Genomic DNA, 72,089 nt, shown 5'->3' on the forward strand with positions numbered 1-72,089 from the left:
TCGCTGCTCTTCCTGTGTGTTTTTTCTACCTTGTTTTCTCAATCACTGATTGGATCCTCTGCTTTATCTGACTTACTGTTTATTCCTTTCAGAGTATTATTTATTTCAGATATTACATTCTTTATTTCTGGCTTATCCTTTATTATGGTTTCTATGTCTTTTTTCATGCTATTGAGTATCCTTATAATCATTACTCTAAGCTCTCTGTTTGATAAATTGCTTCCTTCCATTTCATGTAGTTCTTCTTCTGGAGAATTTTCTTGTTCTTTTTTGGGGGGGTCTGTTTCTTTGTCTTTCTATTTTGTGTTCTTTGTATTTTCCACCTTAGTTGTTAAACTAATCAATGATATAGCCTCAAACTGTAATCAGCAGCTTGGCTTGAACATCACAAGGAGGGGTAGAATAATTCCTGTGGGTGGGGCCCTTGCTTCCCCTCAACCTAATGCCACTTAGAGGGGAGTGCTCTGTTTGAGAAAGATGGCTCCTGTAGCATGGGGAATTACTCAGTACAGGGATCCTGGGAGCTGTTCATTCAGTTCTATCCCCAGAGCCACCTACCTTAGACTCTCCTCAAGCATCTCTGGTTCACCTTGCCCTCCCTGTGCTCAGTAAGCCCAGGGTAATTGGCTGCAGATAAAATTTTGTGCATTGACCCTTTAAGAGGTTCTCTGAATTTCCAGCCATCTCTCCATAATAAATAGAAACCCTGCTGTTTTTTCACAACTGGGTGTTATATGGGTTCCTTTCTGGCTCTGGTGCTTTAGTCTGGGGAGCTCATCTTGAGGTTTAGACCACATTTCTCAGATGGAACCTCCTGGCTGCTGAAATATCCCTCCAGAAGTTCAGCTGCCCCTCTTGGGAGCCCAGCCAGCCCTCTTGCACCACCTATGCATTCCTTACCAGTCTCATTGTGGTGAAGTGGTTTCTTTTGTCTGTCCTTGGTTATAAGGCTTATTCTCTACAGCCTACATTCAATTGGTTATTCAGCATCATTTCTCTACAGTTTAGTTGTAATTCCAGATCTTGGGAGGAGGTTGGTGTAGCTCCCACTTGCTCCACCACCATCTTGGATCTCCTATATTCATTTTTCTGTGTGGGCCAGACCAAGTGCTTTCTCAGCCCAAATTTCCATACATATAGTAGAGTCCACTTCCCCAACCAATCCCTTCTTTTCCCCAGGATAGACTGGCAGATGTCTTCAGTACAGCACCTCCCCCTGATGCCATTCTGAACTCTATGGTCATGTGCCTGCCTTCCCCTGCCAACCACCACTCACATATGGGAAGGGAATAGGAGGGTTTTCCACAATCCAAATGTCTTGTTAGTCTTGCATATGTTCAGTGCAATGCTCCCTCTTCTCACCTTCTTACCAAAGAGTGAGTGATTTGCCACCAGGCTATTGGTATCAACATCACCAGCTTCACTTTGACCCTATATGACACCAGGATCCCCAGCACCTCCTTGTTGGCACCCTTTCTCATGATGGTACTTGAAACCAAGTTGGCGTGTCTTCATGCTTGAGCTTCCCACTCTGGGAAAGACCATGCTTCTCCTGGTTGTCACTGTACAACAGGGTTATAGTGTACACTTTGCAGAACATGGAAATGGGAGATACCTGGTCATCTTGTTCGATGTGAGTCATAAAACACTTATATTGGGTGGTGCTGAAGGGGCAGATATTGCCATACTGTCTCACAGGGACTTTGATCTTCTTGACAGTCTTGGTGGAGTTGTTGGTGACATGGACATTGACACTGAGCAGCTCCCCATAGTAGTACAGATCCTTATCCAGGGAAGCCTCTAGGTGCAGGGACCAGTCAGACATGAGGAAGTGACATGTTGTTTCCACCGAAGGCTAGGCACTGGGTATCTCTGAGGCAAACTGTACCTTTCATATCACTAGACACACAGAGTTCCTTTTGTGGTTTTTCTCCTCTAGTGATTTGGCACAGAAGGTTGGAATCCCAAAGCCTAACCTGCAAGTCTTCCTTGTGTCCTCTGGGCCTGGCTGCAGGGTGGTGGAGCAGGGCAGATTCTGTGGTATTGTGAAAAGCAAAGGGTTGGCATGCTTGCCTAGCTTCCTTAGCAAGTGGTCCTACAGGCAGGTGGAGTCCAGGGCAGGTTGAGCACTGGGGGAAAGGTCTGGTGATGAACAGGCCTTTGAGGAAGAACAAGCCAAGCACATCCAGGTCAACATGGCCATCGATGAAATTGCAGATGAGGGTCACAAATACTTTGCAGTCCTTCAAGTAGTCAGGGTCCACAAGTACCATGCCATCTATAGGATCCACTGTGTCCAGTTGATTTATAAAGTCCTTCTTGCCCAAGTGCAGAGTAAGCTGGTTTCTTCCACATGGTGTGCATGCCAGTTGCCCATTTGGTTCATACCACGCTTGCAGCCTCCCAGTCTACTGCTAGGTCACTGCTCCTCCCCATCAAACACAGTGTGAATTTCGCAAACTCTTAAAACACAGAGAAATATATATTAAGAGTGATTTCCAAATGCTACTATTTGGCTGAGATTTTGAACTTAAACTGTATTTGCTGGTCTGTTTGGTTTAAACAAATGTTTAAGACTAGAGTCACACTCTCCACTCAGATCAAGGAATACAAGAGGCTGGTTTGGGTGTTATCCAAGTCAAAAACCATGTTCTTCCCTGATCCTCTGAAAAGTCTGCAAAAACTGCTTGGCCTCCCCATCTTACAAATCATTACCCTCCTCACCAACTTGCCAGTCATTCCAATGCACAGCTGACCTCTATGGGCCCACCTCAATCCCAACTGTGTTATAGATTCTCTATCTCTGACCCTCCTGAACTCAACTACCAGTCTTACCCATGTTGTCTGATACTTGCACCATGGGACAAGCTGCTCCAAGGTGAAACTTCACAGGAGCAAACTCAGAAATCAAGGATAATGTTCCCTTGAAGAAAATGCTTCTTTTACCCTGGCTGGTGTAACTCAGTGGATTGAGCACGGGCTGTGAACCAAAGTGTTGCAGGTTCGATTCCCAATCAGGGCACAATGCTGGGTTGCAGGCCATGACCCCAGCAACCGCACACTGATGTTTCTCTCTCTATCTCCCTCTCTTCCCTCTCTAAAAATAAATAAATAAATCTTAAAAAAAAAGAAAAAAAAAAAGAAAATGCTGCTTTTCCCAAATCACTGCAGCATAAAATGTTGTTTACTGTTTTCCCAAATAGTGATTCCTAAAGCACTTCCTGTTAGTGGTTTGCTAAGGTAGTATTTCCTGATTAGGCCAACCAACTTAAGCTTCACTTCCACTGTGAGCAGTGACCTACATTTCTCCAATAGCAGCTCAGAGCACAGGGTGCCAGGCATGAGCTGGTGGCTCTTAATGCAGAAATAATCTTCACTGGCAGGGATGCCTACTGTGTGGAGAGGAACTTTTGGTTTAAATTTTTTTCTTTTAAAATATGAGGCATTCAATAAGAAATAAACCACATTGAGTCTGCATGCCTGTCTTTAGGAGAAAAAAAAAACATTTGGTTTTTGCTTTGCCTTTTAAAATCTGATACTGTGAACCACCTCTCTATTCACCACTCATTACCGAAGGCCTAGTTTGAGGTAGGCATTATATGAGGTGTATAATGCTGCTTTGAGAAATCTCCCATTTAATTAGGAAGAGGAAACAAACAGAGGAAGATGTGGCAGCAACCTATGGAAGATAAATTATACATCAGAGTAAAGAAAAGCAGAGCAAGAGGAAATCCACAAAAGAGTGGTAAATAGAGATATCACATTCTCACTGCAATGATGGCATCATGATGTAGGAGGGTGCAGCCAGAGGGGGCCCCAAATAGATTTGGAATGGGGTCCAGAACTCAAGGTGTCCAGGTGATTTTAAGATGTCCTCACCCCCACCCCCCCAGGTGTGGGATGGGGGAAGGGACAAATGGAGCAGGGCCATTGAGAGCTGTTTCACATAGCAACAGCCTTGCAGCTACCCTCTGGTGTGGTCATTTAACATATCTATAACCTTTAACTGGTTGCATAGACATGTTAAATAGCTGTGACCAGTTCTGAGCCAGGGGAATGGAAGTAACTTCCCCACCAAGATGTAACTGGGGGGCAGGTCCCCCCGAATTACAGCACCTGTGTGGGAGCTCAGAGAAGATTGGCTCCATGACATGGGGCTACGCCTGCCCAGACTCATGATGGCAGCCCAGTAAAGCTGGAAGGATATGAGTTCTGGCTTGTGAGGCCAAGTATGGGAGGAGTCGGAAATGGGGCTGCAAAGGAAGATTGGCATGGAGATTTAAACTCAGGCGCGGCAGCCATTGAAGAGAGAACCATGCAGCTGTGGCAGTGCAGGGAGGACCGCAGTCACTGAGGAGAGAGCCATGCGGCTTTAGCAGAGTGGGGACTCCTGCAGCCTTGCAGGCACTGTCCTCCATGCAGCTGCCTGCAGCTCCTCTACCACCTGGCTCCGGGCCCCAGCCAACTCTGCATCTGGGACCACGAGAAGGGGCCACCAATAAGTGGCTCGGGAGCACCGGGTCACTGCCCGGCCACCGCAGCCACCACCAGGCCTCCGCACGCTGCACCCGTGCTCTCACGGCTCGGGCTCAGCCAACCTTGCAGCCACCTGCTCTGGCCAGGACACAATGAGCTCCGCACTAGCCTTCTCAGTGCTGCTGCTGCTGCTGTCGCTCTCCCAGAAAGGGGGATCACCTCCCCCCCCCCCTCCCCGCATCCATGAGAAGAATCACCACGAGGCTTTAGTTGGAGATCCTGGCAACACAACCAGTGGTGCTGGGAACTAAGGAAGGCCTGCCAGCTGAGCACAAATTACCAGGAAAAACCGAGAGCTGCCTAAGCCATGGACTTCTATTTCTTTTCCTGAGATACGGTACCCCAGACTGGGCAAAGGGGGGAAGGAAGGACTGTGTGTGTTTGTGAGTATTTCAAGGGACTTTGGGATTTTAACAAAGACATTAAGTCATTACTTTTAGTCTGTATAACTTGAATAAATAACTCTTTTCTTTTTCACCAATCTCTAGCATGGAGAGCTATAATTCTCTGGCTTAGGGAAAGGTGAACCTAGTACAGGGGGACCCCAGGAGAAACAGGGATCAATTCGGTAGCATTGTGGGACCCTCTTCCCTGGTGGCCAGTCGGGGAGGATCATGGGAAACCACATGCACAGTAGCTTTAAAGTAATGCAACTACTTGTCTATACTCAGTAAAAGCCCACCAAAACTAGCCAGAAAGCTTATATCCTCCCTATAAGAATAGAGTCCCTCCAGTCCATGAGGTCAATCTCTGCTTGGAGTTATCCTGCTCCCATGTTCTCTGCTATAAACTCTGGGTATTCGGTTCAATTCTTTGTCCCGATCACTAAGAACCTGGTTACCTGTGCACACCTGTGACAATGATGGTTTAAGGTGAACACCCAAGCAGTGGTCCACCTATGGATGCAATATTAAAACTGTACCCAGAAGCTAGATCAGAAGTCAAATTCATTGCTTCAGCTGGATGGCGATGAAATTGGACTCACCCCAGTAAAAAACTTTGAAACAACTAGAGGACGAGAGATGATTTTGTGCACACATTGATCAAGTTTTGTTTACAGGCACACCCTGGAGATACTTCAGCTTTGCTTCCAGACTACCACAATAAAGTGAGTCATAATCTTTTTGCTGGTGGAGGGTTGTTTCTTCCATTTGTGAAAAACACAACATCTATGAAACGCAATAAAACAAATCAGAATTAAATGGAATGTTATTGGAAATGCCTGTATTTTACTTTTTTCTAAGAGCAGTGATTTCATAGCATCAACTAATTGATTAGTTGACATGTCATTGATGATTGGAATGCGGCACAAGAGGATACCAACTTTAATGAATTATGGTGTAATATGGCTGAGACTTCTCAGGAAGGATTCAATTAAGGCCCAATATACCCAGGCATTTGGAGGAGCCTGGGTTGGTGGAGGGGGTATTGGAGCTGAGAGAAAAAAGTGAACTGAGAGAGTTCTGTGAGGTTCTGAGGATTTAAACATGACTGGTGGCCTTTATTCTGAGAATGTTTTCTGAGATTTGTACCTTAAATCTTTGAAATGCTAGTCCTGAGAGATGTATTGAAAAAGAAGAAGAAGAAAAATATCTAGGGCCTAAAAAGTACACCTGCAGTGTAACAAGGAATTCCACCTTTTAGATTTATAGTTAATAAGACCAAAAGCTGACTTTTCTTATAAAATCCAAAGACTCATAAAAACAAAATTAACATAGAAGCTGAAATCATTTTCAGGTTGCAAATGTCTGCTCTACAGAACTATGAAATTGTACAATTTGTAAAGCAAGCATAAAGGACAAACTGTTCAAAGGCATTTGTTGGGTTCTGACCTAGGCCTAGGGATCACATGAGGTGGGAGGAATGTATGAATCTGTGATACAGGGAACCTCGGGCTCAGAGAGACATCCCCTCCTCCACCCAGTGGAAGAGAAGCATGAGCCTGGTTTCTCCTACTGGTGGCTTGACCACCAACCAGAGCTGCTGCAAGGGTGCAGGGGTTTGTCTTTATATAATTCTGACTAATAATGTACTCTAAGATTCCTGGGCCCTGTGTGAGGTAGAATGCTTTATGCACAAGAGTTCAGGATTATTGGGAGAGAGGAAGGTCCCATGGTAGCCAAGTACTGTGACTTAGTGTTTGGATTCCAGGAACCATCTCTTCACATCTGGTTGTCTTCTCAGCTAACCTCATGTCTCAGCTACCATAAGATAAAGGTGACAAACACACTTCCATTATCTCTGAGAATATTCTGGTGTGACAGCAAAACTATTGTTTAAAAGGGTGACCTAGAGTCAAAGGGGTTAAGTTATAGTTGATATTCACTTGTTTCATGAATATTTCTATACCAAATGTCACACTGGGTTTTTTATCTTTTTGTGTTATCCACTTAGAACCCACAGATTTTCAAGAAGAACTGTGAAAGTTTCCAGTATTTTTGAGTGTTTTGGAGTATCCCCTGCACTGATGGCTGCTTTTGCATTACTAAAACCAGGTTTGGACATGATGTTTTATTTTGGTAAGAGCCTCTGACTGCAGATTGAGCAATCTATATGAGGACCCTCTTTTTGGGAAAAATAACACACAATAAGCATTTAGGCGTGATTTTTTTTTTAGCTCACCACTAAAATCACTCAAATGTGATAATGAAATTTGTTCTAAAAGTTGGAAAGTATGGAAAACATGGAGATGAAAGATGTAATGAGAAACACAGGTGTATTGCTTAGAGACTGCCTAATGCATCTAGTTACCAACCTAAGGGGCTACATTTGGAATGTGGGAACAAAGCTCACATGTTAAAGGAAGCTTATTCCTTCTCTTGATCTTTGGGTTGAAACAGGCTACCTGGAAGTGAAATAAGCAGAACTACAAGTGGAGGTTAGTTAGAAGGGTGTTCTGGTCTGAAGTCTACTATGTGATTTTGACACATCCCCTCTCTGGACCTGAGTTTACTCAACTGTAAAATGAGGGGTATCCCAGCCCTTTTTTAAAAAAAAAATTACTTTATTGTTGTTTAAGTACAATTGTCTGCATTTACTCCCTATCCCAACCATCCCCATCTTCCTCCTGATTCCATCCCCCTTGGTTTTGTCCATGTGTCCTTTATATTTTTTCTGAAAATTCTTTCCCTCTTTCCCCCCATTACCCTCTCACACCTCCCCTCTGGTTACTGTCAGCTCTTTTTCAAGCCTAAGAACACTCAGGACCTAGAGAATGTCTTTGTGGGAAAATTTTTCTTGGAAGAAAAATCACCAAAATGGCTGAAAGCCACTGCCATTCTGTAGGATGGGGATGGGGTGGGGGGATGGGGGAGCTAGGTGCTTTCCCTCGCACTTCCCATCCAAGTGCCTTGAGTGCAGAAGGATCAGTCCCTAAGAAAATGGAACCTGAAAAGCACCAAGGAGGTGAGGGGTACAGCTTTCACAGATCCCAAAACTGCATTGCTGCAAGTTCCTATGCTCATGGCAAAGCATCCCAAAGTGAGCACCTCACACAGGGCTGTCAAGATGCTCACAGATCCTGTGGGGTGGGATTTGGGCTGGAGGGCCTGGGAGGGTCGTAGCCCAGAGAAGGCATAGAAGCTCCACGATTTCCCTCTGTATCATTTCCATCTGGCTGTTCCTAAGGTGTTTCTTTTATAAACAAATAGTCACAGTAAGGAAAGCACTCTCCTGAGTTCTGTGAGTTATATTAGCAAATTATCAAACTTGAGAAGCAGGTTGTGGGAACCCCACAAAATCGTAATTGGTAAGGCAATACAAATGACAACCTGCAACTTGACCCTGGTGTCCCAGGTGACTCAGTCTTGTAGGGCTGAGCTCCTTAGCTGTGTGGTCTGCACTAATATCAGACACCCAGTTGGTATAAAAGAGTTGAAAAAGACACCATGCATTTTTTAAAAATTATTTTATTGTTGTTCAGTTATAGTTGTCTGCATTCCTTGTCTCCACTCCCCTGTACCCCAGCCAGACCCACCTCCCTCCCTTGCTTCCATCCCTCTCTTGTTTTTTGCCATGTGTCCTTTATAGTTGTTCCTGAAAACTCTTACCCCCATTAACCCCTCCCACCTCCCCTTTGGTTATGTCACATTGTTCTTAATTTCAATTTCTCTGGTTATATTTTGCTTGCTTTTTTCTTTCATTGTTTAGGTTCCACTTAAAGGTGAAATCATATGGTATTTGTCTCTCACTGCCTGGCTTATTTCACTTAGCATAATACTCTCCAGTTCCATCCATGCTGTTGCAAAGGGTAGGAGCTCTTTCTTTCTCTCTGCTGTGTAGTATTCCATTGTATAAATGTACCATTGTTTTTTGATCCACTCATTTACTGATGGGCATTTAGGTTGCTTCCAGTACTAGGCTTTGTAAATTGTGCTAGTATGAACATTGGGTTGCATAGGTTCTTTTGGATTGGTATTTCAGGGTTCTTAGGATGTAATCCCAGCAGTGGAATTGCCAGGTCAAAAGGCAGTTCCATTTTTAGTTTTCTGAGGAGATTCCATACTGTTTTCCACAGTGGCTGCTCTAGTCTTCATTCCCACCAACAGTGCACTAGTGTTCCCTTTTCTCCACATCCTCTCCAACACTTGTTTGTTGATTTGTTTATGATGGCCATTCTGACCAGTATGAAGTGGTATCTCATTGTGGTTATAATTTGCATCTCTATGATGGCTAGTGATGCTGAGCATCTTTTCATATGTCTCTGGACACTCTGTATGTCCTCCTTGGAGAAGTGTCTGTTCAAGTCTTTTGCTCATTTTTTAATTGGGTTTTAAAAGCATTTGATAAGGTGCAGCACCCTTTTATGATAAAACACTTAGTAAGGTGGGAATAGAGGGAGCGTTCCTCAACATAATAAAGGTCATATATGAGAGACCTACAGCCAACATCATACTCAATGGGCAAAAACTTAGAGCTTTCCCACTAAGGTCAGGAGCAAGATAAGGATGTCGCTTTCACCACTTCTATTCAACATAGTATTAGAAGTCCTAGCCACAGCAATCAAACAAGAAAAAGAAATAAAAATCATCCAAATTGGAAAGGAGGAAGCAGAACTGTCATTGTTTGCAGATGACATGATACTGTACATTGAAAATCCTATAGACTCCACCAAAAAACTAGACCTAATAAGTGAATTTGGCAAAACAGTGAGATACAAAGTCAATATGAAGAAATCAAAGGCATTTTTGTACACCAACAATGACATATCAGAAACAAAAATCAGGAAAAAAATCCCAGTTGATATAACAAAAAGAAAAATAAAGTGCCTAGGAATAAACCTAACCAAGGATTTAAAAGCCCTGTACTCAGACAACTATAAAACACTGAAGAAAGAAATCAAGGAAGACACAAATGGAAGTATGTGCCATTCTCATGGATTGGAAGAATTAACATCATCAAAATGTTAATACTACTCAAAGCAATTTATAGATTCAATGCAATCCCTATTAAAGTGCCAATGACATATTTCACAGATATAGAACAAACATTTCAAAAATTTATATGGAACCATAATTGAACCCAAATAGCTGCAGCAATTTTGAGAAAGAAGAACAAAGTAGGAGGGATCACAATACCTGATACCAAACTGTATCACAAGGCCACTGTAATCAAAACAGCTTGGGACTAGCATAAGAACAGACACATGTACCAATGGAACAGAATAGAGAGCCCAGAAATAAACCCAAGTCTCTATGGTCAATTAATATTCAACAAAGAGGGCAGAAGCATTAAATGGAGTAAAAATAACCTATTCAACAAATGGTGTTGGGAGATCTGGAGAGCTACATGCAAAAAAAATGAAACTCGATCACCAAGTTACACCATATACAAAAATAAATTCAAGGTGGATAAAATACTTAAATATAAGACACCACACATATTTTTTTGTCAAAAGCATAAGGTTCCCACATATTTTCTCAGCTTGTAAAAGGGTGAATGGACAGGTGGGGCATTTCTCAAAGAACTGGAATGTAGGCATGACCTGCATGACCCCAATTTTCAGACTCTCCACTCCTCTGTAGGTCCTTCCTCTGTTCTGTATTGTGCAGCCCAGAGCCTCTCAACCTGTAATATGAACACAGATTACCTGGAGGTCTTGTTAAAGTGGAGGTTTTGGTCCAGCAGGTCAGGGGTAGAGTCTGAAACTGCATTTCTAGCCAGCTGCTTGGAGATGTCATTCTAAGTAATGAGGCCCTGGTCTCTCAGCCTCACAGATGTTAATGTAAATCTCAGCTGCAGATTCCTCTTGTCTCCTTCCTAGCCTGCAATTTATGCAGAATATTTTAGCTAGTGCCCTTATGTGCTATCCCTTGACAGAGGCAAAATACTGCTGTATGTAAAAACCATGCACTGGAAGTTATTTTCATCAGTGAGAACAACTTTGGTCTATTACTAATAAAACCGGATGGACCATGTGGGTTTTTTGCACAGTGTAAGCAATGGGCAAGATTTCCATGGTATGTGGAGCAGAGATGGAAGAACTGCAAAGGCAGTGGTTTGGAATCAGAAAAGGAGGGAATTGCATGATGACAGACATGGTCCCAAACTGGGCCAGCCATGAAATGCTTCATGGAGGAAACAGCTGCAGAGTTGATAGGGAGGGAGGTAGAGCAGAGCCAGGGACCTGAGTTTTAGCATGAGCTCTGTCACATGGGCTGGGAGACTGGAGGACTCTCCCAGATACCTCTGCAAGTGTCCAGTTCTTGTCAGTGAAGGATGGATACTGATACCTGCTCAGCAGGCTTGGAAGGGTACTTGTGGGGAGAAAAAAGTTTCTGCCATGAATGTTTTTAGAAGGATTATCATTGAGAATGATGAGGGCACAAATGTCAGGAGTGAGTCTAAAGGGAGATTGAGAACTGGAGGTGGCAGAGGGAGCCTGGCAAGGAGGTGTGGTCAATAACAACATAGGATTTCCAGCAGGAGACAAGAGCATCTGAGCAGAGTTGACAGTAGACAGAAGATGAGATTATCCTTCCTGGTCCATGAATGACAGAACAGAAGAAGTGGCCATCTCTTAGAGATGGCTTCAAGGTTTGGGATATTGTCAAATAAAACCAAGCTATACCATGGCAGTTTAGGGGACAGGAACATGCCACCCCAAATGTGCCATTTGGCCTAAGGACTGTTTTGAGCTGGAGGCAAATGAGAATCAACAGACACAGGAACACACCTTTGCAGAGTCTCTTATCTGACTAAATGCAGAAACCTCTGAGAAATGAGGCTGCTGTAAGTCCCCTCTCCAGGGTACCTTTTATGGCTGTGAAGAAGGCAAATAGTCAGTACAAAGATGGGTCTGCACAAACCTCACTTCCTTAGTGCCTTGTCACTTCTCTGCAAATCTTTTTATCTTCTGTGAAGATATTATATAAGTTGTAACCAGCCCTTGAGGTAACTCATTGCTGTCTCCCATATGTGTGTGCTGCAAATTAAGAAACCTCCTCTTGTCAATCTCTCTTTTGTTAGCTAATTTTCAGGGCTCCAGTCTGTGAATCTAAGATGGGTAGCCCATAGAAGGACCTGGGAAGAGGTTTTCTTTCTCCATCTGAACAATGGAAGTGAACTTAGTCATTAATAGATCAGAGAGGGGATGGCAGTAGAGGGTACAGGAAAGAGTGGGATCCACCTGGTCAGGAGAGAGAGTACCTACTGCCATGTGCCCATTGAGAATCAGAGAGCCTGGAATCAGAGAGGAAGGCTTGAAGGGAGGGGAGCAACTTGGGGGATGTGTGTATGTGAATGAAGAGGCTTATAGAACAGGTAGCTTTCAGTTTAGCAGGGGTTGGATCTGGCCTAGGATGTGAGTCTCAGCTTCAGGTAGGACATGGCTGCCACCCACTGGACCTTGCCCATCACTGTGTCTGTAGGATATGCCTATACTCCAGGGTTATTCTTAGATGGATGAAGAATAGATTACTCCAGAAATGCTTGTTTGGTGAAGACATATTAAAGCCAGGGGTGGGGGAAGACTTTCCCTTAGAGTGACATTTGGATGGGATGCTCATGTGTATTCATAAGCACATTTGAAATTTGGAAATTAACTATGAAACTAAATGCAGAGCCAGCTTCCAGTGTGCAAATGTTGAAAAATTCCTGCTTTATCCTTTTATTTTATTTTATTTATTTTATTTTATTTTATTATCACTGCTGCAAGCTTTTGAAAATGAAAGGATCACATTCTGCCATATTTGAAAGCATGATTAAAGAAAAATTATTTGCAGGCTCAAAAAACAATGAAACTTTGTGTAGTATTCTTTGAGAATCAATTTAATGATGGTGGTCACACTGATTTATGTGACAGCTGGGATTTAGTGTGGGATGATGCACAAATGCCTCATATGATGGCCCAAAGGTGCCATAGTCTCATGGCAGCCTGGGGGTAAGGTCAACATGTCTAGTTGTTGAGGCTGTGAGGGATTGGGAGGGAGGGGCCTTCTACTGAAAACAATGCAGTCTGGAGTGGGAAAAGTTGATGCTTGTGCTCTTCTGTTGATTTCTTTCATGTCTCAGGGACAGATTCTGTTTCTTCACACTGGCTACAACTACATTCTGGTCCTACGGGCTCTTCTGAGCCTTGTTCATCAAGAGATTGTGTATGTGTTCTTTCCCCTTGGACCTGGAGAACTTTGCAACTGCTATAGGAGTGACCTCTGTGGTTAATGAGGCTGGATTAGAAATGGTGACACAACTTCTGCCTGCGTCTCTCTTGGGACCTATGCTTTTGGAAACCTGATCCACCACATTGCAGGGGGACCTGGGTCTTGCTTCTTTGGAGCAGCAGACCTAGATGCCAATGTGGAGTTTAGATGTACTGACACCCAATAATAATTGAAACATTGGAATTTGCTCTCCCACCCCCAACCAGGAGGGTTGTATGTGTTGTCATCATAATTGTGCTTTTATTAAAAGATATAACATACAAACGATGCTATGAGAAACAGTTGTATGGATCTCCAGTTACTTTTGCATGTCTCTGAGCACATTATCTGTTATAAGGCTTCTTGAATTTGATAGAGCCATAGAATCACTTTGGAGGGTTTGTTAAAACAGCCTGATGGGCTCCTCTCCAAGGATTTCAGATTCAATAGTTGTGTGATGAACTCACCTTTCTAAAGAGTTCCCAGGTGACAATAATGCTATTGGTGAAGGGATCTCATGTAAGATATTTCAGAACTTAGAGACAGGAAAAGGTTTGCTGCTCTTAGGTCTGGCTCACTCTCTTCTTAACAGTGGGAACTATGCGCCTGTATTTCTCTTTTCCCTCTTCTTGCCAGGAGTTACATGTGCAGTGCAACTCTCTCATCTATGACCCCAAATTCATGTCCGATTATAATCTCAGAATGTGACCTTATTTAGGAATAGGGTCTTTGCAGGTGTACTTAGTTAAGGATCTTCTTATAGGAAGAGGAGCGGACACAGAGACACATGCACACAGAGCAGAAGCCATGTCAAGACAGGCCAAGTTTGGAGAGATGCAAGTATAAACCAAAGAATGCCTGGAGTCACCAGAAGCTGGAAAAGACAAGGAAGAAAGCATCCCTGGAGACTTTGGAGGATGCATGGCCCTTCTGATACCATGTTACAGACTTCTGGCCTCCAAAACTGGGAGAGAATAAGTTTCTGTTGTTTTAAGCCACTCAGTTTGTAAACCTTCTCTCTCTCTCTCTCTCTCTCTCTCTCTCTCTCTCTCTCTCTCTCTCTCTCTCTCATCTCATCTCTATATGTGTGTATATACACTTTCATTATGTTTTTTTGAGCCATTTCAGAGTAAGTCAAAGACAGCATGCTATTTCACTTCTAAATATTCTTGTGTTTTTAAAGAATGATGGAGACATATCAAATGGGCCCAACACCAAATCCGGAATGATTGAGCATCAGAATAATTGATAACAATAATGGATTACAACTGACTGACATGGAGGAATGCCTACTAAGAAATACTATGGGAAGAATGATGGAGTGAGTACATCATCAATGGTGCTCAAACAAAGGCATTCAATGAGTTACTTGTTAATTACTAAGGACAAAGCGATGGCTTTACAGAACAGAAATCTGGTAGAAACCACCTTTGCCAAGTGATCAAAGTTAACATCACCAGAATTGGGACAAACTGATATCACAAGCCTAAGGTAGGCAAAATATCTCTTTGAAAGTATTCCTTCTAAAACCTAGTTATGAGAAAACATCAACAAACCCAAATGAGAGGCATTCTATAAATAACTGTAAATTAAAAATCACAAAGTCATGAAATACTAAGGCTGAGGAACTGTTCCAGACTAATGGAGACAAAAGGGACCTGAAACTAAATGCATTGTATAATCCTGGAACTGATCACAGACCAGGAAAAGAAAAAAGGATCATGAAGGACATTATTGCCATAATTGATAATAAGTAAAATCTTTATTACTTTTAAATTTTAATTGTAATATATGTTTCTTTTTTATTAAGGCTTTTTATTATTTTAAAATATTTTAATACTTTTACTATACACATTTGAAAACTATGATACTGTTATAGGCTGAGTTGTGTTCCACTCACCCCAAATGCATATGTTGGAGTCCTAACCCTCAGGACCTCAGTATGGGACTATATTTAGAGATGAGATCTTTAAAGAGGTAATTAAGGTACAATGAAGTCATTAGGGCGGCCTTAATTTAATCTGGCTGGTGTTATAAAGTGAGGAGACTTTGACACAGACACAGAGAGGGCAGACCATGTGAGAACAAGGGAGAAGATGGGCCATCTGCATAGCAGAAATGCCTCAGGAGAAACTGACCCTGCTAATACCCTGATCTTGGATTTCCAGTTCCAAAATTGTGAGAATTAATTTCTGTTGTTTAAACAGCCCTTTCTGTGGTGGTTTGATATAGGAGTCTGAGCAGACTAATAGGGATTTCTACAGAATTTATGAAAATATATATAGACTTTAATAATAGTAAATCAACTTCTTGTATTTACCTCTCAAATTAAGAAATAGAACCTCTCAAATTAAGAAATAGAACATGACCAATAATCTAGAAAGTCTGTTGCCCCACCTCCTCTAGAAGTAACAGTTATACCAACTTTTGTTCTCCATCTGCAAATGTAGTGTGAAAAATTGCTTAGCTTTGAAACCTGAGTAGCAAACACAAAGCTAGCTGGATAAGAGAAGATCAATATTCTCAGTGCTAGATAAAGGTTTTCTGGAAATGGTAAGCTGTAGAGAATTTCTGGGAAGTAATTTGGCCTTGGTTTTGGGAAAGGTGAAGAGAAAGCCTCTGGAAATAGGGGGCTTACCCCATTTGGGGTATCTGCAGGGCTAAGTTTTGGGCCAGGACCTGCATATCTTTTAAAAATATGAGCAGAGTAATGGACTGCTTTGAATTTCACTTTTCAAAGCTTACCATGCCTTATATCCAGCTCTTAGGTATGCATCAAACAAAACACTTTGTGGGGTAAAATAAAAGTGCTGTGACAGACATGGAAGGAACATCAAAAATGTCATCTCGTGGTTAAAATAAAATGTAAATAAGAAAGTGCATCAAGCTCACCTGATGGAATTCCTCAGTTAGAAAGTGTGGGGGAACTTTGTCTAGTACAGCCCTTCTGGCTGCCATGGATGAGAATAAGTCTATCAAGACATGATCTGCTTGAGGAGGGAAGGCTGATGGGTCTCTCAGAGGAGAAAGGTGTTTAGCCTCTCTCTCAGTGGGCTTTTATTGAGTTTAGCTTGCATAGGGATGCATATTGAAGAAAGGAGATATAGTTTACAGATAACATTTCTGGGATCATGGGGGTTTTTTTGAGTCAGGGTCTGGTAGACAGTGTGACTTCAATCAGCCATAAAACCTGGGAAAACAAACTTATTTTGTGCTTGGACCCTTAACATTTAAATTAAAGACATTCTCAGTGAAGCAGGTTCCACAGGATTTTATGCATTCTTTCCTAGGCCTGATTGCCTCCTGCTGTGAACTGCCGGTTCTGGCAGTGGGCTCACCCACCTTCGGCATTTTTTTCAGGCCTGAATCTGGTGGGGGAAGCAAGGCAGCCAAGAGATTAAGAGACTTTTTGCAGATAAAATGAGGACTCAGGCTATGATAACACTGAGGGGTGAGGGTCTTTTGTCCCTCCTCCACAATTCCCCAATTTCTTCCCTGATGGCCCCTTTGCAACTGTGCCTGTCTTAGGTTGTTCCTTCCTTGAGGAATCTTAACCATCATTGACTATCCAGCCATCCTCCAGGGACCAAGCAGGGTGAAGTAAAGGGGGCAGAGGCTGTGCTCCCGCTAGGAGGATAAGTTTTGTCTCCTTAGTGGCTTATGGGCCCAAGGTCCCCTAGCATGAGGCCTTTTCACCTGTCAGTGGGTTTATAGCTCCTGACACCAGGCAGGATGGTTCCCAACAAGAAAGATAAAATAGCAATTAGAATTTGGGCAATGATTACTTTACTTTCTCTGGGTCATGCTGATCCAATCTAGACTGTTTGCTTTCTACGTTTGGGGCCCTGCTGCTGTCTGGGATGTCCCTTCCCATCATCATGGGGACTGCATTATGCATTGCTATACTTCTGGCTTCCTGTATCTTTTCTCCTGGTTGACACTCTCATTCTGGTTGAGCATATTCTTCAGTTGGTTCTGGAGGAAGGGGGCATAGTACCTGTGTGTCTGAAAATATTCTATGCTTGATTTTGTTGGTAGTGTGTCTGTATATAGAAGTCCAAGATGTCATTTTTATACAGTTTTCAGGGTATGGACCATTGTCTTCTAGCTACTGATAAGTCTGGTGCCATTCTGATTCATATGTTGTTGAGTGACCTGTCTTCTCTTCCCAAAATGTTGTGGAATATGTTCTTTGCCTTTCGTTTGTGAAATTTCACAATGCAGTGTTCTTATGTAGGATTATTTTCATTTATTGTGCTAGGCATCTTTTCATTCTGGAAACTCATGTTCTTCTGTGAGAGACGTTTTTAAAAATTAGGAACAAAATTCTATGTAGTTTAAGATGTTTTTGTTTTGAGAGTAAACTGATATTTTATTTTTTAAGACTTTTTAAAAATCTTCACTTGAGGATATGCTTATTGATTTTAGAGAGAGAGTAGAAGAAAAAGAGAGCATGAAAGAAACATAGATTTGAGAGAAACATCAATCTTTTGCCTCTGATATGTGCCCTAACTGGATATTGAACCTATAACCTAGGTATATGCTCTGACTGGGGATCGAACTTACAACATTTTTGGGTACAGGATGATGTTCTAACCAACTGAGCCACCTGGCCAGGGCTGGTATTTTATTTTTATATCTTACTCCCTTTTTATCTGTATAGTATTGTTGCTATCTTATAACTATTTTTCAGATTATAAAAATAACACCTGTTATGCAAATTGCAGTGTACAGCAGCCCTCTGTGTCACAGGTTTGGTTTCCTTTTGATTACCACTTTTTCCTATTGTCACCCTCATCTTGAGCAAAGGCTTTTCTGGTGCCAAGCATGACTCTCTGAATTCATGAAAAGAACCAGATAAAATGCATACATGTATGATGTCTTTTAGGAGTCAGAATATAGGGCAGGTACCACAGTGAAAAACATCTCATGAGCTGGCGCGTTTGTCTTACTTGTCACTACACCAACGCTGTGCCCTATCTGAACACTGGCTCTTCTGATGTCTGGGGCTCCAATGGACTACTGTCCTGTGAGAAGCTCTAGAATGACAATGGGTTTACAGAGAACATAGCCACTCAGGCCTCCTGACTGCTAACGTATCTGGAAAATGAAACACACTCTTTATTCTGCCCTATATACCCCAATAAAAAGCTGGTCATGAAGCAGTTCTTGCTAAGGATTTATCAACTCCTAACACACAGTCATTTTAAAGCTTTCTTTAGGGATTGTGTCACCAGAGGAGGTGACCCTTGCAAAATAGTAAGAAGTTTAGTGTATACATATTATACATTTTTTTCTCTTGAAAATTAGCATTTGTCTTTAGTATGTATGCCCACTGAGTATGTAGTAACTAATCTGAATTTGGGGATTTTTGAAGGGCCCATCATCCAGCAAGTTCTGTAGAGTGAAGTGCCCCAGGCTGGCAACCATGACCTATACCTAAATCTCCAGCCTGGGTACAGAGGTAGGTCTGGGGAGGAGAAACTCTTCTGGGTGGAAGTGGGGCTTTCTGAATTGTGAGTGGAGGTGGAAGAAGGCAATGCTTTTGTGGATATGCATAGACCAACGGTGATGTGTTTAATTCCCTGGGTGTTTTTTGTCAAACTATGGGGGAAATAACATTTGACAGACTGTTTAAACATTTCCCTCTTCTATATTGAACTTTCTTTTAGCAACTTGTCAGATGCACCTTGTAGATTTGTTAGCTTGTTACAGCACTGAGGAGACTGAGGGAGACTTGGCAAGGGGAAGATGGGCAGCTTCTTATGGGGCTGGGCCTGCTCTAGGTGACTAAGGAGGTTACCACCAGCTCAGGCTGGACAACAGGCACTCACAAGAGGACAGGGTCCACCAAAGGGGGTTTCAGTTGCATTGTGCTGTCAGGTAAATGGGCCTGGGAAGTCACTGGTAAGAACAAAGCTGTGACTCAGGGGAAGGACTGCTGGTCGTTTCAGCAGTACCTGGTTTGGATTCTATTAAAAAATTTGAGGTATCTGTAGGCATTATCTGCGTTCCACTGTAAATTTTGTCTTTCTTGTGCTGGGACCATCCCAGTCTTATTGTCACAGAGCCAAAAATCACTTTCTCAAACCCAAGCTGCCCATCAGTGTGGTCAGGTGTCAGGCATGTGGCCTATGGGGATGTGCTGAATACACAAATGCCCTGCCTACTGTAGGCCCAATAAGGGTAGGTGGGGCTGAAATACATCTTGCCTTGCTTGACAATGTGACAAAAATGGGGGCTATGCAATACACCTGACAAGCTCAGGGGGAACACATGGCAGGACTGACAAACTTTGTGACTGAAAGTACCCTCACAGGATGGTATGATCACAAATTCCTAACTGGTCATGGCAGATAGTCATGCCCCAGGACTATAGTTTCCTTAGCAAAGGTCAGTCTTGACTTAAGTGAGTCCTGTCCATTGTTCTTAAGTATCTAGGATATCATACATTTGAAATGCCTTTAACATACCTTTGAGGAACTTTCTTTTCCAAACCCCTAGAAAGCATAAACTCCAGCACCAGAACAGAAGACCATGAGGCTCCTTATTATCTTGTTGCCTGCATACCATCTCTATATGCTGGAAACATTGAATTTTAACCATCCTGTACCCACCAATGTAAAAAAGTATATTTCTCTCCATTTTGTTCTTTATCCCATCTTAGATATTTCCCTGCTTTGCTTTCTCCCACCTCCTTAATCTACCACAAATGGATTTCATGTAACCTTCCTTAGGTCTTCTTTGATTCTTTTTTAAAAATATATTATTTTATTGTTGCTAAAGTACAGTTGTCTGCATTTACCCCTGACTACTCCCCCTTACCCCAGTCAACCCCATCTCACTCCGAATTCTACCCTGCCTTGGTTTTGTCCATATGACTTTTATAGTTGTTCCTGAAAACCCTTCCTGCCTTACCCCAGTTCCCCTCCCACCTCCCCTCTGGTTACTACCAATTGTTCTTAATTTCAATGTCTCTGCTTATATTATGCTTGCCTGTTTGTTTTGTTGATTAGGTTCCAGTTAAAGGTGAGATCATATGATATTTGTCCTTCACTGCCTGGCTTATTTCACTTAGCATAATCCTCTCCAGTTCCATTCATGCTGTCACAAAGGGTACAAAGCTCCTTTCTTTCTGCTATGTGTACCATAGTTGTTTGATCCATTCATTTACTGATGGGCACTTAGGTTGCTATCAGCACTTGGCTATTGTAAATTGTGCTGCTATGAACATTGGGGTGCATAGGTTTTTTGGATTGGTGTTTCATGGCTCTTAGGGAATAATCCCAGCAGTGGAATTGCTGGGTCAAAAGGCAGTTCCATTTTTAGTTTTCTGAGAAGATTCCATACTGTTTTCCACAGTGGCTGTACCAGTCTGCAATCCCACCAACAGTGCACTAGTGTTCCCTTTTCTTTACATCCTCTCCAACACTTGTTTGTTGATTTGTTTATGATAGCTAGTCTGACTAGTGTGAAGTGGTGTCTCATTGTGGTTTTAATTTGGATCTCTCTGATGGCTAGTGATGCTGAACATCTTTTCACATGTCTCTGGATCCCCTGTATGTCCTCCTTTGAGAAGATTCTGATGAAGTCTTTTGCTGACTTTTAATTCAGTTTTTTGTCTTCCTGGAGTGGAGTCGTGTGAGTTCTTCATATATTTTGGAGATCATACCCTAATCTGAGGACCATTGGCAAATATGTTTTCCCATATAGTTGTTTCTCTTTTCATTTTAATGCTGTTTTCTTTAGGCATGCAGAAGCTTTTTAATTTGATATCCCATTTGTTTATTCTTTCCTTTATCTCCCTTGCTTTAGGGGACATATCAGTGAACATGTTCCTGTGTGGAATGTATGAGATTTTCCCACTGAAGTTTTCCTCTAGGACTTTTATGGTGTCACGACTTATATTTAAGTCTTTTAGCTACCTTGAATTTATTTTTGTGTATGGTGTAACTTGGTGATCGAGTTTCATTTTTTTGCATGTAGCTGTCCAGATCTCCCAACACCATTTGTCGAAGAGGCTATATTTATTCCACTTTATGCTTCTTCCCCCTTCGTTGAATATTAATTGACCATAGAGACTTGGGTTTATTTCTGGGCTCTCTATTCTGTTCCATTGGTACATGTGTCTATTCTTATGCCAGTCCCAAGCTGTTTTGATTACAGTGGCCTTGTAATACAGTTTGGTATCAGATATTGTGATCCCTCCCACTTTGCTCTTCTTTCTCAAAATTGCTGCAGCTATTTGGGTTCATTTATGGTTACATATAAATGTTTGAAATGTTTGTTCTATGTCTGTGAAATATGCCTTTGGTACTTTAATAGGTATTGCATTGAATCTATAAGTTGCTTTGGGTAGTATGGACATTTTGATGCTGTTAATTCTTCCAATCCATGAGCATGACACATGCTTCCATTTGTTTGTGTCTTCTTTAATTTCTTTCTTCAGTGTTGTATAGTTGTCTGAGTACAGGGCTTTTAAATCCTTGGTTAAGTTTATTCCTAGGCACATTATTTTTCTTATATTAAATGACTTTATTTCCTGACTTTTGTTTCTGATATGTCATTGTTGGTGTACAAAAGACCTTTGATTTCTTCATATTGACTTTGTATCTTGCTGTTTTGCTAAATTCACTTATTAGGTCTAGTATTTTTTTGGTGGAGTGGTAGGATTTCTCTATGCACACTATCATGTCATCTGTAAACAATGACAGTTCTGCTTCCTCCTTTTCAATTTGGATACCTTTTATTTCTTTTTCTTGTCTGATTGCCGTGGCTGGGACTTCTAATACTATGTTGAATAGAAGTGGTGAAAGCGACGTCCTTGCCTTCTTCCTGATGTTGGTGGGAAAGCTCTTAAGTTTTTGGCCATTGAGTATGATGTTGGCTGTAGGTGTCTCATATATGGTCTTTATTTTGTTGAGGAATGCTCCCTAAATTCTCTCTGCTGAGTGTTTTTATCATAAATGGGTGCTGTACCTTATCAAATGATTTTTTCACACCTATTGATATAATCATGTGATTTGTGTCTTTCCTGTTGTTTATGTGCTATATTATGTTTATTGATTTGCAAATATTGTACCATCCTTGCATTCCTCATATGTATCCCACTTGATCATGATGTATGATCTTTTTAACCCATTACTGGATGCAGTTTGCTGATAATTTGATGAGGATTTTAGCATCTATGTTCATCGGTGATACTGGTCTGTAGTTTTCTTTCTTTGTTATGTCATTATCTGGATTTGGGATTAGGAGAATGCTGGTTTCATAAAAAGAGCTTGGGAGTCTTCCATCATTTTGGATTTTTTGGAATAGTCTGTGAAGGATATGGGTTAGCTCTTCCTTCAATGCTTTGTAGAATTCTCCTGTGAAACCAACTGGTCCAGGCCTTTTGTGTGTTGGGAGCTTTTTTGATTACTGCTTCAATTTTGTCAGCTGTTATTAGTCTGTTCAGCCTTTCTGCTTCCTCTAGATTTAGTTTTGGAAGATTATATTTTTCTAGAAATTTGTCCATTTCACCTAGGTTTTCAAATTTCTTGTCATACAGTTCTTCATAGTAATTTCTTACAGTCCTTTGTATTTCTGTGGTATCAGTTGTAATCTCTCCTCTTTTATTTCTGATTTAGTTTGTTTGGGTCCTCTCTCTCTGTTTTCTTGATGAGTCTGCTTAAAGGCTTGTCCATTTTGTGTATATTTTCAAAGAACCAGCTCCTGAATTCATTGATCCTTAGAATTGTGCTTTTAGTCTCTATGTCATTTAATTCTGCTCTGGTCTTGGTTATTTCCTTCCTTCAACTTGCTCTGGGCTGTCTTTGTTGTTGTTCTTCCAGTTCTTGTAGGTGTAGGGTTAGGGTTTTTTTTTTTGAATTTTTTTAAAAAAAATTTTTTAGGTAGGTCTGTATCACTTTGAACTTCCCTCTCAGGCAGTCTTCACTGTGTCTCATAAGTTTTGGGTTGCTGTGAGTTCATTATCATTTGTTTCCGGAAACCTTTGGATTTCTTCCTTGATCTCATTCTTGACCCATTCATTGTTTAATAGCATACTATTCAATCTCCATGAATTTGAGTGTTTTTGAGTTTTTCCTTGAGGTTGGTTTCTAGTCTCAGTCCCTTGTGGTCAGAGAAGATGCTTGATATGATTTCAATTTCCTTGAATTTGTTGAGGCCTGTTTTGTGTCCTATCATGTGGTCTATCTTTGAAAATGTTCCATGTGCATTTGAAAAGAATGTGTATTTTGCTTCTTTGGGATGAAAGGCTCTCTATATATCCGTTAAGTTCATTTGATCTAGGACATTGTTCAGTGCTGCAATATCTTTATTGATATTTTGTTTGGAAGATCTATCCATATTTGACAGTGGGGTGTTGAAATCCCCTTCTATAATTATGTTGCTGTCAATATCTTTCTTGAAGTCCTCCAAAGTTGTCTTTATGTATTTGGATGCTCCTATGTTGGGTGCATATATATTTGCAGTGTTTATGCCTTCTTGATGGATTCTTCCCTTGAGTATTATGAAGTGGCATTCTGGGTCTCTTTTTGTGGCTCTTTTGTTGAAGTCTATTTTGTCTGATATCAGTCCTGGTACCCCTGCTTTTTTCCTGTCCATATGTTTGGAATATTTTTTCCAGCCCTTCACTTCCAGCCTGTGTAGGTCTTTTGTTCTGAAGTGGGTCTCTTATAGGCATCATATATGTGGGTCATGATTTCTTATTCATTCAACTATTTTATGTCTCTGATTGGGGCATTTAGTCCATTTACCCATAGGGTTATTATTGATAGGTACTTATTCATTGCCATTTTTTGTACCTGTGTTCCTCTCTCTCTCACACAATCTTTTCCTTCTTTTTCCTAATGTAGACCACTTAGTATTTCCTGCAGAGCTGGTTTGGAGGAGGTGTATTCTTCAAGTCTTCTTTTGTCTGCAAAATTCCTCATTTGTCCTTCCATTTTAATTGAGGGCCTTGCTGGATAGAGTAGTCTTGGTTGCCAGCCATTTTTTTTTCATTAGTTGGAATATTCTTTGCCATTTCCTTCTGGCTTGGAGTGTTTCTGTTGAGAAGTCAGCTGCTAGTCTTATTTGGGCTCACTTGTATGTTACTTCCTGTTTCTCACTTGCTACTTTTAAGATTCTCTCTTTATCTTAGAATTTTGCCATTTTAATTATAATGTGTCTTGAAGTGGGCCTCTTTGGGTTCCCCTTGATTGGGACTCTCTGTGTGTCCTGTATTTGTGTGACTTTTTCTCTCTTATCAAATTAGGGAAGTTTTCCATCCTTACTTTTTCAAATAGGTTTTCTATACCTTGCTCTTCTCCTCCTTCTGGTATCCCTATTATATGGACATTATTACATTTCATGTTGTCCTGCAGTTCCCTTAACAGCTCTTCATTTTTTCTGAGTCTGTTTTCCATTTCTTGGTCTTTCTGGGTGGTTTTACCTGCCTTGTCCTCCAGATCACTGATTTGATCCTCTGCTTCATTCACCTGCTTTTGATTTTTTTTACTTTGTTCTTCAATCCAGAAATTTTATTCTTCATTTCCTGTTGGCTCTTGTTGATAGTTTCTATTTCTTCTTTCATGTGCATATAGTCTACAGTGAGTTCCTTGTAGTTCCCTGTATGTTTTGCTAATTCTTTGTGAACTCATTGAGCTTCCTTATAACCACTGCTTTGAATTGAACATCTGATAGTTGACTTGCCTCCACGTCATTTACCATTTTCTCAGGCTTCCTCCTTTCCTTTCATTAGGGGTTTGTTTCTTTGTCTTCCTATTTTTTTGAGACTCTTCTTATTAGCCTCTGCTTCTAAAATTGATTTGTTCTGATTCCCTTGACTGATGGTGTGAATTTCTGTGGTAGAATACCTGTGAGATTCAGTGGTGCAGTCTTCTTCATCTCCTGATCTTGCTAGTCTTGGACTGTCATTTATGTTGGCTGTCTGTACATCTTTGGGTTTGAGTGTTGTTGGGTCTTTCTTTGGTGGGTCCTTTCCTCTAGCTGGTAAACTGAGGGTCACTTCACCCACCACATCTTGTATTCTGCTGTACAGGGGTGGGCAAGTGGTGTTGAGGCTGGATGTTCTTTCTGTATGAGGTTTTGAGATTTCTCTTTCACTATTGTTCATTTGTTTGTTTGGGGTAATTTCTTCACCATTTAATTGTAATTCAAGATTTGTCCTCGGTGGAAGTTGCTTTAGCTTCCCCTTACTACTTCACCTTCTTTCGTTATTATTTGTTGGTGGGTTCCCTTTTCCTGTAGGTATAGTGGTGATCACAGCTCCCACCCACTCTTTTATGTGATAAGTTCGAGGGGGAAGGCAAAATGGATTAAGACAGCAAGTGAGTATTCTATGGGACTTAAAATACCAACACATAGAGAAGAGATAGGAGATCCTTTGGATCAGTATAGTGTGAACTGTGATATTTCACCCAACTAGTCACTTTTTAGACAGGGTGGAAAAGAGAAAGAAACTCTTCGGGGTAGAGGATTGTGAGTTAGATCCAGAAAACAGTGGGCTTGTAGGAGGTCAGATTATGAGATATTGTGAGAGTAAAGGATAGAAAATACATGTAGTGCACAGGTGAATATAGTTAACCACAATAGTAATAAAGTTCTGGAAGACAGAAATAAGCTAAGATCCAGGAGGGGTGCTGTGTAGTAGTTACAACTATATGGAATGACAATTATTTACAATAATACTGGAGCAACAATCATATGACAGAAACCCCATGATCTGAATAATAAGAATAGGAAGTACATGACGTAGTGTAGTGTGCTGTTGGAACACAAGTAAAGTGAAAGAAGGAAAATTAAAAATACACTATGAAAGAAACAAGGAAAACCAGTCAAACAATGCAATTAAACAAAAAAATGAATAAAACTAAACAGAAAGAAGATAAATATAAAGATACTAATAAAATAAAAGAAGTAAAAAAATAATACATATAAACAATAACATGCAAGTTCTCTGGAATAGCAAAGTGCAATTTGTCTCACTTTCTCAGTGGTTGGGAATGTTCCCTCTTTGGGTCTGTATCTTGTCCTTTCACAGCTCCAGGTCTTATTGTCTCACTTGTGGGGGAAAAGAGAGAGAGAGAGAGAGAGAGAGAAGAAAGAAAATTTAAATAAAACAAAGCCTCCTTCTGGCTTTAAGCTGGCCAGGGGAGTTCTCATAATCTTCCTGGCTGTGGCAGGCTGAGGGTGTTTGGGTTTCTTTTTCTCCCTTTCTGTGGTTTTGCACAGGTGGGGGCCAGTTCTGAGCTGCACTCTTCACAAGTTGCCCAGCTTCCAGCCCAGTTCCTTAGTTTGCTGCCTGGCCCCCAGTCTCCTTCTGTGTCTGGCCTATGCCTTCTGGCCACCAGTTTTGCTGTCCCTGAGGTAGACCAATTAGGGGCAACTCACACACCACCCTCTGGCTCTTTGCTGTCCTAGGTGCTAGGCACTCTGAAAGTTTCTTCAGGGTAGTTTGGCTCCCCCACAGAGTTAAGTCTTTCTGGGGACTGCTGAATTCCTGACGCCTGCTGAGGGTGCCTTTGCTGAGGGTGCCTCTGCCTTCCTCTTAGAGAGTCAGTCCAGTCCTACAGGGCAGCAGGCCTCTGGGAAGGCTGGCAGGTCTGAGCGTGCAGCCTCTGCTGCTGCAGCAGCAGGGACACATCCACAGGAGTGGCGGGGTCGGGTACGCACCACTGGGACCATGGGCATGGGCATGAGCATGAGATCTCTGCTGATGTGGTGGTGGCTTGGTCTGGCATGTGCTCTGGGGCCACCCTCTGCCACTGTGGCTGGGGGAAGGGTAGGGGTATGGCTGTGGTCCTGGTGGCAGTGGTGGCCCAGGGCTGAGGCTGTGGAGGCTGCACGGGCACAGGTGGGGCAAGGTGGGGGTGGCCGCTTTGGCAGAATTCCCTAAACAGCTACCAAGAGCCCCCCTTTTTTAAATTCCCCATTTTCAAGCATGTTGTTTCAAACAGGCTCCTGGCCTCTCACACAACCCAACTTTCCAACCAGACTGGAGACTACCCAGATCAGGGTCTGTCACAACCCAACTCTTTTCCCTTCTCCAGGCATCACCTGGCTCCCCAATTTCTCTGGTAATGACCCAGCCGGTGTCCACAGTCTCAGTAGGTACACACTGCCCCTGTGCATTTGCCACTTCATCTTTATTTCTCCAGCAACTTCAAGCATTCAGGTCCATCCTGGTGCCACTGTATCCTCCCTGTTTGGCAGGAGATGGAGCTGTTGACCTGGCTGTCTTCCAAGAATCCTGTGGCAGGACCAGCAGGTGCTGGTCCTGGGGATGCAGCCACCTTGGTCCCCATGCTGGTCCCAGGGACCTTATTGTCCCAAAGCACTCTCCTTACCATCTGATTTTTAATGACCTCTACAGTTTTGTCCTCTAGACTTCATATATGCTGGGATACCATTTGCTGTTCACTCTATTCCTCAGAAGATTGGCTAGGTGTTCCACCTGTGCACAGGGGATCAGACTCCGCTCCCACCTGTTTCACCACCATTTTCAACCAGAAAGAATTTCTTCTTTGATTCTAAATGCATAAGAAGAACTGCAAAACTGCCATGCTCTGGAGCATTTTCTCATTATGTTGAGATCTTGCTTCTGGGCATGTCCTGAAAATTTTGGTTCAAATAAACTTATAAATTTTTCTATTGGTTTGGAAATTCTTTTGTTGACACCAGGCTGTGGGCACTGGGAGGGGAGCCCAGGTTGAATGGAAGCTTTTACTAGTTAGTCTTTCTAGGAGGGAGTATCCTTCCTAATTTATGCAAGTGTCCTTTTTGAACTAGTGAGGCCCTGTGAGAACAGGATCAGGGCAATGGAGTGGTAGGAAGCCTGCCCTTCACTGGACTCCACTGTGTGGACAGCCAAGAGATGCTCAGGGTTGTGGTACAACAGAAGGTATATCTGTTCTCTGTCCTTAGTGCTGGGCACAGAGTTCCTAAAACCTAGGGGTTTCCTAAGTAATAGGAGTGTCTTATTATTCATAAGGAACCCCTTTCCATCCTGAGTGCCTGCCAAATGAGGTGACTCTTAATGGGGTTGATCACCAGAAAAAACAAGTTGGGACTTTCAGCCCAACCACTGATCTCTGGGACAGGGAGAGGGACTGGGAGGTGGGTTATAATGCCTTGAACAAGATCAGAGAGCCTTCAGGTTGATGAACACATCTGTGTTCAGGAAGGGTGATGTGCCCCAAATCCACAGGGACAGAGGTTCCTGTGCTGGTGACCCATCTGGACCTTGCCACATATACCTTTTCATCTGGCTATTCCTTAGTCATAGCCTTTATAATAAACTAGTAAATGGAGGTAAAATGCTTTTCTCAGTTCTGTGAGCCATTCTAGCAATTTTTCAAACCTGAGGAGGGGATCCCTGAATTTATGGCTGGTTGGTCAAAAGTGCAAGTGGCCCTTGAGACTTGCAACTGGTATTGGAAGTGGGGGCAGTGTCATGGGACTAAGCCCTTAACCTGAGGGATCTGACACAAGCTCTAGGGAGGTGGAGGTGGTGTCAAAGTGAATTGAAGTGCTAGAACCCAGCTGGTGTTGAGAATCAGAAAGGCACACCCAGAGGAGCAGAGGAACCCCCAAGTGGGGTCAGGAGCACAGTGTGGGCAGGGCAGTACCATGAGGCACCTGCCAGGGAACAACTCTGAATACAAGGTGTTGACTGTTCTTGCTCACTGCATACAGCTGCAGTGCAATCCCCTCTCTGATGATGTGGGAGTTAGAAATGTTTCACTGACAGAGTTGTCAGAGTTAGAAAAGTAATGAGGGGACATTCTGTATGATAAATCACCTCTGGCAGGGACTGGACAGCACCCCAAATCAAACATATTAACATTTTGTGCAATGAAGCATATGAATATTTATACCAAATGAGAAGAATAAAAAATATTAAAAAATCTCAAGTAAGGCTTCGGTGCCTCAAACTCAGGCAAGCATTTGGCTTGGAGAGTGGTCTGGATTTCAGAATTGCTGGTGAGGACTGCAGACTTCTGTCAGCTGAGTGAGCTTCCTCGGCAAGTGGAGGCTGTGTCTCCCCAGGACAAGGCTGACAAGCTGGGTCAGAGCTGGGGTACCGAGTGCAGAGCACAGCTGGAGCTGAAGGTGGGCATACCCAGCAGAAATATGTTAACAACCTCTATATTTTTGTGAATTTTGTAGACAAGGCCACCAAGCAATTCTACTTCATATCATTGAAATGTTTTTTGTTTCATTTTGTTTTATTTTCACATGTCTCCACAAGCAAACTTGCTTTGAACCCAAAGAGAAATCATGTGTGACATAGGGCTCTTTAGAGAACAGGTGTCTCTGTTGTGTAATATTTCAGAGCATTTATTAGTGACACTTCCTTGATTGATGACCATGACTGTTTTTAAGGGCTTTTTTTAACCATCTGATACATTTATAATGCACGCAGAGCAATAGTCAGAAAGTATAGGTTTGTATATTTGGAATGGCTTGTACTACAATAATGTGAATTCACTTTGGTTAGGAAAAGCAAAAATTTTATACTCCTGACCAAAATGTGTAAATTGTAAACAGTTTTTTTTTTTAATGAATGTGACATCTGAAAAAAATTATTGGTCTGGGCAAGACAGGACTGAGTAACTTGTCACAGATGCTATATTACTATAATTATTCATGTTTGGAGCATTTTGTTTACAGAATGGTATTCTATTAATCATGTGAATACATGAGAGCACAAACTAAGAAATGTCAGTGGGTAGAAAAGAGCAATTAGAGTTTCTGAGCTAGTTTTGTAGTATCTTAGCTTGTAAATTACCACTAAGATAACATTCTTTGGATATGCCTACTGCCATATATGATGGCAATTAATACTTTAAGTGACAAGACTCTTGAATAAGCTATGACTCTGTCTTCAAATTAATTATGAAATTTGTTGTAACCACAAAGCCTGGAAGGCCTGCACATGGATGAGAATTTTTCAGAAGTTGAATGAAAGTGGTAAGGATGCTGATACTGTTTAAAGACTCCAACACTAGCCCACACCAGCACTTATCTCCTGAAGACCCCTGTGAAGTGAGAATAGATCATCCCAGTTTCCAGAGATGTGGGAGTGCAGTTGAAAATACTTGTTGGTTTCTCTTCCTTAAAATCACACTTTTCTTTTCCCATCCATACAGGGTCTTCTTCCTATAATAAACATTCAGATTAGCCCCTGGGCTGGGATTGTTTCAGAGAGGTATTCTGGCTTCATCCATAACCCATCTCTTTTTTACATCTGCTCCAGAAGAGATGTTAACATTGGGCAGAAGCTTTAGGAAAACTGAGACCTAAAGCTATTTGAGCTATAGGCTTCCCAGTTAGTGGCCCCTTCCCCTCTTCCAGACTGTCAGCTCATCTTCATTGCAGGTCCTGGAAGGCACAACTTCATGCCTAGACTATGCTCCTTTTAAAATTTAAGTTAAAAAAAGAAAATTTAAAGTAAAATATACTTTTGTTACATTTTTCTTATAAAAATGGTACATATACATTAAAAGGTAGAAAAAAACAGACAAAGAATAAAATTAACTTCAATCATAGATAAGTACTGTTATTGATAATACTTTGGTGTGTATGTGCCTGTTTTCTCTCTCTCCTTCCCCTCGCCATCTTGCTCTCATTCTTCATGTACATATACTACACATAATTGACTTGTTTAAATGGAATGACCATGAGTGAGCTTCTTTCAAGTCTTCTTCCAAACTATACCCTTTTGGGTGCAGTGGATCACATGGTCACACCTAAGGGAGAAGGGATGTTTCCAGAAGAGTTTTTCAACCAAATGTCCTTGCTTATTGTCCAGGAAGAAGAGCAGCAGCCATCATAGCTGAGGGATGGTGAACAGGGAGTTCTAGCTCCTTTCAGCCATTTTTTTTTCCCAGCAGGGCACCTGTTGTATGGTATGGGCCACCACCCATGACTTGTGGTGACTTCAGCTCAGCAACTTGGCTTCCATGGAGTCATCATGACTGGTGATGGTCCTAGATGAACTGGAGTGGCAGAAATCTAGTCCAGAGAGTTGCTCAGGATTCCATGGTCAGTATCCAAGATACAGAGTAAAGCTAAAAGACTTGCCTTTCCTTTGCCAGCTTCTGCCTACTGGAGGAGGTCTTCGAGAGGCAATGACTATTGGTGGACCCTGCTCCTCACTCTCTCCCCTTGTTCTTGGAAGGTGCACTCTGCCCACCATTCCCACAGTAGGAGCTATTCCAAGGATGAAGCCTTGAGAGAGTAAGGTGGTGTTGAGACCAGCAGGACAGTATAGGACTGAACCCCCATTAAGGCCTGTATATGAACTTTGAAGGTTGTGGTAGATGGTGTAGAGATCTACTTGTCTATCTACTGTCCAAGATAAGCCTCGTAAGTAAGTTTCCTTGCTTATTAAAACTGCCACCTATCAAACTGGAGTCATCTGCCTCTTTCTTTTGTCTCTTCTTGGATCCAGTTTTCAAACCAAGACCACCCTATAAGCACCTCCACTCATTCCTGACTGGGCTTCTTCCTGAACCACAGGTGAAGGTACTATGCTCTGTCTTAAATACCTGACACTCTTCCCCTTAGAGAGATGGTTTTAAATCTCTTAGCACAATGGTCCCCAACTTTTTGGCACCAGGGACCTGTTCCATAGAAGACATTTTTTTCCATGGACTGGGTTGGGTGTAAGGCTTTATAGCCTGCCACCAGATGCAGTTTAATTGTCACTTGCCACTCACTGATCGGGTTTTGAAATGAGTCTGAAAGCAATTGATCTATTATGGTCTCTGTGTAAACTTCTCTGCAAATGATAATTTGTATTTGCAGCCACTCCCCAGTGCTAGGCTAGCATCCCCACCTCAGCTCCACCTCAGATCATCAGGCATTAGATTCTTGTAAAGAGTGCACAACCTTGATCCCTTGCATGTGCAGTTCACAGTAGGGTTCGTGCTCCCCTGAGAATCTAATGCCACCACTGATCTGACAGGGGGCAGATCTCAGGCAGTAAGGGTGCTTAGAACACAGAGTTCTTAGTACTCTGTGGGTGTAAGAACTAGTGGCTATAAACACAAATATAAAATACAGATGAAGCTTCACCCACACTTACTTCTTGTTACATAGCTCAGTTCATAACAGGCCATGGCAGGTACTTGTCCATGGTCTGGGGGTTGGGGGACCCTTGTCTTAGCAATATGTTCCAGAAGCTTATTGCTAATGTTAGGTTCATTCCACCTCACCTGCCCCCCACAAAATGTCATCTGTGTTGGCTCACACTGAGCACTTGACCCAGGATATGTTCTTCACTTTACTTTTGCATTTGACAAACTGACTGCCAAGAGTTTAATTTACAAAGAATAATGATGCACATTTTCTTAGGGCTCTTAAAATGATGCTTGAATCATTCTTATTTATAACAGTTACCTTTGCTTATTTTTTTTGTCTTTAACAGTTAAACACTCCTTCTTAGGGTGCAAATTCTTTACATACAGCTTTACCTTAATCTGAGCAGTGTTTCCATGTGATTGTTTTTAGCTTCATGAAATGGCAGCATTTCCAATTTCTAGTGTGAACTATTAATGAACGTTATATTTACATTGTGTCACTGGAAGCCTAAAACCCTGCCCATCAGTAAGAGAGGAGTGTGTCAAGATAGATACTATGTGATATCACTTATGTAAAATTAAAAAAGAAAACATGAATAAACAAAACAACACTTCATATGCGCTTAAATACTTTCTACACTCTTAAACCTGTGTAATTTTAACAACATACAAGATTCTATATGGATACTCACCAGTGAAGTATACTACAACTTGGATGAAGATTATGAATTATGTAGCTGTGCAGTACTGATGGCGATGAAGGTGATGACAATGAGATGAATGTACTGCACAGCCAAGAAGAGCATTACAGCTCTTTTGAAGACACCACTTCATCAGGTGCTTCACCAGGCAGTGCAGTATCTTCACCCTGGACCGTAACTTCTATTTCCGCTAAATGCGTAAGCATAACTGATCTCTTTGTCCAAGTGATGAACACAATTATGGGGAGTTGCTGGCACTGCTTTTTATCTGCAGAGGCAGCTTCTCCATGCAGAGAAATGCTCTTGAGTTCAAAGCATCTCTGAAAGTTGTCAAACCAGCCCTTGCAGGCACTGAATTGGGTTGGTCTGGTGGGAGAAGCACTCAACTGTCCTGCTTCTACGTCATCATCCTCGTCTTCATCCTCATCACCATAGTGAATGTCCGTGCTTTCCGCAAAACTCTCATAAAGTTTCTTGGTCTTCATCTGGATGGTGTTGGTATCTAGCGAGGTATTCTTCTTCCTGCAGTCATTTATCCACAGGGCCAATGCAGACTCCATCCTCACAATAACCTTATTGCAGGAAGTGACCACCCTCTTTGCAGTCTTGTTAAAAGTCATTGCTGCCGTAGACCTAATATTCTTCCCATCTTTCTTTATGTAGCCAACAGTAGACTCATTGATTCTGTAATGGCAGCCTACAGCCATGTAGCTTTTGCCCGCCTTTAACATGTCGAGAAGTTCCACCTTTTCTTTGATGGTAAGCATATTCCTCTGCCACTTGGGTTCACTGTCAGAAGCCTTAGAAGGCACAGAACTTTTGGGTGGCATCGTAGGGCTTGAAATAAATTCAAACTTTTATGAAAATTTCACAAAAACACAACACCACAGAGCAACACTATACACAGCAATCAGACATTGAAGTGAAGTGGACAAGGAGAGATGCTGAACATATGGGCACAGTGTGAGAGAGCAAACAGACCAATGCTACAGCCACTGAGCCAGTCAGTGCCCAGGATACAGAACACAGTGCTGTGGTTGGTTGCCTTCCATTCCATTAGCCAGTAGTGTGCCCTGTACAATCTCACATTGGCAAACTTGCGCAAGGGGTAGTGGTGTACTGCATTTCCATTGTGTACAGTATGGTATTCATCCACTGATTAAATACATACTATATTTTATTTTGATTTAATATTCTTTTAATATGTTTGAATTAACATTTTGTATATTTTTTATATTTTAAATTTTTAGGCAAAAATAATTAAAATCATAACTATTATATAAATAGCTCTATACCACAAAATCCCACAATGTTGTGTGCCCACCTGCCTGCAGTGAGCACGGAACACTGCGGATGGTTCGTCGAAACACAAGAAAAGCATTCACAGAGATAACCAGGTCCTGTGGGGGAATCGGGACAGTAGGGCCACTCCTCACGTGGGGAGCGCCTTGGCCACCCTCTCTCCTGGAGGGCGCCATGGTCACTCCTTACATGGGGAGCATCTCATCCCCCTGCACAAGCAGGGTTTTATTCTTGAATACCAATACAGTTTGCAAGTTACAAGTAGTTAGCTTTTGAAAGGTGCTGGCAGATTTCCTACTGGGATCCTAAGCCAGAGATTTTGTGGTTTTATCATTTAAAAAGACTAGAGGACTTAAAGCTTAGTTCTGTTTCCTGCCTGTGACTTCATATTCTAATTAAAGAGCATCCTCCAACAAGCAGATTTCACAGGGTCTTTCATATTCTATGTCTTAGGCCTGATTACCCTGGGAGCCCACTGTTTCTGGTCTGGACTGTACCGCCCCTGTTACTTCCAACGAGCCTGAGTTGGGCAGAGGAGACAAAGGCAGCTGGGAGACTTGGATTTCTCAAGGACTCAGGCATTGGAAAAATTGGTGACTGATGTCAATCACCCTGTTATTTCCACAGCCCCGCGAGTTTTTGTGCCTGTCATTCCTTTGTGAATGCTTCTGTCTTAGGTTCATTCTCTATTCAAGAGAATTGTTTCCCGTCATTGACTGCCATTCATGCCAGGGAAATAAGTTTTGTCTCCTTCAGTGTCTCCTGGTCTGGAGGTCTTTCACTCCGCCTAAGTCACGGGGGGTTACAGCTTCCTGAGACCAGGCAGGGCGGTCCCCAATACCATAATATAGTGAAAACTCCGTGATACAGAATTAGATATATTAAAAAAAAAATCTGTGATACAGTGAAGCCACAGTAAGTGAACTGCAATATAGCAAGGGATGACTGTAGTACAATTAAATTCATATGTTCACATAATACCTGTATCTCAAGCCACTTCACAGACAGAATCACTCTCTACAACTTTCTGGGAAGCAATGAAACATACTTAAAAAAAAAAAGAGTTGAATGTGTCTCCCGTAGATAGCAAATTACTGGATCATATTTTCTAGTCAGCCTGACAAGCTCTACCTCTAGATTAGATTTATTTAATCCATGCATTTTTAAAAATAAACTTTTATTTTTGAATAATTTTAGATTAACATATAGATTGTAAAAAATAATACACAAAGTTCTAAGTATACTTCATTCCATTTCTCCTAATTTTAACATGTTACATTACTGTGGTATATTTGTCAAAACTAAGAAGCCAATATTAGCACATTGCTATTAACTACACTCCAGTCTTTATTTAGCTTTCTCCAGTTTTTATGCTAATGTATTTTTTTATGTTCAAGAATTCAATGCAAGATGTCACATTACATTCAATCACCATTTCTTCTTAGTCTCCTGGTCTGTGACAGTTTCCCAGAATTTCTTTATTTTTCATGGTCTTGATAATTCTGAGGAGTACTAATTGAATGTTTTTCAGAATGTCCTTTAATTTGGGTTCTATTTGCTTTAAATGTTCTTAGTAAGATAGTTGACTTTATGTCTGCCACTTGATATTTTGCTCTCTATATGTCTCATAGCTTTTTGTTCCATTATTCATTGTTTACTGCTTTGTTTTGCATTGGGTGAATATTTGCTAGTGTTACATTTTAAGTCCTATAATGAGTTATTCTGCTGGAGGTTTTAATTTATTTGTTTTTAGTGCTTGTTCTAGGGCTTACAATACATACCTTCATTGATCAGAATTTACTTCATATTTATACTAACCTAATTTCAGTGAGATTTAGAAATGTTGCTCCCATGTCATTCTATTCCCTCTCTCCATTCGAGTGCCATTGCTGTTTACATTTATCATCAATGGCTGTACAAATTTCAGAGTGCTCTGTTATAATTATTCCTGTAGAAAATGTTGTGTCTTTTTTTTTAAAGATTTTATTTATTTATTTTTAGAGAGGGAAGGGAGGGAGATAGAGATATAGAGATAGAGATAGAGAGAGAGAGAGAGAGAGAGGGAGAAACATCAATGTGTGGTTGCTGGGGGTTCTGGCCTGCAACCCAGGAATGTACCCTGGCTGGGAATCGAACCTGGGACACTTTGGTTCCCAGCCCGCACTCAATCCACTGAACTACGCCAGCCAGGGCTGAAAATGTTGTGTCTTTTAATGATGCAGAGAGATGAAAGAAGAGCAAGTACATAGTCATAGTTTGTAACATGAGCTTTCTTACGTTGCCATTTTCCATTTCTGTTTCTCTTCATTTGTTCCTATGGATTCAAGTTACCAATGGATGACATTTCCTTTCTCTAATACAGCTTTGCTCACACCACTTCCCTGTGCTCTTGTCAGATAGATAACATGTCTATATTTTCTTTAGAGGGCCAAAAACACGAACATATTGTTTTATACAATTGCTTTAAATCTCTTAAGAAAGGAAAATAATGTGTTTACACTATCTTTTATAATTATGTGATACCTCTACTGTTACTTTTTTAGTGTGTGGTTTTGAATTAATTTCTGGGGTCACTTGCTTTCAGCCTGAAGAACTTCCTTTAGAATTTATTATATCATATCTGGTAGTAACAAGTACTCTCCATATTTGCTTATCTGGTAATGTCTTTATTTTACCTTGATTTTTACTTTTATTTATTTATTATTTTTAATCCATTATGAGAGTCTTTACCTTTTATTTTTTAAATTTTTAAAAATATATTTTATTGATTATACTACTACAGGTATCCCATTCTTTCCTCCCTTTTATTCCCCTCCTCCCTGCAACACCCTCCCACCAGCATTCCTCCCCCTTAGTACATGTCCATGGGTCATACATATAAGTTCTTTGGCTTCTCCATTTCCTGTACTGTTTTTAACCTCCCCCTGTCTATTTTGTACATACCAATTATACTCCTTATTCCTTGCACCTTTTCTCCTATACTTCCCTCTCCTCTGCCCCACTAATAACCCTCCATGTGATCTACATTTCTGTGATTCTGTTCCTGTTCCAGTTGTTTGCTTGGTTTGTCTTTGTTTTTGTGTTTTAGGTTCAGGTGTTGATAGTTGTGAATTTGTTGTCATTTTACTGTTCATAGTTTTGATCTTCTTGTTTTTCTTAGATAAGTCCCTTTAACATTTCATGTAATGAGGTCTTGGTGATGATGAACTCCTTTAACTTGACCTTACCTGGAAAGCACTTTCTCTGCCCTTCTGTTCTAAATGATAACTTTGCTGGATAGAGTAATCTTGGATGTAGATCTTTGCCTTTCATTACTTTTAAAAATATATATATATATTTTATTGATTATGCTATTACAGTTGTCTCATTTTCCCCCTTTATTCCCCTCCTCCCTGCAATCCCCTTCCACCTGCATTCACACCACTTAGTTTAGGTCCATAGGTCATACATATAATTTATTTGGCTTCTACATTTCTTATACTATCCTTAACCTTCCCTTTTCTATTTTGTACCTACTATTTATGCTTCTTATTCCCTGTACCTTTTTCCACATTCCCCCCTCCCCAACCCCTCCCTGCTGATAGCCATCCATATGATCTCTATTTCTGTGAATCTGTTCCTGGTCTAGTTGTTTGTTTTGTTCTTTGTGTTTTTGTTTTTGCTTTTTTAAGTTTGGTTGCTGATAGTTGTGAGTTGGTTGTCATTTTACTATTTGTATTTTTCTTCTTTTTCTTAGATAAGTCCTCATAACATTTCATATAGTAATGGCTCGGTGATGATGAACTCCTTTAACTTGACCTTATGTGGGAAACACTTTATCTGCTCTTCCTTTCTACATGATAGCTTTCCTGGATAGAGTAATCTTGGATTTAGGTCCTTGTCTTTGATGACTTGGAATACTTCTTTCCAGCTCTTTCTTGCCTGCAAGATTTCTTTTGAGAAATCAGCTGATAGTCTTATGGGCACTCCTTTTAGGTAACTGTCTCCTTTTCTCTTGCTGCTTTTAAGATTATTTATTTTTAGAGAGAGGAAGGAAGGGAGAAAGAGAGGGAGAGAAACACCAATGTGTGGTTACCTCTCACTCACCCCCTACTGGGGACCTGGCCCACAATAGGGAATGTGACCTGACTGGGAATTGAACTAGTGACCCTTTGGTTCTCAGACCAAAGTTCAAACCACTGAGTCACACTAGCCAGGGCTCTCTCCTTATCTTTAATCTTGGGTAATGTAATTATGGTGTGCCTTGGTGTGTGCTTCCTTGTGTCTAACTTATGTGGGATTCTCTGGGATTCTTGGGCTTCCTGGAAGTCTATTTCCTTTGCCAGATTGAGGAATTTCTCCTTCATTATTTGTTCAAATAAGCTTTCAATTTCTTATTCTTTCTCTTCTCCTTCTAGAACCTCTACGATTCAGATGTTGGAAGTTGTCCTGGAGATTCCTAAGCCCTTCCTCATTTTTTGAATTCTTGTTTCTTCATTCTGTTCCAGTTGGTTGTTTATTTCTTCCTTCTGCTTCAAAATCATTGATTTGAGTCCCAGTTTCCTTCCCTTCACTGTTGGTTCCCTGTGTATTTTTCTTTATTTCACTTCACATAGCCTTCACTTTTTCCTCTATTTTGTGACTATACTCAACCATTTCTGTGAGCATCCTGATTACTAGTGTTTTGAACTCTGCATCTGATAGGTTGTCTACCTCCTCAGTGCTTAGTTATTCTTCTGGAATTTTTATCTATTCTTTCATTTGTGACATATTACTTTTTTTTTTTTTACATAGCTGTTATGGTGTAAGGGATGGTGCCTTAGGTATTTGCCAGGACTGTGCAACCCACTTTGTTGTGTTGTGGTGCTGTATGTGGGGGTGGGGTCAGAGAGGGAACAATACTGCTTGCTCAGCTCTTGGCCAGTTTCAGTCACTTCCCCTACTTCTCACAAGTAAATTGGGCCCTTTTTGTGCTGCTTTCCAGGTGGGTGGGTTTGTGTACATTCTGGGACCATGTGGGTCTCTCCAACAAACTGTCCTGTGAGGCTGGGCATTTATTCCATTGCTGCAACCCTCAGAGGTTCTTACGGCCAGAGGTTTCGAGGCTTTCTTTTCCTGTGCTGTAACCTTGGGTTGCATGGTTGGTCTCACTCTCCAGTTGTTCCTCCCGGTTTATCCACACTCAAATGTGGGACTGCCTGGTCCTCTAGCCACTGCCTTGCTGCACGCCCTCTCCATCTTGACTTCCTCTCTCTGCCTCTCCTACCAGTCTGGATGAATGTTCCTTCTTTAACTCCTTCATTGTTGGACTTCTATACAGCTCAGTTCTGGCTGATTTTTTTTTTTTTAATTTCATGTTGTCCTTCTTTTGGTTGTTCAAGGAGGCAATGTGTATCAACCTACGTCTCTATCTTGGCCAAAAGTCCTATTTTGCTTTCATTTTTAACAGACATGTTTGCAGAACACAAGATTTTTTGTTGACAGCATTTTTCTTCAGTTCTTTGTCCATGTCACTCCACTCCCTTCTAGCCTTCATTGTTTCTGGTGAGAAATTATTAATCTTATTGTAGTTTTCCTGTTTGCCAGAGTTGTTTTTCTCTTGCTGCTTTCTGTATTTCTTCTTTGCATTTGGCTTGTGTCTAGCTCTCTTTTTATTTGTTTTCAATGCCATTTATTATATACCTCTTGGACTTGCAAATTAATTTTTAAATCAAATTGGGGGAATTTTCAAATATTTCTTCAAGTAGTTTTTCTGCTTGCCTATCTCTTGTCTCCTTCTGGTATTCCCATTATACACATGATGATGTGCAAAATGATGTCCTTTGTTTCTCTGAGGCTTTGTTCATTTCTCTTTATTCCCCTTTCTTTTAAAATTGTACAACCTATATAGATCTATGTTCAAGTCGACTGGATATATATTCTGCCAGCTTAAAATTACTGTTGAGGTCTCTGATGAGTTTTCCATAGATGTGTGTGTGTGTGTGTGTATATATATAATATATAGAGATACAATGTATATAAATATAATATATAAAAATATATAAAGTATATATGTCTAAATTGAGTTGAAATTCACATAACATAAAATTAACCATATATCAGTGAACAATTTAATGGCCCATACTACATTCATAGTGTTGTGTAACCACCTCCTCTATTGAGTTTTTCAACATGTCCACCACCTTTAAAAGAAACCCTGTAACATTTAAGTAGTTGTTTCCTATTAACTCACCCCCACTAGACCTATGGTGCAAGCACTGATTGTTCTTCTGTTTGTATATATTTTACCTAAAAAATAATATAATATGTGAACTTTTGTGTTTGGTTTCTTTTTACTTAGCATAATGTTTTTGAGGTTCATCCATATTGTAATATGTATTAGTATGTATGTATTAGGACTTTATTCCTTTTGATATCCCTCAAATTTCACTTTACACCACACTATTTTTATCTATTCATTCACTGACAGATACTTAGGTTTTTTCTACCTTTTGTCCATTTTTAGGTTGTTTCTAACTTTGTCTATTGTAAGTAGTGCTGCTACAAACATATGTGTATATATTTGTTTGAGCACCTGTTTTTACTTGTTTTGGTTGCATATCTAGGCCTGGAATTGCTTGGTTTGGTTAGCTATGCTTTTCAACTCTAGAATTTCTACTTGGTTCTTTTATAAGATTTCTAATTTTAAAAAATATTTATTTTATTTATTTTTAGGCAGAGGGGAAGGGAGTGAGAAAGAGAGGGAGAGACACGTCAATATACAGTTGCCTCTCATGAGCCTCCCACTGGGGACCTGGCCCACAACCCAGGCATGTGCCCTGACTGGAATCAAACTGGTGATCCTTTGGTTCACAGGCTGATGCTCAATCCACTGAGCCACACCAGCCAGGGCTGCTTTCTAATCTTTAATTTGATGAGGTAATGGTCATCATACTATTGCCCAACCAATTTGTGGTTTGGTTACTTGTTTTCCCCAATAGGCTAATTCCAGAGACAGTGGTTGGTGAGAAAGGAAAGAGGTCTTTATTCAAATGCTACACAGTCTGAGAGAATGGAAGACTCTTGTATCAAAGCCCAATCCCCTCTCGGAAACCTAGATGAAACCCTAGCCATCCTCAGTCAGACCAAAACCAAAGCCAGCCTCCAGAGTTCTTCCCCCCATTTAAAGTACCATCCCTTGGGAGCTGCAAGGCAGCCACTGGGTGGTCATCCAAACACCTCAGCTTTCCTCCCAGCCACTTTGAAGCCTCAGACTCCTTACCCTAAACCCACAGGTGGGCCTGCATTGCCATTGGCCACATGGCTTCAAGGGCCAGAAGGTCCCCCAAATGCACTGGCCAGTAGATTTGGGAGATGGGTAGGCATGTGTCCCTTATTTTACCTGGGTTTACAATATTTATATTAAAGCAAGCATCTGAGACAGTTCAGGTGCTTTCCCAGGCCAAACTTTGCTGTTTGAGAGGGTCTGCCCGCCCCCCTACCCTTCCAACCTCCCATTCGCACATAACTAATCCCTTCTTTCCCCCAGGCTAGACTAACAGATTTCTTCAGTATAGCACCTCCTTCTGCTACCACTCTAAATTCTATGGCACATGGCCTGCCTTCTCCTGGTCCCACCCTCAATCAGGTACCAGAAGTGGGTAGGAGGGCTTTTTCCCATATCCAATTATCTTTCTAGCTTTCCACATGCTTACTGAAAGACTTCCTCCTGCTACCATTTTTTTCTGGGGATGGGGGATCTGCTTCCAGGAGCAGGACACACCAGGGGTGCAGTGTTCACAAGGCAGGAGCTTGGTTACTAGAACACCATAGCCCTGCCTTGGGCAGTTTTCAGTCTCCTCCACGGCCCCTCCTATTCCCCCATGTTCTGGCAAGGCTGTTGTTAATACCTTTCTTTAATTCTTTTTTTTCTTTAAAACATTGTTTATCAATACAACTTTTATATCTGACATTGCAGAATCATTCCCATTCACCCTCCAGCTCCTGAATCACCTTCTATTTTGATGGAGAATAACATGACTCAAATCCTCATCTTAATAAAAATATAAGCTGCTAAAGAAAAGTTTTTTTTCTTTTTTAAATATTCTTTAAAGTACACAGCTGAATTTTGAGCATATTATATTTGAATGTGGTAGCAACATAGGTTGGTGCAATAATCTAAGACATGGTGAGAAATACAGGCCTGGAGATCCAAGGCAAGGCTGGGACTAGAGATAACTTTGGAAATCAGGGAGAGGGTGAACTCATTCAGGAAATACGTGTGTACAGATCTTAGACAAGATAGACAAGGGCAAAAATGTATACATGAGCTAGCAGAAACTCTACCACAAAAAAAAAAAAATACCTTAACTTATTTCACAGAAGTTCCCCTCATTGATCAATACTTTTCAAAATCACATTCTCTTCTGCTCTGTCAATTTAAATTTCTCCCATCAAACTCTCCAAGGTGTTTTTTAAACTTCCAGAGTTCTTGTCATTTCAAAGCATTTCTCTTTTCATATTCAAGATCAAACTCAGGTAAAGTCAGTTTCTCTCTGTTTGCCCTGCCTTCCAAGTCTGCTCTCCTCAAAGCAAGTGGAGGCCAACCAGTAACAACCCTGGGGAGCCTTGGTCACCCCACAATTTGAGGTGGCTATTAATTGTTCTCAGAATATAAAATCCAGAGACTAAAATAGGTTGGTACATTGTTAGGGCTTTAGAATCTTCTCTATAAACCTCTTATATCCTAGTCTGACACCAGAACTTGAAATCTGTATTATCTAGCACATACACAAAAACCATCTAATCCATGCTTGTGGTTGTAGAATCCTCAGGTTAGGGTGGAGAAGAAAATGTCATATTTTGTGTTTTTTTGGCACAACCAGTCATTTATATTACCAACTCATGATACCTAAACACAATTGATTCTTTTACTGACTTTTTAAGTGTACATTTGAAAAGTCCCTCATCCTTGCCTACTCTCCCATGCCACCACACTAAAAACAACACGTACTGCAAAGGGCTCTCCAAGTAAGCACATTGGAGTCTCAATCTCAGCTCTGCCACTGTTAAACTGTGGGGTTGGGCAAGTTACCAGCTCTGAACCTCAGCTTACTCATCTATAAAATGGAGATAATCCTTTCTGTCTTTTGTAATACCTTATAAATTTCACAAATAACTTTGCATTATAGGGCCTAGAATACATGTAGGCACTTTACAATATTAGCTTTTTTCAGTTTCTCATTTTGAAAAGTAGACTATTACAGCCTAAAAGCTCATAATAAATGTACCTTTGTAAATTTGGGATTATGTGTTAAGCAAGGAAATATAAATCTGCAATTATTAAAACAATGAGCAAAGTAACTGTGTTCTTTTTTTTTCCTTTAATACTCACCTCAGGACACTTTTTCATTGCTTCTAGAAAAGAGAGGAAGAGAGGTAGGCAGAGAGAGGGAAACATCGATTGGTTGCCTTCTCCTATGCACTGGGGATAGAACCCACAATCTGGGTATGTGCTCTGATCTGGATTCGAATCGGCGACCTCTTGGTCTATGGGACAACACTCCAATTCACTGAGCAACAATGGCCAGGGCTGTAACAGTGTTCTTGAACTTATGGGATGACCATAACTGATTAAGGTAGAAATTACTTGAATGGGCCTTGGACACGTTGGTTGAGGACTTTGAAACAGGAAAGTTTTGGGAGGCAGCAGATGGTAAAGTTGTATAAGAGACCCAGGACCCAACCCAAAAGTCCACCTACCCCACAGCTACTGTGTTTCCCTAGATAAAGGATGAAATACCTAATTAGCACCTAGGCCCAGGCCAGGAGAACATGAATGATGTAGAAGCGCCTTTTATTGACCTCTAAATCTAATAAAACTAATAGCTTTGCACAAGTATTTTAAGAGGACTTTGACCTTGTTTTCACAGCTTTGCTCATTGAAGTCAGCTCACCTTCGTTTTGGTAGTCTCTGTATCTGTTTTTGGAGATGCTAAGAGGATTTCTTGTACTCGTTTCCATGGCAGTCTCTTAGCATTTGTGATCATCATGGCATGCAGACAGAAAAAGCCATAAAGAACTAGAAGCTTTTCCACAAGTTTACAGAAGTGGGCCCCACAGCTGATCTAATGCCAGATCCTGTCTATGTTGAGAACAACGAGTTTCTCTCCATGACTTTTGGGCAGTGGATCATAGGAGCCTAGCTGCTCTATCAAATGGCCTCCCCTGGGACACTTGTGAGCAGTCATTATTGGGTAGAAAGGCCATTTGGTACAGCAACCTAGGGCAAGACCAGTAGTTAAGTGGCCTCCATAGTAGGCCTTGTACTGGAGAGTAGTGAGCTGGATTATGGTGCAGCTGACCTTATACCAGGACCCTGTGCCAGTAGCAGCTACTTAGAGAATCCCGCCCGTGACAAGGATCAGCTGTACTGCCTCTGGAGGTGTGGAGGATGGATGAGCAAGATCAACACTGTGAAGCTGTGGGGTCACAGCATCCAGAGCCAATCCTCTTTAATTCTTTAATCAGGGTTTCCTGTAGTTCTTTGTTTTTTTTTATCCTCACTGTAGGACATGCTTATTGATTTTTAGGGAGAGGGGAAAGGAGGAAGAGAGAGGGAGAGAAGCATTGATGTGAGATAGATGTTTGGATAGTTTGCCTCTTATATGGGCTCTGACTGGGGACCTCTCATATGTTCCCCAACCAGGACAGAACACACAACCTAGGCATGTGCCCTGACTGGGACTCCAACCCATGACCTTTCAGCTTACTGGAGACACCCTAACCAAGTGAGCTGTACTAGTCAGGGCTTCTTTAGTTCTTTGAGTATATTTGTATTAGCTCATTAGGGTCGCTGTAACAAAGGACTGCAAACTGATGGTCTAAACAACAGCAATTCATTTTGCCATAGTTCTAGGTGCTAGAAGTCTAAGATCAAGATATTAGAAGTATTGGTTTCTTCTGAGTTCCATGAGAGAAGGATCTGTTCCAGGCCTTTCTCCTTGACTTGTAGATAGCCATCTTTTCCCTGTGACCTCACATGGTTGTCCCTCTGTGCATGTCTGTGTCCTAATTTCCTTTTCTTACAAGGACACCAATCATTTTGGATTAGGCCACTATAGAACTTCATTTTACTTTAATGGTCTCTGTAAAGATTTTATCTCCAAATATGGTCACATTCTGAGATACTGGCATTGAAACTTTAACATGATTTTTTTGGGGGGGTGTCAAAAATCACTCCATAAATATAATATCTGCTATGAGGTCTTTATCTGCTAAAACCAAAATCTAGCTGCCTCAAAGGTAATTCTGTTACTTGCTTTTTTGTCTGCATATAGGTCCCATTTTTCTGTTTTTTTTTTTTTGTTTTGTTTTGGTTTGTTTTGTTTTGTTTCTTGCACATTCCATAATTTTTGTTGAAAATGGGATATTTCAGATAACATATTCCAGTAGTCTGGATACTGACCCCAACCCCTAGCCACCTGGCCCCAAGCTTGTTCTTGTCAGATTGTTTCTTTATTTGTATGGTGACTTGGCTGGATGAGTTAAGTACAGTGCATTCCTTTGTAGTGTACATTCTGTGATGTCACTATGCAGAGGCATAGCCTTGGGCATGCTCACAGGTGGCAGTGGTTTTAGTTGGACTCTCTTTATCTCCTTCTGTGATCTTACTTTTAAGCTTCTGGCTGATCTTCCTTTTTTGGTATTACTAGATATCAACTGTTTGCCCCCACTGCTGAATATTATATTATTTTCAACAGCACCTTGCTCCAACAGTCTGACTCAGTGAAAGTTAAGCATTTTCATAATCTTTAGGGTCTGTCTTTAGAGCTTGTTCAGACCCTGGATGGTTCTAGTGTCTGTTTCAATGATCCCCTTTGTTAAATTTCTAGCCTGTGTGTTGTTTCATTCATTGCTATCATAGAGGTCCCAGTCTGTTTTTAATTGCTTATCACCAAATCTCTCTCTCTTGTTTTTTTTAAACAATGCCTTTATGCTTGAACTGCCTTGTCACTTTTCTAAATAAAATCTATCCCCTTAAGGATCATCACAAAGTACTCTATCCATATGGCATGCTTCTGCTCCATGATGACACTGTGCCACTGTTCTGGAACCTGTGGCCAGAAGAGTACTCTGCTTCTCTCAGACTGATACCCTGCTCTGTGATCAAACATAAAACATGAGCAGCAGCCCCTCATCTACCTGGGTTTCTTCTAGTGTAGAAATTCTGCCCTATATTTGGTAAGGGGTGAGGGTGATTGGGACCTGAAATTCCTAGCCTGTCTCCCCACCCCCCCCACCCCCAAAGGGGAGTTTCTGCCCTAGAAGTGAGTACAGAGAGGCAGACTCAGACTTCTTGACTGTGCTTGCCTGGAATAGAGTTTCTGCAACACAGAGCTGGGGCATGCAAATGCTGGTGGTCCTCCCCTCCCAGGAAGCTATGTGTTCCCTGGTGGGGAGGTGGGGTAGAGGGAGTCCCATCTTCTTGGCCTCATTACCCATTTAGCTGCACTAGTCACACAGAACTGAGGGAGGGGTAGGAGTATTCCATCGCTCAAAAGGAACAGACTATTTCTCTCTTTTTTTTTAGTTTGCATTTTTTTAATTTTAATCATTGTTCAAATAAAGTTTTCTTTCTTTTACTCCCATTCCAGCCCACCCACCCTTCCATCCCCACTTCCCTCCCATTACCACTCTCCCCCTAGTTTTTGTCCATGTGTCCTTTAAATTTGTTCCTATAAACCCTTCCCATTCTCCCCTGAAATTCCCTCTCCTCTCCCCTCTGGACACTGTCAACAAAACAAAGAAACAAGCAAAATATAATCAAAGACACTGAAATAGAGGACAGACTATTTCTCTTGTTGCCAAGATTTAGTACATTCTCTTGAATAAATGTTTCTCCATTTGCTCTATGACCTTAGCACTATTTCTGGAGACTTCAAGTGGTTGAACTTTTGTTTTTGTTAATATATAATTTTCTCTAGAGTTGATCTAAGAAACATTCAAACCTGTAGAAAATTTTTATGAGTTTATTTGAGCCAAGATATGCTGGGGAGCAAGATCGTAAGTGCTCCCATGAATAACAGCTTTGTAGCTTCTTTCATGCATTTGAAATTAAAGAGGAGGACATAAGGAGGATTGGAAAAAGTAAGATGGGGATTAGATTACAGGATGATTAACAAGATTATGTGCTCTCTTGAGGGTTACTACCCACTTCGAGGGGTATTACTTCTAGTATTTCAAAGATGTATTCACCTAGATGCACAAGAACAGAGGACAGGGCAGGCTTAAAGCATTTTACTAAAGAAGTTATAATGGGGCATGAATACCTCCCATGACCTGCCCAGTTGGGAATTTATGATCAGATCAGTCTGTAAGGTTACTTTCCTTACAACCCCTTTTTCTCATCCATACTAGTTATGACTCTTTTTCTAAGGGAGGGTCCACAGAGCTCTTCCACTCACTTTCCAGAAGAGTTTCTTTATTTCATTTATTTTAAATACTCTCATATTGGGTAGAAGTTCCTTTTTAAAAAATTTATTATTTTTTCAATCTTCACCTGAGAGCATGTTTATTGATTTTAGAGAGAGAAGAAGGCAGGGGTTGGGGAAGAGAGAGATTGGTATGAGAAAGAAACATCGAATATGTGCCTTGACCAGGGATTGAACCCACAACCTAGGTATGTACCCTAAACAGGAATCAAACCCACAATATTTTGGTGTATGGGACTATGCTTCAACCAACTGATCCACCCAGCCAAAGCAGGAGTTTCTTTTGATCACCAATTTCCCTCAATGGAAGTAATTCTTTAATTTTTTAGTGAGCAAACTTCCAAACCTTTGTTCTGTGCATATACACAGCTCTTTGTGGACATATAAACATTTTATAGTTGTACCTAATGTGTTCATTTACTTATTTTATAAGTGGAGTCATGTTGTGTATTGTTATTCAAGAGCTAAGCTTGTTAATACACAATGCATTAACATTAAATGCAGAAGTTCCAATTATTTTTCATTACTGCATGGTCTCACATTGTGTGTTTGCTTCTGTTTTGACAGGTCCTTACTGAGGAAATTTAAAGTGCTTCCAATTTTTCAGGAATACACAGAGTGCAGCATTGTGAATCTGCTATGCACCTCTGTGTCTCTCCCAATTGCAAGTGTTTTCCAGCGTGCACACCTCTTAAGAGGACCTCAGAATGTGACTGTATTTGAAGAAAGGGTCTTTATAAAGAGGTAATTAAGGTAAAATGAGGTGGACCCTATTTCCATTCGATTAGTGTCCTTATTAGAAGAAGAGATTAGGACACAGACACACACAGAGGGGCGACCACATGAGAACACAGGAGACAACATCTCCACATCAAGGAGAGAAGCCTCAGAAGAAACCAATCCTGCTGATACCTGGATATTGGAGTTTCAGTCTCCAGAAATAAGAGAGATTAAGTTTTTGTTGTTTTAGCCACCTAGTCTGTGTTACTTTGTTATGGCAGCTGGAGCAAACTAATATACCCCTTAATGCTGCTGCTTGGAGAGGATGAATGTCTTATGGCCTGGCCCAATGTCTATGAGGCTGGGATATGTTCTGAATACTTCCCATTTACCCTGTTGTTGAATAGTATGAGATGGCCAAACACACAATGACTGGCTAGGTGAAATGGACAGCACTTTGTTAGTCACATTTACTCCCAGCCTGGGAAAGTACCATGTGGAGGAGGTGAGAGATGTGGGGTGAGCCAGCAGAGCTGTGGAAGACTGCCTTCATAGCAACAAGAGGGTGAGGTGCTCCCTTATTCCCAAGGGAGGGTGTGATTCACTTGTTTAAATAATCCATTGTCCAGGAGAGAGGTGAAACCCATTTGGTTGAGAACCATGTGGGATGCAGCTGGTCTGGCTGACAGTGGACCTAGCTGGGTAGGGAACCTTCCCTGTGGTTTGGGTGGGGTACATCTGTTGACAGCAGGATAACTCACAATTAGATCTTTGGGACTCATTCAGGCTTTAAGATGTCAAGGCAGTACTTGAAATTTTAAGTCTTACAAACAGGATGTATTCTTGGCCAAGAGGAAGCCCTGGAAGTCTCATCGCTATGGATGGACATGGGAATTCCTTTTACAGTGAAGTGGGGTGAATACTGACCAGTGACAATGTATTCTACTCTAGGTTTGTACATTAAAAATAACAATAGATACTTGCCAAAATGCACCCTCTGACAAAAAGCTGCATCAATGTATTCTCTTTTCAATGGTATATGCCAAACAGAGAAAATCAATCTGAGAAAGATAAAATGTTGCATCATAGATGTTTTAATTAATTTCTATGATTATTAGTAAAGATGAAAATATTTTTATATTATTAATCAGCCATTTGTATGATATAGAGATGCTCATATCCTTTGTCTAATTACCCACTGGATTGTTTGTCTATTTTTAAAAGTTGATTTAAAGAAGTTAAAGAAAATACGTATCTGATTATAAACCCTTTGTAGACATGTATATATGTATTCTCTCACCTTTTTACCTTGTTTATAGTATTTTGTTGTATAGAAGTTTAAAATTTACATGTATTCAGATTTATCATAGTCTTATCATTTCTGTGCTTTGTATCTTCTTTAAGGTCTTTTCTACCCCAGTTTTATAAATTGTACTTCTATACTTTTAAGTATTTGTATAGATACTTTTACTCTACAAGGAACTTATTTTTGTATCATGTGTGACAAGGATCTAACTTTCCATTGTGACTGTTCTAGGAATCTCAGTTTCATTCCATTGTTTCATGTGTCCAACTAGGTGCCAATATTTCACTGTTAGGCTGTGTGTAATGTATCATGTTATGTATGCTGATTAGTCATGTTTTCACATCTGGCAGGAACATTTTTCCTTTATTTCTTCTTTTGAAAACTCTCTTGGTTTCTTTCTTGTATTTTATGTTTTATAATGAAATTTTGAATTGTTTTGTCAAGTTTAATAAAATATCTTGTATTAGACATGCCTGTGTTGTGGTCCTAGTCCCCTGTTGGGGCATGTGCAAGAGGCAACTGATTAACGTTTCTCACACATATCAATTATTCTCTCACTCTCTTTCTCCCTTCCTTCCCCTCTCTCTAAAAATAAATAAATAAAATCTTTCAGAAAAAATTATTTTAAAAACATTTAGGGAAGATGGCGGTGAGGTAGGTGGGGGCAGAACCCACTTCTCCCTGTGCCCAGCTGGAACACCTAGCCAATCTTCTGAAGAACAGAGTGAACAGCCAACAGAATCCCAGCTTATATGAAGTTTGAAAGCCAAAGATTGCAAAGGATGTTGAAAAATAGACAGTAAGGAGTTTGTGTAGGGACAGAAAGTTCCCTGGGACCTGCATGGGGACCAAGGCAGCTGTGGTCCATGGCCTGGATCCTGGTGCCAGAACAGTGGCTGCTGCAGGAGCTTTGGAAGAGAGCTGGATCAGCAATTGTAACTTTGGACCCCTCCCCCTCTCAGAGCAGGGAATGCAGTCCTGCACCAGGAAAGACCTGGATGCTTGAAGTTGCTTGGGGGAATAAAGATGCAGTGGGAGATGCACAGAGGCAGTGTTCCCCTGCTAGGACTGTGGCCGCTGGCTGGGACAGTACCAGAGAAACTGGGGAGCTGGGTGACACCTGGAGATGGAAGAAGAGTGGTACCATGATGGACCTTGACCCAGATGGTCTCCACATGGATGAAAAAGTTGGGCTGCGTGCAAAGCTGGGGGCTTGTTAAGAACAGTGGATGTAACTAAGGTAAATTTACAAAAAAAAAAAAAAAAAGGCCCGGCCACTGTTCAAGGAACTCTCGTGCTTCAGCAGGGCCAGCAAAGAGGAAGGAGGAGGGGCATGATTTGCTCCAAATCAGGGCTCCTCATGGACTGATCAAAGTGGGGCAGCAGTGGCTCAGAGGGGTAGGAGTCCCCAGAGAGACTTAATTTAATAGGGGAACTAAATTGCCCTAAAGGGACTTTACAAATGCTTAGTGCCCAGGCCAGCAAAAAGGGAGGAGGGGCGTGAGTTGCTCCCAATCGGTGCACCTCATGGACTAATCAAAGAGTAGCACAACAAGGTGTATTAATGGTGCTGGCCTAGTGCATATGGACAGTGAGGGGGGTCACACAGTGCTCTGAGGGCTTGGGCTGGAGGTTGGACACCCGAGAATATTGGAGCTCAGACTGAGCCCCTAACACAGAACCACAGGAAAGGAAAAAAAAATGGAGCCCAGTCCCCCTCTACCTGCAACATCCAGGAAGACCAGCAGAACCTGCTTGGTGGGTTCAAAGTCAACAGGAGGCATTTTTTTTCTTTCTTTCTTCCAAGTGTAAGACAATAAGACCTGGAGCTGTGAAAGTATCAAGACAGATCCAGAAGGCTAATGCCAACAACTGAGACAAAATTCACTTTACTATCCTACAGAACTTGCATTTTGTTTTTTACTTTTTATTTTTTGTTATTATTATTATTATTTTATTATTATTTTATTAATTTTATTTCTCTTCCTTCCATTTAGTTTTCTTAGTTTTGTTTGTTTCATTTAATTGTTTGACTGTTTTTTTGTTCTCCCTTTCATATTGCATTTTAATTTCTCTTCCTTCACTTCACCTGTATTTGTATGTCTTTTACTTTTTATTCTTTTGCTTTTGGTCTTTTACTCTTTATTCCTTTTATTCAGATCATATATTTATTTTCATATTATTGTTCCCATTCCCACACAGCATTCTTCCCTGGTCTTGGTACATTTTACTATCTTTCTGAGCTTTATTACCATTGTGGAACTTCATTCTCTCACACACTATGCCAAGTTTCTATTCCTTACTCTCACTATATCTCACATGTAATCTAGCATAAGTGCTCTGCTTTCTGGAGTCACATCTCATTCTTTTTCCACTCTAACAAGAGTCTTACCTCTTTTGTACCTTTTTAAAAAACTGGCTAGTTGGATGAAATATCAGTTATTGCTGTACTTCTCCAAAGGATTTCCTATCTTTTCTCCACTTGTTGGTACTTTAAATCCCATAGATACTCTACTGCTGTCATAATCCACTGTCTTTACCCTGCTCCAGATCACATACAAAATAAGGTGGGAGTTGTGAATACCAGTAAACCCGTTGGTAGAGAGAACCTACCAACATAGGAACCATCAACAGGTTAAACCCAAGTACAACAAGAGAGCCCACTCAAATGGAAAAAAAAAAAAAAAAAGGGAAACTCTAGAGCATCTAGACAAGGAGATCAAAGAAACCACACCACTGAGTGCCACAGAACTCCTACCATAGAAGTTCACCCTAGGAAGACAGCTAACAAAGCTGAACACCAGGAAACACAGAAGCAAACAAAAAGAGTCATCTAAAATGGGGAAACAAAGAAAGAACCTACAATCAAAAGGAATGGAAGACTCTGCACTAAAAGAGCTAAACGAAATGGAGGTAAGCACACTATCAGATATAGAATTCAAAAGAATTGTTATAATGATGCTCAAGGAACTCACAGGAAACTACAAAGCACTGACTGAAAACTACAACAGTATGAAAAAGGAAATAGAAGCAATAAATAACAATGAAGAAGACATGAAGAATACAGTTTCTGAAATAAAAAACACACCAGAAGGAATTACAAGCTGGGTGAATGAAGCAGAGGACTGAATTAGTGAGTTGGAAGACAAGGAAGAAAGAAATACCCAGGCAGAGCACATGCAAGAAAAAAGACTAAAAAAAAATGAAGATAGCTTAATGCAACTGAAAGACAACATGAAACATAAGAATATTTGAATCAAAGGAATACCAGAAGGAGAGGAAAAGAAAGAGATAGAAACCTGTTTGAAAAAATAATGACTGAAAACTCCCCTAACTGGAGAGGGGGAAAGCAATGCAAGTTCAGGAAGCATAGAGGGTCCCAAATATGATGGACTCAAAGAGACCTACTCCAAGACACATCATAATTAAAATGCCAAGTTTTAAAGACAAAGCACTTAAAAGCAGCAAGGGAAAAACAGTAAGTAACATACAAAGGAGCTCCTATAAGGATAGCAGCTGATTTCTCAACAGAAACACTGCAATCCAGGAGAGAATGGCAAGAAATATTCCAAGTAATGAAAACCAAAGGCCTGCAACCTAGACTGCTATGCCCAGCAAGGATGTCAATTAAAATGGAAGGTGAAATAAACAGTCTCCAAGACAGAAGAAGGCTGAAGGAATACCTCCACCAAACCAGCACTGCAAGATATGCTAAAGAGAATGCTGTAAGAAGAGGAAGAAAAAAGTGAGACAGAGGAACACAGGTACAAAAGAGAAAAAATGATAAGTACCTATCAATAATAACCTTAAATGTAAATGGATTAAATATTCCAATAAAAAGACATATTGTAGCTGAATAGATAAGGAAACATGACCTGCACATGTGCTGCCTACAAGAGATCCACTTAAGAAAAAAAGACCTACACAGACTAAAAATGACGGGTGGGAAAAAATATTCTAAGCAAATGGAGATGAAGAAAAAGCTCAGGTAGCAATACTTATATCAGACAAAATAGAATTCAATACAAAAGCAATAAAAACAGACACTGAAGGACACTTCATAATACCCATGGGAAGAATCCACCAAGAAGACATAAACATTGCAAATATATATGCACCCAACATAGGAGGACCCAAATATATAATAAGAATCTTTGAGGACTTCTAGAAAGATATAGACAGCAACACAATTATAGTAGGGTTTTTTAATAACCCACTGTCAAAAATGGACAGATCTTCCAAACAAAATGCCAACAAAGATATTGCAGCATTGGAAGATGCCCTAGATCAAATGCACTTAACTGATATATACATATAGAATCTTTCATCCCAAAGAAGCAAAATACACATTCTTTTCAAAAGCACATAGAACATTTTCCAAAGATAGGCCACATGATAGGATACAAAACAAGCCTCAACAAATCCAAGGAAATTAAAATCATATCAAGCATTTTCTCTGACCACAAGGGCCTGAAACTAGAAACCAACCTCAAGGAAAAAACTCAAAGACACTCAAAATCATGGAGATTGAATAGCATGCTATTAAACAATGAATGGGTCAAGACTGAGATAAAGAAATAAATCAAGAAGTTTCTGGAAACAAATGAAAATGAATACACAGAAACCCAAAGCCTATGGGACATAGCAAAGGCAACCCTGAGAGGGAAGTTCATCATGATATAGGCCTATCTAAAAATGATACAAACATTTCAAATAAACAACCTAACCTTATTGCCACAAGAACTGGAGGAACAACAACAAACAAAGCCCTGAGCCAGTAGAAGGTGGGAAATAACCAAGATTAGAGCAGAATTAAATGACACAGAGACTAAAAGCACAATGCTAAGGATCAACAAATCCAGGAGCTGGTTCTTTGAAAAGATAAACAAAATCAACAAGCCTTTAAGCAGACTCAACAAGATAAAAAGAGCGACAACCCAAAGAAACACAATCAGAAATGAAAGAGGAAGAGGAGAGATTACAACAGATACCACATAAATACAAAGGATTGTAAGAAATTACTATAAAGAACTATGTGCCAAGAAATTTGAAAACCTAGGTGAAATGTACAAATTTCTAGAAAAATATAATCTTCCAAAACTGAATGAAGGAGAAGCTGAAAACCCAAACAGACTGATAACAGCTGGTGAAATCAAAGCAGTAATCAAAAAACTCCCAGCACACAAAAGCCCTGGACCAGATGGTTTCACAGGAGAACTTTAAAAAACATTTAAGAAAGAGTTAACACCTGCCCTGGCTTGCATAGCTCAGTGGATTGAGTGCGGGCTGCGAACCAAAGTGTTGCAGGTTCAATTCCCAGCCAGGGTACATACCTGGGTTGCAGGCCATAACCCCCAGCAACTGCATATTGATGTTTCTCTCTCTCTATCTCCCTCCCTTCCCTCTCTAAAAATAAATAAACAAAATCTTAAAAAGAGAACAAGAGTTAACACCTATCCTTATCAAACTATTCCAAAAAGTCCAAGAAGAGAGAAGATTCTCAAACTCTTTATAAAACCAACATCATCCTAATTTCAAAACCAGATAAAGACACAACAAAGAAAGAAAACTTCAGGCCAATATTGCTGATGAACATAGATGCTAAAATCCTCAACAAAATATTGGCAAACTGCATCCAACAATACATTAAAAAGGTCATACACCATGGCCAAGTGGGGTCCATCCCAGAGATGCAAGGATAGTACAACATTCACAAATCAATAAACATAACACATCATGTAAACAAAAGGAAACACAAAAATGACATGATCATATCAATAGATGTGGGAAAAACATTTGATAAGGTACAGCACCCATTTATGATAAAAATGCTCAGCAAAGTGGAAGCAGAGGGAGCACACCTCAACATAATAAATGCCATATAGGAGAAACCTGCAGCCAACATCATACTCAACAGGAAAAACTAAAAGCTTTTCCACTAAGATCAGGAACAAGATAAGGCTGTCCACTTTCACCACTTCTATTCAACAAAGTATTGGAAGTCCTGGCCACAGCAATCAGACAAGAAAAAGAAATAAAAGGCATCTGAAGTGGAAAGTAAGAAGCAAAACTGTCATGTGCAGATGACACGATAGTGTACATAGAAAATTCGATAAACTCCATCAAAAAGCTACTCGACCTAATAAGTGAATTTGGCAAAACAGCAGAATACAAAGCCAATATTCAGAAATCAAAGGCATTTTTGTACACTAACAATGAAATATAAGAAACAGAAATTAGGAAAAAATCCCATTTGATATAGCAAGATGTTGGGGACTGCTCTGTGTGGTTTCCAGGACTGTAGCCCCATGACAGCAAGCCATGAAGGGGCTAGTAAGTCTCCCTGGAAAACCAGGTAAAAACACAGGTGGCAAGCATGACTGGACTCTAACACCAAGGTTTCCATAGGAATCAGGCCAGATAAATACATTGTATCCTTTGAAGCTTGCTTTGCTTTGCTTTGTTTTGTATAGCCCTGATGATAGAAACCAAATATTTAAGTTCAAGGCATAAGGAGTAAACTCTTTATCTCATGAAATACATCTTAAAGACCCTCTGGCATCATCATGATTAACAGATCTTGACCTATGACAGACTTCTGTGTCCCTTCAATTGATATCTATAGATAATACCTGTTTTTTTTTGTATGACTATAGCCTTTTGACATTGATTGATGAACTATGAATGTATGCTGTATACACCTACACATACCATTCCCAATAAAAGCCATTTTGGAGTAGGGCTCAGGGAGTTCTCCATCAGAGGAAATTTCTACCCCCTTTGCCACTGGAACAGCAAGATTGTGTCCAGGACAACTTATTTCTCATCTGCAGCAGACAGGAGGAGCATGCTGCTGGTCATAGTTCCTCCCACAGCAAAACAATAAAATAAAATACCTAGGAATAAACCTTACCAAGGAGGTAAAAGGTCTGTACTCAGAAAACTACACAACACTGGACTTCCGGCAAGATGGAGGAATAGGTGGACGCACCGTGCCTCCTCGCACAACCAAGATTAGAAAACCAATAATTTACAACAATAATTTACTATCAGAATAACACCCAGATCCGGCAGAAGATTTATCTGAATGGAAGTCAGGCAGCCAAGAAGTTGAAGTAGACGCGTTCATTTGGACTGGTAGGAGAAGACGAGCCGGGCGGGCGCGGGGCTGGCTCGGGTTGGCGGCACGCAGAGGTTGGGGGAAGGTTTGTCGCGAAATTGGTGCAAAAGCCATCCGGAGGTGCAAGAAGGCAGCGGTGATCCCTGAGTACGCAAGCTGCGGCTGGCAGACCCAGAGGGGCAGCGATTGTGGACCAGGGCAGAGCTTGCGGCCCAGAAGCCCAGACAAGGGTCTGAGTCCAGGGGAACGGAACTACTGCCATTGTTTTCTCCGGCCCCGCTCCCACCCCACCCCCACATATAACATCACAATCTAGCGACTGGGGCGCCCAGCCCCGGTGAGCACCTAAGGCTCCGCCCCCCACCGTAACAAGAGCAACCAGACCGGGGAAAAAAAAAAAAAAGGAGAGACGGGGGGGAAAATATGTTTTCAACAGAGCAGATCAGTCCCCCAGGACTCATCCTTTTGAGCAACCAAGAATTAGCCAATCTATCAGATGCGCAGTTCAAAACACTGGTGATCAGAAAGCTCATGGAACTGGTTGATTTTGGACGAAATTTAGATGAAAGAATGCAGATTACCATAAAACAGATGCAGGAAGGCACGCGGAGGAGAGCCAATAGGGAAAGGAAGGAATATGAGTCTCAAAACAATACAGTGGACCAGAAGGAAGATAGAATCAACCAAGCAGGAAAGCATGATGAAATAAGAATTCAAAAAATTGAGGAAAAGATTAAGAGCATCCAAGACACCTTTAAACGTTCCAATATCCGAATTATAGGAGTACCAGAATCGGAAGGGGAAAAGCAACAGATTGAGCACGTCTTTGAACAAATAGTAAAGGAGAACTTCCCCAATCTGGCAAAGGGAACAGTCTTCCAAGAAATCCAAGAAGCTCAGAGAGCCCCAAAGAAGTTGGACCCAAGAAGAAACACACCAAGGCACATCATAATTACACTAGCCAAGGTAAAAACGAAGGAGAGAATCCTAGAAGCAGCAAGAGGTAAGGGGACAGTCACCTACAAAGGAGTTCCCATCAGACTGTCAGCTGATTTCTCCAAAGAGACCTTACAGGCAAGAAGGGGCTGGAAAGAAATATTCCAAGTCATGAAAGACAAGGACCTACATCCCAGATTGCTCTATCCAGCAAAGCTCTCATTTAAAATGGAGGGGCAGATAAAGTGCTTCTCAGATAAGGTCAAGTTAAAGGAGTTCATCATCACCAAGCCCTTATTTTATGAAATGCTAAAGGGACTTATCTAAGAAAAGAAGATTAAGAAAAGACATGTATAGTAAAAGGACAGCAAACTCACAAATATCAGCAACCACACCTAAAGCAAAACCAAAAGAAACTAAGTAAACAATTAGAACAGGAACAGAACCACAGAAATGGAGGGCACATGGAGGGTTAGCAGCAGGGGGGTGGGAGGAGGAGAGAGGGGGAAAAAGTATAGAGAATAAGTAGCATTGAATGTAGGTTGAAAATAGATAGGGGGAGGGCAAGAATAGTATGGGAAATGTAGAAACTAAAGAACTCAAGTATGACACATGGACATGAACTAAAGGGGGAAATGTGGGTGGGAGGGGGGTACAGGGTGGAGGGGAGAGAAGGGGGGAAATGGGACAACTGTAATAGCATAATCAATAAAATATATCAAAAAAAAAGAAAACTACACAACACTGAAAAAAGAAATTAAAGAAGACACAAATAAATGGAAACATATTCCATGTTCATGGATTGGAATAATTAACATCATCAAAATGTCCATACTACCCAAAGCAATTTATAGATTCAATGCAATACCTATTAAAGTACCAATGGCATATTTCACAGACATAGAAAAAGCATTTCAAAAATTTATATGGAACCATAAGTGACCACAAATAGCTGCAGCAATTTGAGAAAGAAGAACAAAGTAGGAGGGAATCAGAATACCTGATATCAAACTGTATTACAAGGCCACTGTAATCAAAATAGCCTGGTAGTGGCATAAAAACAGGTACATGGACCAATGGAACAGAATAGAGAGCTCAGAAATAAACTCAAGTCTCTACGGTCAATTAATATTTGACAAAGTTGGCAGCAGCATAAATAGAGTAAAAATATCCTCTCAACAAATAGTGTTGGGAGATCTGGACAGCTACAAGCAAAGAAATGAAACTCAAGCACCAACTTACACTATACACAAAAATAAATTTAAGGTGGATAAAAGACTTAAATATAAGTCACAACACCACAAAAGTCTTAGAGGAGACTACAGGCAGGAAAATCTCAGATATTTCATGCAGCAATATTTTCACTGATACATCCCCTAGAGCAAGGGATATAAAGGAAAGAATAAACAAGTGGGTCCTTATTAAAATAAAAAGCTTTTTCACAGCTAAAGAAAACAGCAGTAAAATGAACCAACTGTATGGGAAAATATATTTGCCAATGATTCCTCAGACAAGGGTTTGATCTCCAAAATATATAAAGAACTCACATGACTCCACTCCAGGAAGACAAGCAACCCAGTTAAAAAATGGGCAAAGGACTTCTTCTCCAACAGACACTTCTCCAAGGAGGATATAGAGAGGGTCCAGAGACATATGAAAGGATGTTTAGCATGACTAGACATCAGAGAGATGCTAATGAAAACCACAATGAGATACTACTTCACACAGATCACAATGGTCATCACAAACAAATCAACAAACAAGTGTTGGAGACATTGTGGAGAAAAGGAAACCCTAGTGCACAGTGACTGGTGCAGCCACTGTGGAAAACAGTATGAAATTTCCTCAGAAAACTGTAAATGGAGAGGCCTTTTGACCCAGCAATACCACCACTGGGATTATACCCTAAGAATCTTTAAAGTCAAATTCAAAAGAACCTACATACCCCAATGTTCATAGCAGCACAATTTACAATAACTAAGTGCTGGAAGCAACCTAAACACCCACCAGTAAATGAGTGGATCAAAAAAACAATGGTACATTTACATAATGGAATACTACACAGCAGAAAGAAAGAAGGAGCTCCTACCTTTTGCAATAGCATGAGTGGAACTAGAGAGCATTGTGTTAAGCGAAATAAGCCAGAAAGACAAATACCATATTATCTCACCTAAAGGGGAACCTAAGCCACAAAACAAGCAAGCAAGCAAAATATAACTGGAAACATTGAAATAAAGAACAAACTGACAGTAACTAGTAGGGTTGGGGGGGAGGGTTAAAGGGGGAAAATGGGGAAAGGTCCATGAAGGAATATGTATAGAAGACACATGGACAAAACCAAAGCGGGTAGGTTCAGACAGGAACGGGTGGGACAAGAGGCCATGGTGGTGTAAGAATGTAGACAACAGTACTTGAACAACAATAAAAAAATCTTCTATTAAATTTATAGTTTAGGAACTTCTAGTCAAGATGGCGAGGAAGGCATACATGGTTCACCTCTTTGCACAACCACAACAAAATTACAACTAAAATATAAAACAACCATCACGCCAGAGCATAAAAAATTGAGCTGAATGGAGTCTGACAACCATGAAACTGAGTGAATGGAAGTCTGACAACTACAAAATTAAAGAAACCACATCCATCCAGGCTGGTAGGAGGGGCACATATACTGAACAGGCTGGCCCCACACCTACATGAATAAAAATTCAAAAGGAACATCTCAGGAGTGTGGAGTCCCAGACCCACACCAGCCCCCCCTGCCCAGGTACTGTGCCAGAAAGTTAAGTCCTCACAACTTCTGGCTGCAAAAACCACTGGGGATTGAGTTAGTGGAAGAAAATTCTGGAGCCCTAAAAAGTTCCTCTTAAAGAAACCACACATAGATTTACCTACTTAGACTCACTCCCTCTGAGCTCCAGCACTGGGGTAGCAGCTTGAAAGGCACCATTGGTACACAGGAAGAAAGTGAAGTTTCTGGCATCAAGGTGAGCAGAGGCCATTGTCCCTTTGCTAAACCCTCCCCCAACAGAGTTGGCAAGCTGATGTCATATCTGAGACTCCATCAACCTGCCTAACACAGTTCAATCCACTTTGCAGATCCCCAGAGGCTCTATGCCACCAAACTTATGGGCCCGCCCAAGGTACTTTTCCATATGAATGGCTGGTCTCAGCTCCTAAATCCTGACAAACAGGCAACAGCTGGCTTCAGTGAGCCCTAGTGGCAACTAAATTAGATTCATCCCGTGGCTTTACCTGGGAATCTCCCAGCCCAACACAAGTAGCAGCCATCTCAGATTGCTTTACAGTTCAGTCAGGGTGCCCCAGGCAAAATACAGGTGGGGTCTGACCTTGGCTTGTACTACCCAGAAGACTCCAGTGGCCAGTGCACCCAGTGGACAGCTATACACCACGTCAGAGCACCACCACTCTGCCCTTGCATAGCTGATCCTCCACAGATGGTGGAGGTTGGTGGTCACTGGTCACATCCAGTTCTTGGAGCTGACAGGCCTGGTATATACCTTCCATTGATCTGCCAAAAACAACCAAATTTCAACTACAAGTGAGGTGCACTTAGCCCACACAAAAGGCACACCTTGAGTACTCAGCTTGAGTGATAGGGGAGGCTTGTGCCACTGGACCCTACAGGGTACTTACTACATTAGGCCACACTACCAAGACACAGAGTCAAAGCAGCTCTACCTTATACATAGAAACAAACACAAGGAGGCTGCCAAAACGAGGAGAAAAAGAAACATGGCCCAAATGGAAGAACAGATCAAAACTCCAGAAAAAGAGCTAAACAAAATACAGATAAGCAATCTATCAGGTGCAGAATTCAAAACACTGTTTATAAGGATTCTCAGGTAACTTAGTGAGGACCTCAGTAGCATAAAAAAGACCCAATCAGAAACAAAGAATACACTAATTGAAATAAATAACAACTTATAGGGAAACAACAATAGATTGGATGGAGCCTAGATTCAGATTAATGATTTGGAATATAAAGAGGCAAAAACAAACATGCAGAACAATAAGAAGAAAAAAGAATTTTAAAAATGATGATAATATCAACAGCCTCTGGGCCAACATTTGCATCATGGTGGTGGCAGAGGAGAAGAGAAAGAGCAAGAAATTGGAAATCTGAAAAATAGTAAAAGAAGAGTTCCCTAATTTGGTGGACACAGATATGAAAACCCAGGAATTACAGAGAGTCTTGGCTATGATGGATGCTAAGAAGTTCACCCCAAGAAGCATCATAATTAAAAAACCAAAGGTTAAAGATAAAGAGAGACTCTTAAAAGCAGAAAGAGGAAAGAAGTTAGTTACCAGATGGTTGCTAGATGAGAGGGGATGCAGAGAATGGGTGAAGAGGTGAGGGGATTAAAATACAAATAGGTAGTTACGGAATAGCCATGGGGCTGTAAAGTACAGTATAGGAAATGGGGTAGCCAAAGTACTTATACACATGACCCATGAAGATGAACAAGGGTGGGGGGATTGCCTGAGGGAGTAGATTGCACTGGGTAGAGGAATCAAGGGGGGTAAAATCAGGATAATTGTAATAGCATAATCAATAAAATATAATTAAAATTTTATAGATTAAGTCACAAAGATTCAAAATGGTTTAAGAGCAGGAGTTAGTATTGCATTTTTTAAAAATAAGCAGGATAAATATTTACATGTACTTTTTTAAATTTTCAAGATAGTTTAGAATTTTTGTGTATTAACAGAGTTAATGTTTATAAGATTAGAGAAATCAGAGTTGGCGAGTAGGTTATGATAACGTGGATAAACAAATTTAATATTTTTTGACAAACATTCTTTCTAAATTTTAGTAAATAAATAAAATTTCTGTAACATTGTAACATTCCAACAAATACATCCTTAAGTTTATGGATTACCAACCTTTGTAATTATAAATTGAATGTCACAGAATCATTCTACTCTTAATTACTACACATTTAAGGATAATGTAATTATATATAAGTTTAAAATTAAGAATCTTGTCTCTTTTGTCTGTTATTATTTGTTGATTTTTTGAGATCACCAAATGAAATTATTACTTAATTTTCCTTGTCTCAGTTACTTGCTAATTAATGGCCTTTAGTTAAAAGCAGAAAAATGATAATGATTCTTCCTCACAAGGTTACTCAATAAATATCTTTGAACTTATGATTTGTGGTTTCAATTATGATTTTAAATAAAAATAAATGAATCTAAATTTTGGAGGTTCTGTTTCTACAACATAGAGTCTCACTATGTGAAATCATTCATCTGTTTACATAGGCCTTTTGTATGTTCAGTAGGCTATAATTTCTTTTTTCCCCCAGGAATGTTATTTATTTATTCTTTTTTAGAAAATATATTTTATTGATTATGCTATTACAGTTGTCCTATTTCCTCCCCCCTTTATTCCCCTCTGCCCTGCATACTCCCTCCCACCAGCATTCTCCCACCTTATTCATGTCCATGGGTCATATATATAAGTTGTCTTCTTCATTTCCTACACTATTCTTAACCTCCCCCTGTCTATTTTCTACCTACCATTTATGCTACTTATTCTCTATACCTTTTCCCCCATTCTCACCCCCACCAGCTCCCCCACTGATAACCCTCCATGTGATCTCCATTTCTGTGGTTCTGTTCTTGTTCTAGTTGTTCACTTAGTTTGTTTTTGTTTTTATTCTTGTTTTAGGTTTGGTCATCAATAACTGTGAATTTGTTGTCATCTTACTGTTGGTATTTTTTATCTTCTTTTTCTTAGATAAGTCCCTTTAACATTTCATATAATAAGGGCTGGTGATGATGAATTCCTTTAACTTGAACTTATCTGGGAAGCATTTTATCTGTCCTTCCATTCTAAATGATAACTTTGCTGGATAGAGTCATCTTGGATGTAGGTCCTTGCCTTTCATGACTTGGAATACTTCTTTCCAGCCCCTCCTTACCCACAAGGTTTCTTTTGAGAAATCAGCTGACAGCCTGATGGGAACTCCTTTGTAGGTGACTGTCTTCTTGTCTCTTGCTGCTCCTAGGATTCTCCTCTGCATTTTAATCTTGGGTAATGTAATTATGATGTGCCTTGGTGTGTTCCTCCTTGGGTCCAACTTCTTTGGGACTCTCTGAGCTTCCTGGACTTCTTGGAAGTCTATTTCCTTTGCCAGACTGGGGAAGTTCTCCTTCATTATTTGTTCAAATAAGTTTTCAATTTGTTGCTCTTCCTCTTCTTTTTCTGGTACCCCTATAATTTGGATGTTGGAACATTTAAAGATGTCCTGGAGTTTCCTAAGCCTCTCCTCATTTTTTTGAATTTTTGTTACTTCATTCTTTTCTAGTTGAATGTTTCTTCCTTCCTTCTGCTCCACACCATTGTTTAGAGTCCCAGTTTCCTTCCCATCACTGTTCATTCCCTGTACATCTTCCTTTATTTCATTTAGCATTGCTTTCATTTTTTCATCTAATTTGTGACCAAATTCAACCAATCCTATGAGCATCCTGATTACCAGTGTTTTGAACTATGCATCTGATAGGTCAGCTATCTCTTCACTGCTTAGTAGTACTTTTTCTGGAGCTTTGATCCATTCTTTCATTTGAGCCACCTTTTTTTTTTTTTTTTTTTTGGTCTCAGTGTGCCTGTTATGTAGTAAGGGGCAGAGTCTCAGGAGTTCATCAGGGCAGGATAACCTAGTGTCTGGGTTGTGATGCTGTATGTGGAAGAGGTCCGAGAGGGAACAGTACCACTTGCTTCACTCTCTGCAAGTATTCAGTCACTTCCCCCACTACCAACAAACAAATTGTGCCCTTCTGATGCTGATCCTGGGTGGGTGGGCTTATGCATATTCTAGGATACTGTGGGTCTCTTCAACAAACTTTCCTGTGAGGCTGAGAGTTTCTCCCACTGCTGCTTCAATCCCCACAGGTATTTTCATAGGCTTAAGGCTGGAACCCTGGGTTGCTCGGTCCATCTTGCTCCCTGGTTGTTCCTCCCAGTTTATCTTCATATGAATCTGGGACTGCCCAGTCTGCAAGCCACCACCTCACACAGTCTGCCAGTTGCCACCTTGCCATGAGTCCTCTCTACCTGGCTGTCCATCTCCACCCTTCCTACCTGTCTGGATGAATGTGTCTTCTTTAACTCCTTGGTGGTCAAATTTCCATATAGTTCGATTTTCTGTCAGTTCTGGTGTTTTTTTATTTTTAAATTTGTTGTCCTTCTTTTGGTTGTGTGAGGAGGCACAGTGTGTCTACCTACGCCTCCATCTTGGCTAGAACTCTCCCTCTATAATTTCTTTCATGTGGGTTTTGCACATTTCTTGTTAAGCTCTTAGGATTTTATAATTTTTTGTCGTTGTGAATGGGCTATTTTTTTATCCAATACATGTTAAAGTGTATATAAAGATTTTAATTTTATATATATGCATTGTTTTGATCACCTTGCTGTTTCTACTTCTAATACTTTTCCACTGGATCCTCTTGACTTTCTGGTTAAATAATCACACATTCACATATAAATGTTTCTTTTTTTCTCTTTATTTCTAATGTGGATCCTTAATTTTCCTTTCTTCTTCCACTGGCTAGGACCTCACATATCTTGTCTTCCCAAATTTAATGAGAATTCTGGTATTTTTACCTATGTGTGTAATTTGCTGCAGGTTTCTGCCAGGTACATTTTTATCAAATTAAAAGGGGTTGTTTTAAAAAAATATTTTTCTCTAATGTTATTTTATTGTTAATGTTAATGTTGGTTTTACTTTTTTATTTTTTTTATTACTTTATTGTTGTTCAATTACAGTTGTCTGTATTCTCTCCCCACCCCTCCCCTCCACCCCAACCAAGCCCACCTCTCTCCCTTGGTTCCATCCTCCCTTTTGTCCTTTATAGTAGTTCCTGAAAGCCCTTCTCCCCACTGTCCCCTCCCCACTTCCCTCTGGCTATTGTTAGATTGTTCTTAATTTCAATGTCTCTGGTTATATTTTGTTTGCTTTTTTCTTTTGTTGATTATGTTCCAGTCAAAGGCAAAATCATGTGGTATTTGTCCCTCCCCACCTGGCTTATTTCACTTAGCATAATACTCTCCAGTTCCACCCATGCTGTTGCAAAGGGTAGAAGCTCTAGAAAGAACTTTTTAAAAAATAAAGTTTACTAAGTCTTTCCCCCCCAAATCTCAGATATGTGTTAAATTTTATTTTATTATCAATTAAGATAGTAATTTTCCCCTCCTTTAGTTCCTGGTTTACTACCTTAATAGATTTTCTCATTTTAAAATATCCTCAAATTCTTAAATACATTTACCTGGCCATGACATGTTACTTTACCACATGCTGAATTTGATTTGCTAATACAGTGAGTGCTGTAGAGTGGGGCACTGACAGTTAAAGGCTTCACAAAAGTCACTTCTCACATTTTTATTGGCCAGAACTAGTCTTTTGTGTTCACCTATCTTCAAGAGAGAAGATGTAGAAAACTGGATATTGTAACATAATGTCTGTCATTTGGGGACCTCCCCATTTATCATCCATACTGGAAGACTTTTGAGAGTGAAAGGAGGAGCTGTTGATAATAATTCTGAGATGGCAGGAGTGTTGGGCTTTTAATATTCATATTTATTAATTTCTGTCCTGAATTTGTATATAATGTGATGAATAGTTTTCCCCCAAATTCAGGCTCACCTGGAACCTGTGACTGTGACCGTGTTTGGAATTAGGGTCTTTGCAGATGATCAAGTTAAGAATAGGTCATACTGGAGCAGGGTGGGCCTTACTCCAATGGCTGGTATCCTTGTAACAAGAGGGAACTCCGGACACAGACATACACAGTGAGAAGCCTGCCCTGGGAAGATGGAGGCAGAGAAAGAAGTTATGCAGCTCTATATCTCTTATGGAGCCAAAAAAACACAAAGATGGAAGTGGAGAAAGTATTCTTCCTTGTAGTCCTTGGAGGCAGCATGGCTCTGATTTTGAACTTCTGGCCTCCAGAACTGGGAAAGAATACATTTCTTTTATTTTAAGTTGCTCAGTTTGTGGAATTCTGTTATGGCAGCCATAGGAAATGAACACAGCACACATGAGGTTCTCTGCATCAGAGAGCAAGTCATTATTGAAACCTCAGAGTATGTGCAGGTGTGTAGTGCTTGGGCATCCCCTTGGCCCAGGCCTCTACCCTGGAGAGGAGATGTGAGGCAAACTGGTGGGAATATTTCCTACAAGGGCACAGGACACTCTGTAGATGGGGGACAAGGGAAAATTATTTTTCTCGGTATATAAAAAGAAGAGGCAGCTGTTTCCATTCCTTCTGAAAGCATATCCTTAGAAATACACTGTGCCTGTGTACTTAATTCAACTCTTTTGTATACAAATAAAATCTCCAGGAATCATACAGCCCTCTGTGTGAACATATGTGTATGTGTCTGTATCTTGGCTTTTTATACTCCCAGAGTTCTTTGAGTTTAGAGCCTCACTCTTTCTTGAAATGTACCTACCTAACAAGATAGCTGCTCCTCATTTTATTACCTTGAGGATTTAACCTAGGGAACTAGGTTGGGGTGTAACATTTGGCCTTCTTCGGGAAACAAGGGAAGTTTTTTTATATTTTCAGATCAAAATAATTAACTGGATAAAAGCTACAGGTGTAATTCTCACAGCATGGGAGGAGCATCAGAAGGCAGGGCTTTTATGGGAGTCCAGAGAATCCAGGGAAGCCAATTTCCCCACAAAGTGTAGCCTGGGAGTGTCCTGGGAAAACTAGTACACATGACTGCTCTCTACCACAACATAGGGCAGTATGTAATAAAGCTGAAAATTATCAATGCACTCACATGCATGTGCAAACACACACATACACTGAAAATTCAAACATTTGTAAAACACTTCAGTGAAAGAAAAGGATCAAAAGAGAAAAGCAAATCACTTTAGAAACCCTCTGCACTGAGAACCTGCAAAGCAATACTATCAACCTTCAATTTATTGTATTATAAACAATAATAGTAAACAAGAATGATCTAAGTGAAGTCTACTTAAAAAACCCATCAACAACAAACAGTCTTTTGGCCAGACCACCGTCTTACAGTAATTCTCCCAAATGCCCAACACAAAAGGAAGAGGAGGCACTGCTGTGTGTACTCCAGGCCTTAGATACATGGAGTTGCTCATTTGGATGCAAACACATTAATCTACAAGACAGGTGATGTAGACATTAAGCAAATGGGCAGTGTTCGAAAATGAATGCCCCACCAGTGCTCCCACAGCAAAATTGAAGAGTCCCTGGTGTATCCATCATGCAGCGTGCACTGTTGTAAACCAAACAAGTGAAGGGCAAGTTCTTGCCAAGAGAATTAATGTACATAATGAGCATGTTAAGCACTCTAAGAGCCATCATAACTTTCTGAAGCATGTGAAGAAAAATGTTCAGGAAAAGAAGAAAGCCAGAGAGAAAGGTACTGGGGTTCAACTGAAGGTCCAGCCTCCTCCACCCAGATAATTTTGTGAGATCCGGGGGAAAGGGGCTTGAGCTGCTGGGACCATTTTCTGCGAGTTCACAGCCTAACGGGGATAAAAAGATGAAAGTCCTCTGGATGTAAAAATGTTTCTCATGATTGTGTAGAGAAGGGTGGTGTCCCGTCTGCCAAAAAAATTTGAAGCAAACTTTAATTGTGTCCTAATTCACTGGGTGATGTCTCTGCTATTCAAATTTAGTGTGTTTTTTTCCTTGTTGAAAGATGTAAAGTAGTTACTGTGCAACACAGTTTGTTAGAAATGGTCAGATATTGTTAATAAAATATTTATACTATTTTGAAAATAGTCCCTCTAAATCACTATGGCAATTTTTAAAAAATGAAAGGTTATCTCTTGCATTACAGTTAAGTTCAAGGAATGTTGATTACTCATAATTGTAGTGTAAATTAAATAGTTGTATATTAAGGATCAGGAGCTTGCCTTTGAAACCTGTTTATTAAAAAAGATTGTTTCAAGCACCCTCTCCTTTGTGAGTTACACACAAAGTTCTGAGTTGCTTAGACCTTTCAAGGACCAGAGCTCAGAAAACAATAATGTTGGTGATAATTTGAAACTAGTATAATATTTAAATTTCAACTAAGGATAAACATTTATATAGCAGTAAATGTGTTATGTTGCATTCTAAGCATTTTTTATAATTTACTCATAAAAACCTGGAATAAGTACTATTTTGTCTGTTTTATATAAAGGAAAGCTGAAGCACAGTTAACTTGCCCAGGGTTACACCTGTAAAAGTGTTAGGCAAGGATTCAACCCAAATAGTCAGGCTCCATAATCAGGTCTCAGTCTGTAGTGCTATATTGTCTCTGATTAATGGGAATAAGTTAAAGCTACTTTGTATTGATGGAGCACATTTAGGTTCTTCTGTTGCTTCTTGTATATTTTTTTAGTTGAATGTGGTAAACATCTCAAATTCAGCATATCCTAAGGGAATTAATAGATTGTACTCAGTCTATTCTGTGATACCTCTAATCACATTAGTTTATTTGAAATGGAAACCTTGACTTCTCATAGAAAGCATACTTTCCCCACTACTACCAGACTCAAAAGTAAGGAACCTATTCATTTTTATAACTTTATTAAATGCTGTGAATGGGTAAAAACCCAATGCTAGTGGTCTTCAGTTTTCTCTAGTCAAGGGTTGATGGTAATTGGTCTGCTTTGGAATCCCACAAATCTGGTTTTGAATCTCAGTGAGTGCCAAAAATAACTTGATAAGTGGTGGTTATTAACTGCCCTTAAGTCAGTCAATGAGTGGATCAAAAAACTCTGGTACATTTACACAATGGAATACTACACAGCAGGAAGAAAGAAGGAGCTGCTACCCTTCGTATAGCATGGATGGAACTAGAGATCATTACGCTAAGTGAAGTAAGCCAGGCAGTGAAAGGCAAATACCATACGATGTCACCTATAAGTGGAATCTAATCAACAAAACAAGCTAGCAAAATATAACCAGAGACATTGAAATAAAGGACAAACTGACAGTAACCAAAGGAGAGGGTAATAATGGGGAGGGGAAAGGGATGGGGTTTTTAAAGAACATGTATAAAGGACACGTGGACAACCAAAGAGGGAAAGGATTGAGGGTGGGAGGTGGGGGGTGGTGGGGCAGGGGAAAGTGGAAGTGGGAAAATGGAGACAGCTATACTTGAACAATAATAAAAAAAAGAGATTAACCTTAATCATCTCTGTAAAGACCTTATCTCCTATTGCAGTCACATTGTGAGGTACTGGGGGTTAGGACTGCAAAATATAAATTAGTGTTTGAAGGGGAGGAGACACAGTTCCACCTATAACAGTGTGGGAGGACAGCCCCTGGTAAGACCTGCTCCCAAACCATTAAACATAAATAGAGGACACTTCAACTTGGTAAAATGTTTTTTCTCTTATGAAAATAAACAAAGACTACCCACATGAAGACAAGCAAGGCTCTTTATTCAGAGCTTGCTGTAGCAAGGGAGTTGGCCACCAATGCTTGTGTTTGGGAGACTCTCAGAGGAATGGGAAAGCTTTATGTGGACAAAAGGGAAGATTCAAGTATGCCCTGGTATTGGTGTGGCCCCAGGGAAAGCAAGAGGCAGCTCCCTGGAAGGGGACATCCTATGGTTGGTTAGAGGAGCATACTGGCTATCTCTGGTTGGTTTAGAGTTGGAATCGGTGACAAAAATTCAGGAAGCTGCCAGTCATATATCAAGTCCTGGCCATTTGGGGCCAATTCTACAGGGTTGTATAGCTTCAAAGGCTGGTTGTTAGAGACAACAGGCTGGCTTCTTGCACTAGCAAAAAAGGATGGGCTTAACATGACCTTTTTATGTAATATTGTCCTGGAAGCTCTTCCAGTTAACTTGGGATAGAACAGAAAATGTGGAACTTGGTCAGGAGAAGGTTCAATTGCCTCTGTTTGCAGATGATGTGATAGCACACATATAGGGTGCAAGAAAACAAACTGCAAATGAGTTTATATAGCAAAACCAACATTCTATGTAAAATAGCATCTGGTTAAAAATACACTGGGAGAAAAAATCTCATTTATAATGGCCACAAAACAATATTAGAAAGAACACTAATAAGAAGTATAAAAATATACATGCAGAAAAACACATGTGAAAAACAAGTTTTGAGTTTCCATACATGGGATAATATTCTGTTCTGGGATAAAAAGTACAGAAAATTTAAAAATATTAATCCTTCTTAAATTACTCTGTACTTATAATCCCAACAAAAAAAATTATAAACAAAAGAAACTTCAACCATGATGTAAGCCACAAGCCATTGGACTTTGCTGAGTCTGTGATTTCATTACCAACAACAAGTCACAGGTACGTACATATTACAATTGTTGCTGATTCTCAAAATGTTCAAGTGCATCACTACCTTGAATCTGGAACTTAATGGCAATTAGACCCACCACTAAGTCTTGTTTTCCTAATGTGTTAACAAAGAAGCACATATATTACTATGGCACAAATTATGTTTTTAAATTTTATTCCAATATAATTAGTTTCCTTTGTAATTCTAATTATTTCATTTATTCATTAAATTATTCTGGCATGGGGACTGTGACAGACTATATTTTCCAAAGACAGTCACAGCAATATCTGTGGTGCCAGCAACTCTTTTGTGTGCGACTGTGAAGATCTGTCATGTTGCCTCTAATTTCTGCCCCATGGATCTGGGACAGCCCCAGTGACTTTTGACCCCCAGGATGTGTGAGCAGTGGTGGTGCCTGACTTAGAAGGTGAGGCCAAAAACCTCACACAGTGTTCTCCTGGGCCTGTTGGACTTCTCGCTCTTTCTGAGGACAAGTGCCTTCTAGGTGAAAGTCCCAGCTGAACACCCTTCAGCACCAGGTATGAGTGGAGAAACTTCTAATCCAGTTTCCGTCCTTCTGAGTGTTCCAAGCTGAGGACCCAGATGTCCCAGAACATCCTGTCCAAACCTCTGACCCCAGATCCTGTGAGCATAATTAAATGATATCTAGGGTCCACCACCATTTCTGTGGTGCAGACCTCAAACAGGGCCTGTGGGCTTCTCCAGACTGGTCCCAGGCAAGAGCGGCTCTCTACCACAGTGTTCCTCAGCTTAGTAAGGAGGGACTTCTGCTGCAGTCTTGACCCTGCCACCAAGGGACCCTGTGAGGCACAGACAAATGCATATCTAAGCATCAGCAGTTGGTGCTGGTATCCTTGTGCCCAGAGATCTGGGCAGCAACAGGTGAGAGAGTGCGTCCGTTGGTCAGTCAGCTGCTCTTTGAGGATGGTGGTGTT

General features: G+C 40.7%; 2 pseudogenes; both read right to left on the minus strand.

Annotated features, from left to right (window-relative positions):
- Positions 1-1,292: 1,292 nt before the first annotated feature.
- LOC114512530 lies at positions 1,293-2,409 on the minus strand (annotated as a pseudogene).
- Positions 2,410-44,083: 41,674 nt separating this feature from the next.
- LOC114512529 lies at positions 44,084-51,533 on the minus strand (annotated as a pseudogene).
- Between the last annotated feature and the right edge of the window lie 20,556 nt (positions 51,534-72,089).

The sequence above is a fragment of the Phyllostomus discolor genome, chromosome 3 (genome assembly GCF_004126475.2).
Source record: "Phyllostomus discolor isolate MPI-MPIP mPhyDis1 chromosome 3, mPhyDis1.pri.v3, whole genome shotgun sequence".
Lineage (NCBI taxonomy): Eukaryota > Metazoa > Chordata > Mammalia > Chiroptera > Phyllostomidae > Phyllostomus > Phyllostomus discolor.